Source organism: Podarcis liolepis (assembly GCF_965112155.1).
Source record: "Podarcis liolepis genome assembly, chromosome: 13".
Classification (NCBI taxonomy): Eukaryota; Metazoa; Chordata; class Lepidosauria; order Squamata; family Lacertidae; genus Podarcis; species Podarcis liolepis.
The window spans coordinates 35915471-35987559 of record NC_139573.1 but is presented as its reverse complement, the minus strand read 5'-3'; the positions used below and the strand labels follow the sequence as shown (position 1 = coordinate 35987559).

The following is a 72089-nucleotide window of genomic DNA, read 5'->3' as shown; positions in this document are numbered from 1 at the left end:
TACAAATCAGTGGGTTGAGTACCAGGCTGATAGGCAGCAGGATATCTGAATAATCAGGTCATAGGTTTGGGGCAACAGAGAGAATGGCCACATTCTTCAGAACCTCGGACAGCTCCAAATTGGCAGAGATGTTGCTTTTGTTGGAAGCACACCTCCACACTGCAAAGCAAAACGCTACACCCTCCAACTCCTCTGGGCTGCCGGCTGCCCACCATTTTAATTTAAATTGTTTCCAACCCCAGGGTGGAGACTGGTGGTGAGCTCAGCCAATCAGATGCCACCTTTGGTGTTGCAGGGCCATAATAGTGAGAGGGGCTGCTGGAACCTTAGCTGCCAATCCAGTGGTTCAGCTCCTAGCATCCCCTTAACAATTTGCTCTTGTCAGCCCTGTTTGCTGGGCTGGGCAGGTCCCAGACTTGGACCCTATGGTCTGGCCCCAATGGCGCCACTGAGAACAAGTCCCATGTGCAGTTGATAGGTTTGTGCAGAAGGAAACTCAGGGCCTGTCCTTCCCTCCCCTTGATAGCTCTGGATAGGTGGTCTCAGAATGAGAGTCCAGCACTGAGTCTGCTTCCTCAGAGAGTTTGGTGGATCCCCACCCCGACACATTAAATTATAAGGTGTGAGGGACAGTAGCAGTATAGGATCGCCGCCTGAGGCTGAGGTCATAGGAGCACAGGAAGATCCCTTACTCTGGATCGCACCATGAGCTCCTCTAGCTCAATATTGTCCAATCTGAGTGGCATATTGTCCGTCAACTCCTTTCCAGTGGTGCGGGTGCCTACAGAAATGGGGCCCAAACCCGGCTAATAAGACACCAGGGGGAGCTAACAGCATGCTGAGGAAGTACTTAAGGGGGTATCCTTCCCTACACCAAGCAGAGATTTGAGCATACTCACTATTTCATCACCTTCGACCCTCCTTCAGTCTGAAGGTTCCCAGGGCAGTGCATAAAAAGGTAAAGGTAAAGCGACCCCTGACCGTTAGGTCCAGTCGTGACCGACTCTGGGGTTGCGGTGCTCATCTCGCTTTATTTGCCGAGGGAGCCAGCATACAGCTTCCGGGTCATGTGGCCAGCATGACTAAGCCACTTCTGGCAAACCAGAGCAGCACACGGAAACGCCATTTACCTTCCTGCTGGAGCCTATTTATCTACTTGCACTTTGACGTGCTTTCGAACTGCTAGGTTGGCAGGAGCAGGGACTGAGCATTGAGAGCTCACCCCGTCGCAGGGATTCAAACCACCGACCTTCTGATCGGCAAGTCCTAGGCTCTGTGGTTTAACCCACAGTGCCACCCGCGTCCCTAGAGGTATACCCGCGTCCACAGAGGTATACTTAGGCTCATTTGCACCCTTGGCAATGAGCTGCTTCAGCGTTCCCTTCCTCCGCCGTCCTTTGCACCCTTGGCAATCACCAGGTCTGTCACAATTTTTGCACTCCCCTGGGCCTGGGCTCTTGGTGGCGGCCAGTCTGGCCAACCCCTACGTACACCCCTGACCCCACCAACAAGAGCTAGTCAATAGCCTGGCTGCTACATTGGAAGTGTGTTTTGGGGTGGGTATATTCTGCCACGCGCCACTGATGCTGTAGTAGCGCATTTGTGGCGGGTTTAATCCAGACATCCTTCCACATTTGGGCTCTGGGCATGCGATTCCCCATCCCTGCAATAAGGAAGTTGAATCCCCAGACCAGGAGACTGTTCCTTCCACTCTCCAGCCTCTGAAATGAAAGTCATTCGATTTCACTGCATGCTTTCCATCAGCATCATTTGCCTTCCCTCGCAGTCTCGTACCTGGCCTACTTTTTTTTATTGAGCTAAGTAGCGCTGGGAAGCTCTGCTGGATCCTAGTTTGGGGTGGTAAATGTAGCAGAGCGATGGTTTGCTCCTTTGGACCTCCCTGAACCAGATTGGAATTCGTTGCCGTTCACCCCAAACTGACACCTCAGGAAGAGCTGGAAATCCAGATCGGAAAGCAGAAAACTGTGTGTGCATGTGTGTGTGCGTGCCTTGTTTATGAAAAGTACTCCAGGCAGAGTGGCAGTGTGGCGCAGTGATTAGAGCATTGGGCTGGGCTGTAATAAACCCTGCTTCCAATTTCTCCTCGCCTTTGAAGCTTCCTGTGGAGCAGGTTGGCCAACTCTTTTCTTCTTGCAGTGCCGCCGTGCCTTTGCGTCAGCCTCCCCCAACTGGTGCCCTCCTCTTTGTTGTTGTCCTACCATCCTCTGATCATTGGGCCATGCGAGCTGGCACTGATGGGAGCTGGAGATCACGGGGATTGAACATGGGACCTTCTGCATGCAAGGCAACAGCTCTACCACTGAGCTACGTCCCTTCCCCAAAGCTCACTGGGCAATCTTGGGCCAATCACTTGGTCTCGTTCTACCTCCCAGGTTATGGTTACCAGATTTTTTTTCAATGAATCAGGGGACTCTTCCCCCCCTTTTTTTTTCCTTTTTGAAGCTGAGTAGCAAAAGGGAGTCAGTAGTGTGGATGTAATTCCTAATAAAAATGCTTCTGGTTTTTTAACATTTTTTTTTTTAAAAAAATCATTTCATTATATATCATCTCCAGAAAGCTTTTATTACCTTACAGGTCCACCACATGTGATAAAAGGTACCTTCTTTTTCTTTATATTTCCATCAGGTATTTGTACTTGTCCTATACATTTTTTGCCAGCTTAGTAGGAGTCAGATACCACCGGCACATCGTTTTCATGTAATTTTCTTTCAAAGTACAAATGCTGAGTAAAGATAAATAAAGAACCTACCTATGTGATGCTGACACAAATTCCCACACTAGCACTAAGCGACAGAACAATAGAACAATATCTCCATCTCTTCCCCCCCTTTTTTTCCCCTTTAACTTCCCCAAACCATAAGATGTCCATGACATTGGTGTCTCATACTGAACGCTAGCGAACTGTGAAAAAGACTGTGAATCGAAAGTGGAGATGTACTTTCCCTTGCCTATTTGTTTATTTTCTAACACAAGAAAATCTTCAATTAAAAACAAATTTTAAAAATTCTATCGATTTGGAAATAATAGTTTGTATAAGTGGGTTGTCTTTGTCCAGGGAGTTTTCTTGGCATCGATACTGGAGTGGCTTGCCAGTTCCTGCTCCAGGTGGATCACGTTTGGTCAAAACTCTCCACCATGACCTGTCCATCTTGGGTGGCCCTGCACAGCATAGCTCAAAGCTTCTCTGAGTTATTCAAGCCCCTTCGCCACGGCAAGGCAGTGATCCATGATCACTGCATATGGTGACAGCAGTCACGCAATTAAAAGATGTCTGTTTCTTGGGAGAAAAGCAATGACAAACCTAGCCAGCATCTTAAAAAGCAGGGACATCACCTTGCCGACAAAGGTCCGTATAGTTAAAGCTATGGTTTTCCCAGTAGTGATGTATGGAACTGAGAGCTGGACCATAAAGAAGGCTGATCACCAAAGAATTGATGCTTTTGAATTCTGGTGCTGGAGGAGACTCTTGAGAGTCCCATGGACTGCAAGAAGATCAAACCTATCCACTCTGAAGGAAATCAGCCCTGAGTGCTCACTGGAAGGACAGATCGGGAAGCTGAGGCTCCAATACTTTGGCCACCACCTCATGAGAAGAGAAGACTCCCTGGAAAAGACCCTGATGTTGGGAAAGATTGAGGGCACAAGGAGAAGGGGAGGACAGAGGATGAGATGGTTGGACAGTGTTCTCAAAGCTACTGGCATGAGTTTGACCAAACTACGGGAGGCAGTGGAAGACAGGAGTGCCTGGCATGCTCTGGTCCATGGGGTCATGAAGAGTCAGACACGACTAAATGACTAAACAACACATAAGTGGGTTAAAATTTGGAAAAATAGATAAAAAAATAATTGGCAAAACACACACACACACACACACAGAGAGAGAGAGAGAGAGAGAGAAGTCCTGGGGCTCAAACCAACAAGAAGCCATACTGTCCCTGGCCAGGCAATATTGCACTTCCTTGCCCAGACCTGTCCCCAGTTGCTCTGAATGCAGGATGAGGCGATGAGTCTATGGAGGAAAAAAAGCCCTCGAGGTCTTGCCAGAAGAAAGGGTGTTTTGACATCAGGAAGGCTGACACCACATAAACAAAGAGCCAAACATCTGGGGGCGGCGAGCGCCTCGTGTTTGTCCTCCTTCACCCTCCCCCTGCGGGGGAGGCCTTTGGGCTATGACTCACTGCAGAGGCACTCTGTGTCCTTGCCCCATGGAAGCACGGCTGCTGCAAAAGCTCTCTGCTGCAGCCCAAGGGTTGTTTATGGACTTTGGAGCTCGCTTGGGCAGGGACAAGGGAATGGGAATGGATGGGGAAATGGCAGGACAGTGGTGACTGGGCAGGATATCCTTGCAGAGGTGTGGGCCTCAGCAGGTGCCCAGCTGTACCATCCCTGGGAGCAGCTGTAAACCTCCTGGGAACAGAACTATTCAGCTTGAGAAAAACAGCTGAAGACCACTCTGAGCCCTAGGGATACACCACAAGAATGAATGAATGAATAAATGAGTGAATTGGAAGTGACCTCAAAGATCCTCTTGTCCAATGCAGAAAATCTACAGTGGTACCTTGGTTCTCAAACTTAATCTGTTCCGGATGTCCGTTCCAAAACCAAAGCGTTCCAAAACCAAGGCACGCTTTCCCATTGAAAGTAATGAATCCATTTTAAAAACAACCCCTAAGACATCACCTTGCCAACAAAGGTCCATATAGTAAAAGCTATGGTTTTCCCAGTAGTGATGTATGGAAGTGAGAGCTGGACCATAAAGAAGGCTGATCGCTGAAAAATTGATGCTTTTGAATTCTGGTGCTGGAGGAGACTCTTGAGAGTCCCATGGACTGCAAGAAGATCAAACCTCTCCATTCTGAAGGAAATCAGCCCTCAGTGCTCACTGGAAGGACAGATCGGGAAGCTGAGGCTCCAATACTTTGGCCACCTCATGAGAAGAGAAGACTCCCTGGAAAAGACCCTGATGTTGGGAAAGATGGAGGGCACAAGGAGAAGGGGAGGACAGAGGACAAGATGGTTGGACAGTGTTCTCGAAGCTACAAACATGAGTTTGACCAAACTGCGGGAGGCAGTGAAAGACAGGAGTGCCTGGCGTGCTCTGGTCCATGAGGTCATGAAGAGTCGGGCACGACTAAACGACTAAACAACAACAACAACAACAACAAAACAGCAATTTAACACGGATTTTGCTATCTGTCGAGACCATTGAGCCACACCCTTTGAGAACCACTGGGTTAAAAGAAGGGCAGAGGCCTTGAAGTTGCCTATCTACAGTTTGCAACAAGAGAGCAGACTGAGCAAGTGTTCAGGTCACCTCCCCTCTGCCCTCCCCGGTGTGCAGAGTTGTGCTATAGTTCAATGACAGTGGTTAATTTCTAAATTTGCATCGACACTTTAAAATTAGCATGTGCACATTCACTGCAAAGCTGCTCCCATGTGTGTGTCTTGTTCTCTCTTTGGGGACAATGCCTTAAGCGACCACCCTAGGAAGAGTATTGGTGGAACCCAGCAATGTAGGAAAAAAGTGTCAGTTCCTGTAAAATAATACTGGTCCCCTTTCACTCCTAACTCGAAGGAAGTGTCCACACAAGGCTTTCGCCATAGCCCTTGTCTCCCTCCTGCGTAGATGCATTTATAATGTCGCCCAAAGTTGCACCTCCTGCTCTGGCTAACTTACCAGTTTTACCAAGCCAGCTGGCGTGATGCTGCCTGTCAGTGTTGCAGTGTTGCAATTCTCCTGCTCTGTGTACCGAATTACAAAAACTGCAGTGGTGCACACATGCTGAGTGCGCCTGTTTTACTCTCCCTGATATTGCAGGGCATATGCTTTTAGGGGTGATGCTGAATGAACGTTGGAAGGCTCAGGACAGACCAAAGAAAGCCCTTCGCACAGCGCATAGTTCAACTATGGAACTCCTTGCCACAACCTTGATGACTTTAAAAGAGGATTAGACAAAATGTTTCAAGTAAACGTTGGAAGTGTAAGCATACTGAAGGGTCTTTTTTTTAATATACTTGGTGGACATGTAAAAAAAGCTAAAGGCTTTGGGGGAATTATACATAAAGAATTGAAGAAAATGTTCAAAAAGTCCTGAAGCTTTCAACAAATTTGTGTATGTTTATTCAAAACCTGCTAAGGAGTCCTATTCATTTTGTTGTCTTTTTAAGTAATTTGTGGGAAGTTTATTGATTGATAACATGGTAGACAGATAATGTGAGCATAGCTGTCAACGTTTCCCTTTTTTTAAGGGAAATTCCCTTATTCCGAATAGTATTCCTCGCAAGAAAAGGGAAAAGTTGACAGCTGTAAATGTGAGGATTTGTATAATTTTATAACATGCAGAGAATAATATGGGTTGAGAAACCAGAGAGAGGAGCTGAGGGAAGTCTCTGGAGGGGAGGTTATGAGGAGGGGTGGGGAAAAGGGGGGGAATAATGAATATGATAAGTTTTGATATGTTGTTATGTTGAAATTGCTAATAAAAGCATTTTAAAAAAATAAAGCCCTGAAGCTTTTCTCCTCGGGATAATAGGGAGGTCCCGAAAAAGGTGGTTAAACTATTAAGGTATGTAACAGCAGCCAGAATCCTGTCGGTGCAAAAATGGAAAGAAAGAGAAGTAAAAGGTAAAAGTTCAAGGACCCCTGGACAGTTACGTCCAGTCAAAGGCGACTATGGGGTTACGGTGCTCATCTCGCTTTCAGGCCAAGGGAGCCGGTGTTTGTCCACAGACAGCTTTCCGGGTCATGTGGCCAGCATGACTACACTGCTTCTGGCACAACAGAGCACCATGAGGGAAACCAGAGCGCATGGAAACGCCATTTACCTTCCCGCTGCAGCGGTGCCTATTTATCTACTTGCGCTGGCATGCTTTCAAACTGTTAGGTTGGTAGGAGCAGGGACAGAGCAATGGGAGTTCACCCCGTCGCGAGGATTCAAACTGCCGACCTTCTGATCAGCAAGCCCAAGTGGCTCGGTGGTTTAGACCACAGCGCCACCCGCTCCCCTAGAAGTGCCAGCTAAGGAGGAATGGCTTCAAATGTTAACAGACTGTGCAGAAATGGCAAAATTGACAGCAAAAAATGAGAGACAAAAGAGATGAACAGTTCATGAAAGAGTGGAGAACCTTTTCAACATACCTGAAGAACTGTTATAGTAAAATGAAAACACAGGCAGGGTTTGAATGATGAGCAGTGGAATGAAAACAATGATAAGTGACATGAAGGATAATTGTATTGGGTTAAAGTATGTCATATAAAGCAGTAGTAGGACGCGGGTGGCGCTGTGGGTAAAACCTCAGTGCCTAGGACTTGCTGATCGTAAGGTCGGCGGTTCGAATCCCCGTGGCGGGGTGAGCTCCCGTTGTTCGGTCCCAGCTCCTGCCCACCTAGCAGTTCAAAAGCACCCCTAAGTGCAAGTAGATAAATAGGTACCGCTTTATAGCGGGAAGGTAAACAGTGTTTCTGTGTGTGGCACTGGTGCTGGCTCGCCAGTGCAGCTTCATCACGCTGGCCACATGACCCGGAAGTGTCTTCGGACGGTGTCGGCTCCCGGCCTCTTGAGCGAGATGAGCGCGCAACCCTAGAGTTGGTCACGACTGGCCCATACAGGCAGGGGTACCTTTACCTTTACCTTTAGGAATAAAAACGTCATGGAAGTGAGGGTGGGAAGTCAACATTTAAGGGGGGGAACCGTATTGAAATATAGGTAAATTTGCAAAACCTGTGAAAAACAATTAAAGAGTTATGTCTTTAAAAAGAGAAGATTAGACAAATTCATGGAGGAGAGGGTTATTAATAGCGACTAGCCACAATGGCTATACTCTGCCTCCACAGACAAATACCCGTTACAGTGGTACCTCGGGTTAAGAACTTAATTCGTTCCGGAGGTCCGTTCTTAGCCTGAAACTGTTCTTCGCCTGAGGTACCACTTTAGCTAATGGGGCCTCCCGCTGCCACCGCACGATTTATGTTCTCATCCTGAGGTAAAGTTCTTAACCTGAGGTACTACTTCCGGGTTAGCAGAGTTTGTAACCTGCAGTGTCTGTAACCCGAGGTACCAGTGTAGTGGAAACCATAGGAAGAGAGAGCACTTTTGCGTTTGAATCCAGCTTGTAGACTTTCCATAGGCACCTGGGTTGCTACTGTGAGAACGTGATGCCAGACTACATGGGCCATTGGCTTGGCCCAGCAAGCTCTTGTTATGCTCAGGGTTTAGGTGCCTGCCTGCTAGGGAATGGGAAGAAATTCAACTCCGTTCACATTTAACAGCAAACCTACTTAATTCGCACTTTCAGAAACAATTCGCAAACAGAAAGACAGCCAACCTTCAAAATTCACGCCTCTCCGGATTTCGCAATGCAGCTCTCCAATCAAATAAATGTGTTCAGGAAATGCACCTACCAACGCAGTGGCTCCCCTCACAGACCACTTGAAATTGCCTTGGCAAACCATGTCATTTCTTCTTCTGTAAGTCGTAAGCAATTGTAATGCAGTTTGCTAGCTGCTGTATGATTTTTATTACAGTGGTACCTCGGGTTAAGAACTTAATTTGTTCTGCAGGTGCGTTTTTAACCTGAAAATGTTCTTCACCTGAGGTACCACTTTAGCTAATGGGGCCTCCCACTGCCGCCACGCTGCCGCCGCGTGATTTCTGTTCTCATCCTGAAGCAAAGTTCTTAACCCAAGGTATTATTTCTGGCTTAGCGGAGTCTGTAAATTGAAGCGTCTGTAACCTGAACGTCTGTAACCCGAGGTACCGCTGTATCTCTATGCTGCATTTTGTTTTTGTTTTTTAAAAATATTTATTGAAGTTTTACAAATTATATCAAACAAAACAATACACACAAACAAAAAAGAACAAGTATAATTTCAAAACCTTATTTTCTTAAAACTTACTTCACCGACCTCCTCATACCTCCCCTTTCTGCATTCCCATTTCAAATATTTAGTTCAGCAAATCCTCACCCTTAATTTTATCTAATTGTCAACCTTTCTTTTCTTTTAACTTAATCTTTACAGCTGTACTCCATTTGATTTCTAAAGCCACATCATTCTAGCACACATTAATTTTGCTATGTTTCTTAAGATAGTTCTTAAATTTCTTCCAATCTTCTTCCGCCGTCTCTTTTCCCTGGTCTCGGATTCTGCCAGTCATTTCTGCCAGTCCCATGTAGTCAATCACCTTCATCTGCCATTCTTTCACTCTATGCTGCATTTTGGGCTGCCCATGTGAGGGAGCAGCCAGCTCCCTCCTGCCCAACCACAGCTCTGCTCCTGGGTCAGGTCTGACCTGGGAAGGGGAGAGAAGAAGAATAGTCATGGCAGCATTGCCACCCCTCTCCTCAAACAGGCTCCCCGCACATCCTATGCGCTCTGGCCAGGCGGCGGGAGCGTATGCTCTGTCGCTGGGCATGCTGACATCGGGTGCTCACGCCCCCTTGGTGTGCATGGCCTCAGTGCAAAAAATTGTGGGTGTCCCTTCATGGAGAATGTTGTGGGGGCTGTAGCAAGCACCCGGCGCCTATGCTTCTTATGTACAATTTTTGGAACAGAATGTCTGGAACTATTAAAGAGTTAATCCAAGGAGTAACTACACACACACACACACACACACACACACACACACACACACACACGGTTCCACGCAGCTTTCTCCTCTCAGGGCTGCGTGCAAACAGGATCCTTCTGCCGGCGGGTGGGCAGACAATGTGGAGACAGCAGCATATTTTACTACAACGAGGCTGCCAACTAAAGAATATATATGAGAGAGAGAGAGAGAGAGAGAGAGAGAGAGAGAGAACAAGAATCAGGGAGTTGACTGACATGTTTAAGTCCATGCTGGGAGTTCGTTTAAAAGTAGACACACACGCACTGCACACCTCTGGCTGTTGCTAAAGATGCTTTGAAGAAGAAGGGCCACAGCCAGGGCCGGCCCTACAATGAGGCAAAGTGAGGCAGCTGCCTCAAGCAGCCAATGAGGTGAGTGCCATGTAGCCTGCTGTGTAGCCCCCTAGGCTAGCCTGCTGCCCTCAACAGCAATGGAAGACACTGTCCTTTCGCCAGTATTGGAGTAAGATTGAACCACCCGTCCAATTGGCTTCTGTATGTGACTTGGGGGAGGGCTCCATCTTGTCCTTCGCCTCTGGCAGCAAAATGTCTTGAGCCGGCTCAGTGGTAGAGCACCCACAGAGCTACTGCCAGCCAGTGTAGACAGTACTGAGTTCAATGGATCAACTGCTTGACTCAGCATCAAGCAAACTGAATGCTCAATCACCCAGTTTAAAAGTAAGCAGAATATCTCTGTATGGGTTTTTGGGAGGGGGCAGTGGTGGTGACTTGTATCTTCTCCTTCTTCTTCTTTAGTGATTGAGAGGACAGATTCTGCACATGCTCAGAAGCTATGTCATTATCATTACTTTACACCTTACCTTTCGTGGTGTGTGGAAAACAGGTTGCAGGCCGTCTAACTCTTCAGCCCCCATCCCCCCCAAAATGACCCTGCCTCTCTGCTTTGCATTTCTTGGCCGGCTCCCAATATTTTGCAGGATTCAGTTAGAGTTATTCCTCCATAGAAATCTCTAGATCTCACGTTCCTCCTGCTCGTCTGCTTTCCTCCACCCATTCCTGTCTCCTTCCTTGTCAGACGCTTCCTCCATTTCTCACTTTCGTTTGTTTCATTTGCATTTTTTTAAAAAAACCAACAACACACAATTGAACAAACTCGGAGTGGCCTTCCTCCATCTAGTTCAGCCTTTGCCGACCTGGTGACCTCCAGATGTTTCGGAACACAACTCATCGTCAGCCCAGGCAGAGGTAGGTAAGGCCAAGTAATTCTAGAACCATCTTTTCCAACTTGTAGATCAGATGTTGTTGGGTGATAGTTCCCATTATTCCATCCTACACCATCCACCAGAGTCTGCCAATCTCTTCAGAGCACCAGGAAGGTACTGCCCCTCTCTGACACCTCATGCAAATACTCCAACAAATATCGGGTTCCCTATCCCTGACATAGATAGTGCTGAACTAGCTATACCAATGGTCTGATTTGGTACAAGGGTGGCACTGTGGGTTAAACCACAGAGCCTAGGACTTGCCAATCAGAAGGTTGGCAGTTTGAATCCCCACAGCGGGGTGAGCTCCCATTTCTCAGTCCCTTCTCCTGCCAACCTAGCAGTTCGAAAGTACATCAAAGTGCAAGTAGATAAATAGGTACCGCTCCAGTGGGAAGGTAAACGGCATTTCTGTGTGCTGCTCTGGTTCGCCAGAAGCGGCTTAGTCATGCTGGCCACATGACCCAGCAGCTGTACGCCGGCTCCCTCAGCCAATAAAGCAAGACGAGCGCCGCAACCCCAGAGTCGGTCACAACTGGACCTAACGGTCAGGTGTCCTTTTCCCTTTAAGCTTTCTATGTTTTGCACAGGAATTACAAACCGCCACCTGTTTTGAGAGCTCAGGGAACACAGATCATATCAGCTGCATAAGCAAGATTATTTCAAGCCAACACGAAACAGAAGGCCCCAGAGCCTTGGTGTTGAGTGACTCTAAGGTGGGCCTGTCGGGTCCCTAATCCTCTTTGCCATTCTTCCTCCCTCCCACTGGTGTCCCCAATGTCCTGCCATGACAGGAAGCTGCTATGACAAGGGAAGAGAGGCATTCTTCCCAGGGGTGACAGCCCAAGCTCACCTCGCCCTCAAAAGAGCCACGTGCCAAACAGAAGTTGCCCAACTTGTTTCGCTGACGAGGCCAAACGGTGACTTGTTACCAAACCGGTGGGACAGAGTGGGTGGCGGCTACAGCCCAGAGAGGGAGAGAGAGAGAGAGACAGTGAGACAACCAGGGTGCGGTTAGCAAAATCCGGGACATCCCCTCCCAGTTGTCCTTGCTTTGTGGGTGTGTTGCTTGCCGGCATGGAAGAGCTCTCCCCCTAACTCTGAAATATTTAATAGGCACAGTAAAGGAAGAGGCTGACACTACAGTCCTGGAGGTGCTTTGGAAATTAACACATTCTTTTTTTTTGTCGCCGTTCCTGCTCAGGACGGAACCCAAACAGTAAACCGAATTGGCAGGTGTCCAAATGACAGCTGACTTAGACTGCAGTCACTTACCTGGGAGTAGGGAATGGCGAATCTGTCAGTTTTCGTTTTCTCTGCTTCTCATTTTTTCATTATAAGTACAATTCTCCATATTTTCAAGCATGTATCTTTTTTAAAAAGTCCCTGTGAGAATTAAATCAGCATTTCAATGTAGAATTTCTCCTAATGCATGCAGTTCGGTATGCAATTTTGCCTAATATACACATTTTTTTGCCAGACATTCCCCTAGAATATCACATGTTTTATTCATGCTATTTTAACTTATATGTGCATTTGCAATAGAGACACCAGCTGGTGCAAAATAGGAGCAGACAGACATAGCAGGCTTACAAATAGTGCTGGGTGAATCTGTAAATTTCAGTTTCTCTCTCTTATATTTCCCATCTTAAATCCCATTCTCCCCATTTCCATATCAGTGTGGGGGGGGGGGAAGAAAGAAAGAAAGAAAGAAAGAAAGAAAGAAAGAAAGAAAGAAAGAAAGAAAGAAAGAAAGAAAGAGGCATTTTGAAAATTCATCAGCATCTTATTACAAAATTCTCCTAATGTTCACATTTTTATAAACTTTTTTTGTAGAGCACGTACTACCAAAATAATGCATTTTGTATGATATTTTCACTAATAGACACATTTTAAATGGGCACTTTACCCCAGTATTTGCATTTTAATCCATGTTACTTGACTGGATAACAGCATTGCAAAATTCGGAGAAGTGTGAATTTTGAAGGATGACTGTTTTTTCAGTAGTAATAATAATAATAATTACCATGGCAATCTGGTTGGGTTTCCTTAGCCACTCTGGGCAGCTTCCAGCAAAATATAAAAAATAATAAAATGTCAAACATTAAGAACTTCCTGATACAGGGCTGCCTAGAGATGTCTTCTAAAAGTTGTGTAGTTCTTTATGTCCTTGACATCTGACAGGAGGGTGCCACTGCTGAAAAGGCCCTCTGCCTGGTTCCCTGTAACTTCACTTCCTGCAATGAGGGAACCGCCAGAAGGCCCTCAAAGCTGGACCTCCTACTGTTTTAGAAAGTGTGGACAAGATTGCCTTTAAATATGAACAGAATCAAATTACTCCCCCAGCCCTACCTACAATTAACTGTGCTCCTAGCTTCCAGCCTGGATGAATATATGCTGATCAGTGACTGGGGGGGGGGGGGCAAGTTAGAAGTACGGTTTCTGACTGTCATGTAGGGCAAGAACCCTCAATAATGGGAGCCTACAGTCCCACTGGGACGCGGGTGGCGCTGTGGGTTAAACCATAGAGCCTAGGACTTGCCGATCAGAAGGTTGGCAGTTCAAATCCCCACGACGGGGTGAGCTCCCATTGCTCAGTCCCTTCTCCTGCCAACCTAGCAGTTCGAAAGTACATCAAAGTGCAAGTAGATAAATAGGTACCGCTCCAGCGGGAAGGTAAACGGCATTTCCGTGTGCTGCTCTGGTTTGCCAGAAGCAGCTTAGTCATGCTGGCCACATGACCCGGAAGCTGTACACCAGCTCCCTCAGCCAATAAAGCGAGATGAGCGCTGCAACCCCGACTGGTTCTAATGGTCAGGGGTCCCTTTACCTTTACAGTCCCCCTGTGGGGGAGTGTCTGCACCACCCCAGGTGAGAGGTGGGGTGGGTGATTGGATGTGTGAAGCTTGAGTCTCGGGTCCAAATGACAGATGCATTGTCTGGAAGGTGGTGATTATTTTTTTTTTATTTAAAAAAAAACTACTTTTTAGTTTCTGTGTTAGACATTTCTCTCCCTCCTGTTGAGTTTAAAGCTGTTAAATTAGACTGGTGCATTTGTGCTGAATACATGCAATGTGGTATGGCTTGATTTTGGGGTTTGTTTGGGGGTGTTTTTTTGCATGGATATTATTTATTTCTGATTGTTTCCAATATGTTTTTGGAAGTGTTATACATTTTATTCATTTGATATGTTGTGAGCCATTTTAAGCACTTATTTGCCTGTAGGCCTTCCCCTCGCCCCACCCCCGGCTTGGGCAGTCCTCTGTTTTTGCTCTTCAAGATATGGCAACCCTACCTGGACTAAAAATGAAACAGTGATTCCTTAAGAAATGCACAATTTGATTAACTGTGTATCTCTGTGCATCTACAGTATGCATATACAGTCATATCTTGGGTTGAAGTAGCTTCGGGTTGAGCGTTTTCAGGTTATGCTCCACGGCAACCCAGAAGTGACAGAACGCGTTACTTCCGGGTTTTACCGCTCGTGCATGCACAGACACTCAAAATGACGTCACACGCATGTGCGGAAGCGGTGAATCGCAACCCACACACGCGCAGATGCGGGTTGTGTTCACTTCAAGATGCAAAAGGGGCTCCAGGACGGATCCAGTTCACATCCAGAGGTACCACTGTATACTCATGAAAAATAAATAGTTATAATGCTAGTGTAAATTGTTGAGAGAGGGATATTTTAGGCAGAGGCGGAGCTAGCTGCTCCGGCACCTGAAGCAGTGCACCCAGGGGCGAGGCAATCAGCCCACAGGGGTGCCATCGCCCGTGGCCAGCGTCCCGGGGGGCGCAGCGAGTGGCGAGCGTCCCAGGTGACGCTGCCTGCGGCGATGTCACACCCCCCCCTCAGGTATGACACCCAGGGCAAACCGTGTCCCCCATACCCCCTTCCTCCGCCACTGATTTTAGGACCTACACTAGTTGTGATGGTCATTTGTTTTAAACTGTTTTTAATGTTGTGTTTTAGATTGCTCGGACCGGCCCTGGAACCTCACGGTGGGGAACGGGCAAATAATAATAATGAATTAATGAATCTTTATTTGTGTCAGCCATCGGCCATAGCAACAAAACAACAATATGGCATACAAAGGATAGAAATAAAAAGTCTATTATATAAAATACATTTTAAGGTTTTGAATCAGTAGTCAAATAGTGGATCTTATTCTTATTGCCCCGGCTAAAAACCTTGCAGCCTTTGCTGTCACCTGCTCATCTTGATCTGCCAAGAGAAAGGACACTGTGGCAGTGGCTGGGCGACCCGGAATGGAGAATAAAAGAGGGTGATAATCTCATTCCTCAAGGCTTTGTAAACAGTGCAAGCCAGAAGGTACTGCCATTGCCACAGGGACATAAGCATTTTTCATGTGGAATCTGTTGGAATCGTCCCTCAAGTACACCCGAGGCCAATACATTCAATCTTGCGAGAGTAAAAGCACAGAAATTATTATTATTATTATTATTATTATTATTATTATTATTATTATTATTATTTTAAAATAAAGAGCAGGTTTCTACCTATATCCCATAGGCTGTAGTAGGCAGAGCAGGCCATTTCCATAATTCAATGCAAATGTTCTGTATAGCCCTACTTATTCCACTGCTGGCTAATTATTTGCCAGTTCGCTTCCTAAGATACTGATTAAAATTTGCATTCCGTTCTATATTCAGTTGCTCAATCAGATAATTTTTGCTTAATAATCCTGTGTCAGAGATCGGATACACAGCTAAACACTGATCTGTATCTCTGGCTAATGCTCCCGCTAACAAAAAAGACAAATTGATACTATTCCAAAGTGCAGGCGGTTCAAATGTTGCAAGCATATATAGTCTACCATACAAAGGAGCTAAACAAAGAAGTCCTCTTCTTTAGTCATATGGAGGAGAGCTGCTTAAACTGTGCTAAATTGCATTGCACACAAAGACAGCGCGCTTTCTGTTTTAGTTAGCCTCATGTGACCTCCACAACGGCACAGGGAGGGAAAAGCAAGGTATTATATTTGGTCTGGTTTAAGATGAACCCACACCTCCAGAACGTTGGACGTGGTCCAGCCAGCCTGAAGCACACTGTGGTCCCATTAGTTTTAGAGCAGAATTAAGCGCACACTTGCCATGCTTGTATGTAACACGCTACAGCACGAAGCGTGCTTTATTAAACTGTCCGGTGCACGCTCCCTGTTGTGCTTCTCCTTTCGTGCAGTTGCATAAGCAAATCATGACGAGGCATGATGTCCGAACCGGAGATCGTGGTTTGTTTGGCCCTAACAAACCATGGGTGCCAAGCCAGCAACAAACTTATTATACAAGGTTGAATGGCGATTGTGGTTTCTCGGAGCAAAACAAAGTATGAGCTCAGACCCAGGTGTCTTGCTAAGCAAGCCTGGTGGTGGTTTGTTTACCTTGTCTGTCACCAATGTGATGTTTTGGATCAAAACTCCCATCAGCCCCTGCCAGTACACCCTTAATCCTTACTCTCCCATTCCTAGCTCCTGCCTACCTAGCAGTTTGAAAGCACACCAGTGAAGTAGATAAATAGGTACGGCTGCAGTGGGAAGGTAAACAGCGATGGAGTGAGCTCCCGTTGCTCTGTCCCAGCTCCTGCCAACCTAGCAGTTCAAAAGCACACCAGCGCAAGTAGATAAATAGGTACGGCTGCAGCGGGAAGGTAAACGGAGTTTCCATGCGCTCTGGTTTCCCTCACGGTGCTCTGTTGTGCCAGAAGCAGTTTAGTCATGCTGGCCCCATGACCCCAGAAAGCTGTCTGTGGACAAACACCGGCTCCCTCGGCCTGAAAGCGAGATGAGCACCGCAACCCCATAGTCGCCTTTGACTTGACTTAACCGTCCAGGAGTCCTTTACCTTTCCTTTTTTTTTTTACACATACATTTACACCCTTTCTTATTCGCAAGGGTTTTCTCTACTCGTGGGACTGTAAAATGAATAGCATTTTACAAGCCGAAAGTTCAGGCGAAGTTGCGCAAAGGATTAATTCCTTGTTTCTTTGTTCTAGATTGAAGGAGGTTCTGCGTGAATCTTAATATTTTTTTCCAGCGCAATATTATACACAGAAGAAATATACAAAACAATGGGCAAGGTGACTTATTGTTGTGCCTGAAAATGCCCCAGAATAAAGTTTAAGAGTTGTGTGACATCAGCTCCAGCCACCATAGTTGATAGTCAAGGATGATGGGAAATGCAGCCCCCAAACTGTTGGAGGCCCGCAATCTCTGCTTTGAAAGATGCCTAGGATATAACTGTCTTAAGGCGTTTCTGGGTTGTTGCTATTTTCACGTGGTATTTGCAATCACATACCAGCAAATTCAGCTTGTGCAATTGCAGTCGATTGGGAGGGTCTTGAGTAACAAACCCTCGTTCCTGAAAGACTGGACTTTTGGTGATAAGAAAAGTGGACTGGAATAATACTTTGACCTATCATGTAACCTCCCTGCAAACAAATCAGATTCAATGCTCAATAAATGGGTCATCTAGAAGCACTCTTAATGAGGCTATCTCAGCCCAGGGAGATATGTTATTTTAAAGAAAATAAAACATTGGGATACTAAGGTGGCTTGTATATGGGAGCAGAAAACAGTCCAGTGCTTCACTAGGAACTATTTATTGCTACATACTGCCTGGAAATTCCAGAGGAAGGTCAGACTAGTTCTGCAATGGGTCTTCTAACTCCTCTGAGCACTCTTAGTGAACTACAGTTCCCAGGACCCTTTGGGGGAAGCCACGGCTGTTAAGTGGTATAAGGGTGTGTTATGGTGTGGATGGGGCCCAAGAGAAGAGATAAAAAACTAAACTAAACAGAAAGCAACCCACCTGTTCTTGAAAAGATGGAGGTTGCTTAGACTAGGTGGAATCTACACACGTAAAAAAACACAGTGAAGATGCTTTTTTAATAATAATCATCATAACGTTTTGAAAAATATATTGAATTTGCCATAGCTCACCATCGCCACCCAGTGTCACATTTGTATATTGCACTTTGCAACACACTTAAAACGTTCTATTTGCAGCTACATAGCTGAGCCCTATATGCTGGCAGGGGGAGCATATTCCATGCCTCGCCCTGATCTCATGCAGATTCAGCTTAATCTCATGCAGGTGGCATAAAAGGTAAATAGAGGAGAGGGAAGGAAACCCCTTTTGGCTCTGGCTAGGCCCATTTTTGGGGTTGGGCCCACCCACTAGCAGCAAGTGGTGCTTTGATCTCCCAGGAAATATGGCTCCCAAAGGAAAAAGTTCCCTCTCCCTGCTATACACACTTGCCTGGGCCTCAATGGGGCTTCCTTCTGAGTAAAGTATGGGATTTCACTATTATACACCATATTTTTCCATGTATAAGCCTAGGTTTTTTGTTTTTACCAAAAAAAAAAAGGTTTCAAATTGGGGCTCGTCTTATACATGGGTAGTGCTGAGGGGTGTTTTCTTAATTTGGAGCCCCCAAAATAGGGGGCGTCATATACATGGGGATGTCTTATACACTGAAAAATACAGTATATGTGTGTGCACGTCCTTTTAAGAAAACAATTACTAGTCCTCAAAGCTAGCAAGCAGGAAAGCAGGCTGGCAGAAAGCAATTAAAATAATTCAACCTCTCTTGTTTTAAACCTTGAGGCATCCTGAACACTAAATTTATTTATTCACAAATAGAGTCATAACACTCCTTAACATAAGCTGGCATCTGTCTGTCTCGGGAGACAATGGAGGAGTCCGCTTTCGGGTGCGACATCAAACTGTTGGAGAGTTACAGCACCTGCTGTGGCTGTAGAGACCGATGAGGGAGAGACATGTTTTGTTGCAGCTGGGGCAGATGAAGGCGTCTCATTGTACTGATGCAGATATGCCATTGCTTGGGAGGAAAATTAGGATGCAGGTTTCGTAGCGTTCAGAGATAATGGGGGCAGGTCACAAATTCATTGATGTCTACTCACAAATAAGATAAGATTAATATATATATTTTTAATTTACTGTTTCAAAAATTTACTGCAGCTGTAGAAAGCTCGCACCAAAGTTTGGAAACTTTTTTTTTTTTAATGGAAATGCAAAATAGTCCCACCTTGATCAAACGATTAAGAAATGACAAGCACACCCAACCTTGTCATGACGCTTCAATAAATAGAAACATGAAGGGCAACTTTATATATTTTATTTTATAGCCTCTTCTGTTTTAATGCCCCCCACGCTTGTCCCAATTAACTTCCACTCCAGGGAGACATTTATGTTAGATCTTATCTACCTGCGGCATGTCTTTCGCTTGCTAAGGGAAAAAAACAACACAGCAAAAAAAAAAAAAAGAAATGTTATCTTGAAATTGCTTTGACAGCTGAGAGAAAGGAATAAACTTTAAACACACACATACACACCTTTCCTCCGTGATGGCTCAAACGAAACCTGACAACTGTGTGTGTGTTAACCTTAGCTATACCAGATTATTTATTTACTATTTATGGGAGAAAGGAGACTATTAAAATAAAATAAAAATGCCTTTCCATACCCTTCTACCTTTCCCCAATGAAAACAGGGATGTCAAAAGGAAAAGAGGGACATTCAGGGATCAAATCAGTAACAGGGATGAGTTCTGTAAATCCGGGACTGTCCCTGGAAATTAGGGACACTTGGAGGGTCTGGCTTTATAGAAAACTTGCCCTCCAAGTGTATTTCAGTCTCATGGCCATTTGCTACAGTGGGCATAGTAAAGGTACAGGTAAAGGGACCCCTGACCATAGGTCCAGTCGTGACCGACTCTGGGGTTGTGGCGCTCATCTTGCTTTATTGGCCGAGGGAGCTGGCGTACAGCTTCCGGGTCATGTGGCCAGCATGACTAAGCCACTTCTGGTGAACCAGAGCAGCGCACAGAAACGCTGTTTACCTTCCCGCTGGAGCGGTACCTATTTATCTACTTGCACTTTGACATGCTTTCGAACTGCTAGGTGGGCAGGAGCAGGGACCGAGCAACGGGAGCTCACCCCGTCACGGGGATTCGAACCGCCAACCTTCTGATCAGCAAGCCCTAGGCTCTGTGGTTTAACCCACAGTGCCATTCCATCCAAATTTAAGTGCAAGACGTCCTTTTGAGTGTACACTTACGATTACAGTCAAACCTTGGTTGTTGAACTTAATCCGTAAGCCCGTTTGCCTTCTGAAACATTCAAAAACCAAGGTGCGGCTTCCCATTGGTTACAAGAGCTTCTTGCACTCAAGCGAGATGTTCAGCTTCCAAAAAATGTTCAAAAACCGGAGCATTTACTTCTGGGTTTTTGTCATTCGGGAGCCGGAACATTCCAAAACGGAGCCGTTGGGGAACTGTATTTATGCTCCTGGTTGTATTGAGCCATTTATATATAACCCCACTTTCAATACTGTTACATGCCAGCCTGACCTCCAAGCCAGGGCTGGATTTAGGTTTGATGAGGCCCTAAGTTACTGAAGTTAATGGGCCCTTTATATGTCCAGGTGTCCTTTGTCAACAACAAATTGTCGCTGTTTTTTGTGTTGAATATATGCCAAATGGTAATTTATGGACCTAATAGGGATCTAAAGCCATTTGCCCATGTTGCCATGCAACCAGTCCATGGAGAATGTGGGCATCCTATATATAGAAAGGAGCAAACCAGTGATATTTTAGGGAGCAGGCTAGCAGGCGGGCCCATGACTTACATCATAGGAGCCTACACAACACAAAACACTGTTGCTGTATGTAGGTTTTATTTTATTTGTTTTTTATCTTATATTTTGGAAATGTACATCCTGGTGGTTTTTTCCTTTAATTTTTTTGGGAGCCCCCAACATAGCTGTCAAGCGTCCCTTATTTGGCGGGACAGTCCCTTATCCCAGCACCATGTCCCACTGTTGTCCCTTATTGATGATGTCCCTTAAATAAGCTACTGAACACAATGGGGCCCTTTCTATGTCCAGCTGTCCTTTGTCAATAATAAATTGTTGCTTTTTTGTGTTGAATATGTGCTATATGGTAATTAAGGGACCTAATAGGTATCTAAAGATATTTGCACGCAACAAAATATGTATTTTATCAAAGTAATTGTTGGTCCCTTATTTTGGCTGCTGATCCCTTATTTTCGAGGCTGCTGGTCCCTTATTTTCAAATCTGTAAATTGACAGCTATGGCCCCGAAGGGAGTGGGGCCCTAAGCTATAGCTTGTTTAGCTTATATGTAAATCCGGCACTGTCAAGTCCCGCAGGGCCCTTGTCTCTTGTGACAGAGCATTCCACCAAATCGGGGCCACAGCCGAAAAAGCCCTGGCTCTGGTTGAGGCCCGTAAGGAGTCTCGCCGCGGGATTCTGCGCCTGCTGGAGTTTCTGGGTCAGTCTCAAGGGCAGCCCCACATAGAGTGAGTTACAATATCTTGCTTCTCCATTAATCGCAGCTTTGGATCTAGCCCACGGCAAGACATGTCTCTTTCCCCAGCTCTTCCTTCTCCAGCTTCCAGCTCATACGCGCAGCGACTGTCTAGCCCAGCTGCCCTTTTCTGTTGTTTCTCCCTTAGTTGCAGCTATTGCAACCCAGCTCATCCCTTTGAAGTCCTCCTCAGGGCACTCAAGCCGGTCTTTGTCTTCAAAGAAGCTTGCCCAACCAGTTCCCGGGCCTTCCCTGGCCTCAAAACAATGCCATTTCTTCTGGCAACAGTTTTGGGGCAGCCGCACTGCTTCAGTGCCATAACTGAAATCCTGCAACTTCTCTTACCGAGAAAAGGCTCTTTGGGGAGAGGGAATCGCCCCACAAAATCGCTTGAGATCACAGCAGCCCAAATGGCCGCTGTTCTCTTGCAATAGAAAACAGGATGATTTTTTCACCCGGACGCTTGAGATACTCTGGGATTTGTATTGCTTTCTGCCAAAAGCAAGGCCAAGACTGGGATCTGATGTTCCCAATGTTCTTTGAGGGAAGTTATATGCTTTAAAATTCTGAACTGCAGTCTGGCAGACCCGAGTTCGAATCCCCAAAGGAAAAGCGGAATATAAATGTAAGAAAATAATAATAATAATAATAATAATAATAATAATAATAATAATAATAATAGTGTCACTCTGTAGTTTGCCAGGGGGGTTGAATGACACCTGTCCTCTCCTCTCTGTGTGTGCCCCTACCCCAAAACAGTTCATCTGTTTCCACAAAATATGGATTACAATGGCTGCATTGCTTTCCAGTGTCTAGATATGGCTTGGCTTTGAAGCTTGGAGAGGGGCGGCAGATTGAATTTTTATTTGGTGCCCACTTTATGGCTGTTATTGTCTTCCTCGGCTTTCTAAGTCAAATCTTGAAGTAATTAACTTTTCAATGGCTGCATATCAGGAGGGGTGAGGGAGGGAAAGAGGCAGCCCACCTCCCATAAATTTAGCCCACCTAAATTCAAAAGCCTGCCTGTCTTCTCTCCCTCTGCCCCTCCACTCCCCCACCCCCACTTTAAACCCCAAATAGCCGCAACCTCAGTTTCATTTGTCATATGCCCCCATTCAGGTAATTGCAGAGGCCGCAGTGGAGGTGAAAGAAACGAAACTGAGACCGTGTGTGAGGAATATAAAGGTCCTTCTTATTCCAGAAGGCCTATTGAGGGGGGCGGGGTGAGTCCAGTGACCCTGGTGAAGTTCATTGGGGGTTAATTACACGGCAGAGATAATTTGGAGGTGTCTGCTCTGACCTGTGAATTATGAAAAGAGCCAGTCCAGAGGCATAGACAAGGGCAACTTCATCAACTTGTTGATGAAGTTAAGCCCACCTGTCAGTCTGACTCGAACCCTGAACCTCGAATGGCTCTCTTTCTTTGAACCATACATTTAAAGTGCACAAACCCTCCAAGAATCTGTGGGACTGTAGTTTGTTCCTCAAAGAGCAGGCATAGGCAAACTCGGCCCGCCAGATGTTTTTGGCCTACAACCCCCATCATCCCTGACCACTGGTCCTGCTAGCTACGGATCATGGGAGTTGTAGGCCAAAAACATCTGGAGGGCCGAGTTTGAGGAAGCCTGAGCTACAACGTCCAGCATCCTTAGCAAACTACAGTTCTTGGGATCCGTGGGAAGGTGCGCTGTAAATGTCCTGTGTGTCTTTCTGAAGCAATTGCCAGCCCGTGTGTGTGTGTGTGTGTGTGTGTGTGTGAGAGAGAGAGAGAGAGAGAGAGAGAGAGAGAGAGAGAGAGAGAGAGAGAGAGAGATATGGATGGATTTCTGTCATGGCTACCGGCCAAAAGTCATACCTGCTGTATGACTAGAGATTCCAGGAGCATGGAAAGAGGCTACACAAGTGACTCATTCTTTACACACACACCTTTGGCACCATGAGTGTGTGAACAACACCCTCCATAATGAGGAAAACATGCTCTGCATATGATTTGAAACATTTGATGGTTAGGGCAGTTCTTTCCCCCCAGGGAGTCCTTCCCCGGGGATTGTGGTGGGGCTAAGAGGAGCAGGTTCTGTAGGGACAACCCAGAAGATGGCAGGCCACTTCACAGTACGTAGTGTCGTACCACTTCAAAAAGAATCCTGGGAACTTTAGTTTGTTAAAGGGTGCTGAGAGTTTTGCCATGAGACTCTGTTTCCCAAAAGGAACTACTGTTCCCAGAGTGCTTTGACAATCAATCCCTCTTTCCAGGCAACTGGGAATTGTCATTCTGTGAGGGGAGTGGGGGTTGGCGAACAACTATCAGCACCCTTAACAATTTCCCAGAATTCTTTTTTTGGGGGGTAAAGGGACCCCTGACCATTAGGTCCAGACGTGGCCAACTCTGGGGTTGTGGCGCTCATCTCGCTTTATTGGCCGAGGGAGCCGGCGTACAGCTTCCGGGTCATGTGGCCAGCAAAACTAAGCCACTTCTGACAAACCAGAGCAGCGCATGGGAACACCATTTACCTTCCCACCGGAGCGGTACCTATTTATCTACTTGCACTTTGATGTGCTTTCGAACTGCTAGGTTGGCAGGAGAAGGGACCGAGCAATGGGAGCTCACCCCGCCGCTGGGATTCGAACCACCGACCTTCTGATTGGCAAGTCCTAGGCTCTGTGGTTTAACCCACAGTGCCACCCACGTCCCTGTTTAATGTGGTATTGCAGTGGTATTGGATGTTCAATGCCAATGCAGCCCAAGTTGAAGATGGAGATCTCTACCCAAGAGAATTTTTATTTTTTATGCATTTGATGCATTTTTCACACACACACACACACACACACACACCATATTGTGGCATGCAGAACCCTGGTGGTGGCTACATTGTGTAGACTACAACATTTAAAATGGTCACCACATCCTGTGTGGCAAGCAGACAAGGAAGAGTCACCCCAAAATTAGAGGAGGAGCTTAATTCATTCACCATGTTTTGCATATGCATGACTTTACCAGTAGAAGTCTGTGGCTTGGCTCATTTTCTTAAATTATTTTGTCCTTTTTTAATGTATTTTGAGTTCTCTGCAGTTGAGTCACCAATTGCCCTAGTGGTTCCCATCTGTAAAATGGATAAATGTTTTCTAGATGCTTAATTCCCTTGGCAATATGTGCTGCATGTGTGTGACTTGAGCTGCAGACATTTGTGGCTCGGAGCTCATTTCCTGCACCTTCTGCTTTGCATGTATATTTCGTCCCATTTTCTGGATGTGGCAGAGTTGTAACCTGGTTCAGATTATGATCTTGCATGGCCTGCTATCGTACGGTCGTGCTATGCCCGGTGACAGATTTGTAAACTCATACACTGGCAGTTTTCATTTGCCAACAGAACATTTTCTGAGCCTGGTCAAGCTCCGTCTCTGGGCCCCTCCAAAATTATTTCAAGAGCTGGGGATTCTACTTGGGCAAAAACTGATTTTGGTGGGTATGAGCTAAAACACCTAACCTGTCTCTAAAGAAACACAGAGGGTGTCATCATACTGAAGGAAAATCCACGTACAGTGGTACCTCTGGTTACGAACTTAATTCGTTCCGGAGGTCTGTTCTTAACCTGAAACCGTTCTTAACCTGAGGTACCACTTTAGCTAACGGGGCCTCCCGCTGCCACGGCATGCGATTTCTGTTCTCATCCTGAGGTAAAGTTCTTAACCTAAGGTACTACTTCCGGGTTAGTGGAGTCTGTAACCCAAAGTGTTTGTAACCCAAGGTGTTTGTAACCTGAGGTACCACTGTATCACTCTTATTTAGTCCAACCTTCAAGAAACAAACACCCCAAAGGGACCACATCTTGTGATGATCCCTTACCAGTTTGCAGGAAGTACTACTCTGCAGTGACGTAGCGTGGATAGCCAGTGTCCGGGGCAAGACAAGTATCCTCAGCACTACCCAGCAATAGGCTGGACTGAAGGGGCAATAGCTCGACGACATGCCCAAGTGGCAGCTGTGGTGCCCCAGGAGCATGGACCACGGCAGAGAGTGGGACGGGGGATTGGCTGGGAGAGGTTATGTTTCTAAAGCCCTATGCAGAGGGTGTCCTATCAACAGGCCATCACCCAAATCCACTTCTCAGTCTGACCATGCAAACATCGGGAGATTTTCTATGTGAGGGGGAGGGCACACTAGGAAACTGGATAGCTCAGTTGGTTAGAATGTGGTGCTAATAACACCAAGGTTGCAGGTTCAATCCCCATATGGGACAGCTGCATATTCCTGCATTGCAGAGGGTTAGACTAGATGACTCTCAGGGGCCCCCAAACTCTATGATTACGACTTTCTCCTTTTTTCCCTTTTGAAATTTTGCACCCCACAGAATTTTGCGCCCAGGGCAACCACCCCTATGGCTCACGCTATGCCATGGCTACACCACGTGATTGTGTGTGTGTGTTACAAAGTGTGTGTGTGTGTTACATGGGTTTCTTCCTAGACCTTCAATCAACAATGAACTATTAGTAACACTGGTAAATCTAAAACTTCAGTGGTGGGGTGGAATGCAGGTTTGCAGAGATACCCGACCACATATTCTAAAGTAAAGGTTGTGATCCTCTAACTGCTGTAGGACTCCAATTCCCATCAGTGCCTGGCAGTCAAGGATTATGGGACCTGGATTCCAACTACATCTGGAATGTCCTTGGTTCCCCATGCCTCATCGAAACGCATCGGCCTTCCAGAACCTGGTGCCATCCAGATCTTTTGGACTTCAATTCCCATTAGCCCCAACCACCATGGTCAATGGTCAGGGTTGATGGGAGTTTAGTTCAAATATCTGGTGGGCACCAGGGCTGAGGACAGCTGAGAGAGATTTTAACGGCATTGATTTGACTAAGATCAGTGCATTTAGGACCCCTGTTATGTTCCATTCACAGGTCCCAATCTGGAGACTTTTGCGTCGGGTGTGGAAAAGAGGAGACTGAGAGGAGATATGACAGCCATCTTCAAAGATCTGAAGGGCTGTCTCAAGGCAGAGGGAACAAACTTGCTTTTTCCGAAGGGAAGGACTCAAACCAGTGGCTTCAAGTGAACTTTCTGACAGCAAGAGCTGCTTGACGGTGGAACGGTCTCCTTCCGGAGGTTGTGAACTTTCCTCCCTTGGAGGTTTTTAAGCAGAGGCTGGATGGCCACCTGTCATTGATGCTTTAGCTGAGACTCCTACATTGCAGGGGTTGGACTAGATGACTCGAGGGGTCCCTTCCAAGTCTAGAATTCTATTATTCTAACCATGCAAACTCTGAATAAATGGGAAGCCCAGTGCCGGATTTATGTATAAGCTATAGCTGAGGGCCCCACTCTCTTGGGCCCCCCCAAAAAATAAAGAAAAAAACTGGATGTACACTTCCAAAATATAAGATAAAAAGCAAATAAAATAAAACCTACATACAGCAACAGTATTTGGTGTTGTGTAGGCTCCTACGATGTAAGTAATGGGCCTTGTCTGCCAGTCTGCTCCCTAAAATATCACTGGTTTGCTCATTTCTATATACAGTGGTTCTTCAGGTTAAGTACTTAATTCGTTCCGGAGGTCCGTTCTTAACCTGAAACTGTTCTTAACCTGAAGCACCACTTTAGCTAATGGGGCCTCCTGCCGCCGCTGCAGCACGGTTTCTATTCTCATCCTGAAGCAAAGTTCTTAACCAGAGGTACTATTTCTGGGTTAGCGGAGTCTGTAACCTGAAGCCTATGTAACCTGAAGCATATGTAACCAGAGGTATCACTGTACAGGGTGCCTACATTCTGCATGGACTGGTTGCCTAGGAGGTCCATAAATTACCATATAGCATATATTCAACACCAAAACAGCAACAATTTGTTGTTGACAAAGGACAGCTGGACATATAACGGGCCCCATTACCTTCAGTAGCTTAGGGCCTCATCAAACCTAAATCCAGTCCTGGGGAAGCCCTATGGCAGGGGTAGTCAACGTGCCCTCCAGATGTTGCTGAACTACAACTCCCACCATTCCTGATAATTGGCCATACTGGAGGGGCTGATGGGAATTGTAGTCCATCAACATACAGAAGGCACTACACTGGCTTTGCCTGCCCTATGGGGTTCCTCATTATGCAGTTGTGGGGTGCTGCTGAGGCAGAGCATGGCATTGTGTCTCTGGAGGTCCAGTTCCATACAATAACTGAGTCTGCAGGAATGGTGGTGTTGAAGACTCACAACAGTTGTCTTCATTTATTTTCTAGATTCAAACTTTACAACAGGCATGGCCAAACTTGGCCCTCCAGCTGTTTTGGGACTACAACTCCCATCATCCCTAGCTAACAGGACCAGTGGTCAGGGATGAGGGGAATTGTAGTCCCAAAACAGCTGGAGGGCCAAGTTTGGCCATGTCTGCTTTACAAGAACTATAAAGGAGGAGCTTGACAGCGTTCGTTTGTACAAAAAAAAATTATTTATAGTTTTACATTCTGTTTATAAATTGAAAACAATACAATATACCAAAAGCTGTATTTCAATAAATAAAAATGTCATTATGCTTGGCAAAGTGGGGGGGGGGGGAGAGAGAAAAGTTAAATTAGTTTTTTCTTTTTTCTTTTAATGGTTTAGTTAAATAGCCTCCAGTTATTTGCTGGAGGTGGGGGGGGAGAGACTTCATGTTGTAGCTGAAACAAATATGAAAAATCCCTTTTTCTTTTTTTAAAAAAAATGGGAGTGGGAAGAGGATATGGAGATTACATTCTACAAACGTTTCATTGACTGTAAACATAATCCTGGCTTTAGCACAATTTTTAATGAAAAAATATTTTAGTACAGACAGACATGGAAGCAAAATTGGCTTTGAAGAAAGCAGTTGGATATTTTAAAAATATATATATATTTCCCCCTGCTTTTAGCAAATTGCGGCTCTATGGGGATTGGCTACCTAGAACTATCACCAATTTCTTTTGCAGGTAGAAGGTGAATTGAACCAATTTTGATAGGTAAGTTCTTGCCAGTTTTAACCCCATGAGAATATCCAGCCTAACTTGTATCCTTGCCCCCCTCCCCATTATGAAATTATGCCAATATTTAGGCTCTCTTTCCTACAGTGCTTGGAGTGAACTGTTTTGATTTTATAATGTTCACTGAATTGGTTCCAAAATCTCTGAACCTGAAAGCCATTCCTATAACTAACAGGTGAACTAAAATCAAGTTTGTTATGGGGTAGAGCTTTGAATGATTTCTAGTTCATTCTCCTTTTTTTGTATTATTATTTTTTTATATTTTAGAATCTTTGGGCCTTTACGTTTGTAGAACATAATATTTGGGGGGAAATAAATGAAACAATTTCTCATTCCACTCTCTGTGTGTGCATTGACATTTTCTGAGTCTTAAGTATATTCTATACTCCAGCACCGCAGCTTGTAACATTCTGAATCGGTTTATTTTGGTGTGTTGTTGTTGTTGTTATTGAGGATTTGGACGGACTTGAATTGAACTGTGAACTGAACTACAGTGGTGCCTCGCAAGACGAAAAGAATCCGTTCTGTGATTCTCTTTGTCTAGCGGTTTTTTCGTCTTGGAAACAAGCACATTGACGGATTAGCGGATTAGCGCTATTAGCGGCTTTTAGCATCTTATCTGCTGATCGGATCAGCTGATAAGCGGCTTAGCGGCTTAGAAAAAGGGGGGAAGGGAAAAAAACCCGCAGGAACTCGCAAGGCATTGTCGTCTTGCGAAGCAAGCCCATAGGAGATTTGTTTTGCGAAGCACCTCCAAAACGGAAAACTCTTTCGTCTAGCGAGTTTTCCGTCTTGCGAGGCATTCGTCTTGCGGGGCACCACTGTAGTTTGTTTTGTAAAGGGAAGAACCCAAACTTTTTAGACATATAGAACTAGAACTAGTCCCTTAAATAAAAAGAACTCTCCAAGTGCTGCTTTCTTGTCTGTTTGACCAGTTAATCATTCCTTCTCTCAGGCCCTTGCCTGGAGTAGATCTTTGTGCAGCTCAAAACCTTGCTACACTAACTAGGATTGCCCAAAAAAACAGAAACATGAAGATGGCAATGCTCCTATGCCTTGAGCCTCTGCAGGACAAGGCAGAAATACAACAGATAAAGTCCTCCCGTCACTGAACCTCCAAACCAGCAACACCACTACCTGTTTATTTCCTGTCTTCCATCAATACTGCTGAAGGCACAGAAGCCTTGCTGGATGAGAGGGGGAAATATGGCAAAAACCTGACCTCTTACTAACACAACTAGATCTGACGTAAGGCCCGTGTCACCCAAGAGCCTATCTTTGGAACGAAAAACACACAAGCACCTCTCTTGTAAAATCCCTGATGAAGAGACGCCGATCCAAATGGGACCCTGACCTTCCATTCGTGTGTCGGAGCTGGGGGGTTCTTTCCCTAACTTTGCCTCACACAACCTGCCATCGTTGTTAAGATTTGGTCCCTGGACATGTCCGTTCGAAGTCCATCTCCTGCCAGGGATGTTCTCACCAGGAGGAAAGTGCTGGTGATTCCTTCAAAGAAGCCAACTTCTCCCTCCAAACTCCACGCCCACCTTTCGTCTGTTCCGGGGACCCTGATCAGCACTTTGGAGGAAGAGACACATCGAGGATGGGCTGATGCTGCCAGTGCCCCTTTTGTCACATCACTGGAGGCCTCCCCATGGCGTCTTGGTGCTGCGGTTGGTGGTACCAAGGTCCAAAACTGTTGATGTAGCTGCTGGGAGGCAGGGGAGGGCCTTTGCAGGCCATGGGGATGTCCCAGAGTGGGGGGATGTTGGGGGAGCAAGGGGACAAGGATGAGGAACTGTGGAGGTGGTCGTCTTGGATGCTGGAGCCCTGCTTCATAATCTTTTTGAACTTGGAACGCTTGTTCTGGAACCAGATCTTCACCTGCGATAACAGAGAGGGAAAGGTGTAAACAGAGCAAGTAGCCTAAATTTATTTCAGTCAACAACCAGTTGAGAGAAGCGAAACAAGGCTAGGAGAAAGAAAGGAAAAAAGTCATCAAGCAAGTTCTTCCTTCTTGAACACCCTTGCTAAATATATATATATATTTCTCATCTTAAAGTTCTTCCCCCACTTTGCATTTATGAATAGTGCTAGGTTCAAGAACTGTAGTGCGGTCGAATATTGAATATGCGAGTCAACACTTGCTCCGATAGCGTTAAACTTCTTCAGCAACACTCAAGTTGAAACTCAAATGTGAAATCATTGGAAAAATTCTAAAGAGTCAAAATTTGGATGCAGAACTTCTGCCAGGTATTGAATTGTCTTGGCATTCCTTTCCCTTTCCAGTCTGTGTTGAAGTTGCCATATATGGACTCAGCCAAACACTCAGACTTGGAGTAACATTCATGCAGGAAGGAAGCCCTTTACTGGTCCTACCTGTGGCCTGACTCCTATGCACCTACGCAGTGTGGGGATGCCTATGTCAAACCACTTGTGTATAATGTTCTTGAATGGCACTGTCCTGGTGCTATTTCCACCAAGGGCAAAATCGTGGTGGTATTGCTGGTAAGATTCAACTAGCCCATCATATCAGGGCAAAGACTTCTACTGGGCTGGGACTTTCTCCCACACATGCCCTTAACCCTCCAAAAGAGTGATTCTGTTTTAAAATGAAGGTAAAGGGACCCTGACAGTTAAGTCCAGTCACAAACGACTCTGGGGTTGCAGCGCTCATCTCGCTTTACTGGCCGAGGGAGCCGGCGTTTGTCTGCAGGCAGTTTTCCTGGGTCATGACTAAGCCACTTCTGGCGAAGTTAGAGCAGCACACAGTAACACAGTTTACCTTCCCACCGCAGCATTACCTATTTATCTACTTGCACTGGTGTGCTTTCGAACTGCTAGGTTGGCAGGAGCAGGGACCAAGCAACAGGAGCTCACTCCATCACGGGGATTCGAACTGCCGACCTTCCAATCGGCAAGCCCTAGGCTCAGTGGTTGAGACCACAGCGCCACCCGCGCCCCTTTAAAATAAAAAACAGTCTCAAGGCTGTATCTGAAAACAGATGAACAAGGTAAGGAGGCGATTAGCTGTTTGATTTTCTGCCAGCTGTCCACTCAGAATCCCCACCCCACCCCACCCAGCTGCTTTTTTCTCCCATGGAGGAAAAGATACCGGGTCCCCAAATCCTTTTCTCTCTTGGGAGAAAAACAGGGGGTCAGGGCTCCCTTTACCTTTACCTCTATGTTGGAAGCTGCCCAGAGTGGCTGGGGCAACCCAGCCAGATGGGCAGGGTATAAATAACAAGATTATTATTATTATGGAATAGAACATACCTATTTTCATTGGAGAGTTGGAGGGTATGTATGGACACTCAAAGCAGCAGTACAGTAATGTGTGGTGGGGATTGTGCCAATAAAGGAACTGCATCTAGAGAAGGATACCCTAGAATTCATTGCAGCCTGGTACCTATTGGATCATGTGGCATGGCCTCTGAGGCCAGAAATTTCCAAATGCTTTAAGTCAACCTGTGATGAGCCGGTGAATGGATAATCCTGCCTCAAGGCAAGGGGCTGGGGTTGCCTTGCCTCTTGGTGCCTTCCAATGCCATCATCCTCTTTCCATCTGCCTTAATTTCCTAGTCTGTAAAATGGGAATAATCGTGCCCTATCTCCTAGGGCTATTGCAAGGATTAAAGATCAGGGCTTGTGAAGCATGCTGCATATTTTGGCAACCTCCAGCAGCTACTTGCCCCTGCTTGCCTTTTTAATATGCTCTGTTGCTGCCTGACCCCAGCTAACTTTTTCAAGTAGTTCTCCTTCCCCACCTTTTCTTCCTTCTTCTCCACCCCCCCCCCAAAAAAAAAGCTGGTTGCACAATGGCATTTGTGGAAAGATCAGAGAGGGCAAAGTGTAAACATTGGTCTTCAGGGCATTTCGAGGAGGTGGAAAACTACTGGAGGGAGAAGCAGTAGAAAAATATGTGATTTATCCCTCCAGAGTCTTCCCTTCTTATGTGCTACATTATCCCCGTCTCATCATGTTGAAAACTTAGGAGTGTAGTGTAGCAGGGGGAGCAGATGGAGTGTCATATATTACTGGGTAATAGTTTAAAATACAGAAGGAGAGAAACAATGGGGGGGGGAGAATCTAGTGTCAAGCACCTGTAACTTTGGGGAAAATTTTTTGCATGCAAAAGAAGATTCACTGGAGGCTATTCATCCTAGTAACCAGTTCTTCATAAGTGAAAAGTAGCCAGAAGGATTGGGACTGTGATTCCACTATTATTAATAATATGTATTTTTAATTTATTACCTGCCCTCAATGCCAAGGTCCCAGGGCAGCTTATAACAATTTAAAATGCACTGCTAATACCCTGCCAGCAACGTGCACCTCCCTTTTGTCCCAGCTGGGGCCACGAGGTGGTAGAAAATAGACTTATTGCACACCTTCCATTTGGTGAGCGTTTAAAATAGGTGCCAGGGCTAAAGGCCAGGTTGAAGCTAATGGGTCATAGCTCAATGGCTGAGAATGTATGTTGCACGCAGGAGGTCTGAAATCCAGGTCACGCTCACATTTTACATTTAAAGCACTCTTATACCACTTCAGCAGTCATGGCTTCCCCGAAAGAATCCTGGGAACCGTAGTTTGCTAAGAGTTCTGGGAACTGTAGCTCTGTGGCCAGTGGCGTAGGAAGGGGGGTGCAGTGGGTGCAGGCTGCCCCGGGTGTCATCACTGAGGGGGGTGACAAAATGGCAAAAATGTGTGTTTTTGAAAAAATAACTCCCACTCCCACCGCACCCCCCTTCCTAGCCAATGCAGGAACACTCTCCCCTCGAGCAATTTCCAGAAACCAGAAGCATTGTTGTCTCCAATTATGCAGGCAGAGCACAGCCTTTATGGCTAGTAGCCTTTGACAGCCCCCTCCTCCATGAACCTGCCTAATCCAGAGCTGTAGCTAGGTGAGGAGAGGGGCACTGGGCATCACATCACGGGGCCTGCAGCGTGCCTGAGCCACGTGTCTCTCCTGAGACCCCAGGCACCCAAGTGGCTAGCTAGGCCGCTGTATGTGACAAGTCTCTTAACTACTCTCTGCAACCTCTGCAAATTATGGCCTCCCAAGATTCCTTGGGGACGCGGGTGGCGCTGTGGGTTAAACCACAGAGCCTAGGACTTGCCGATCAGAAGGTCGGTGGTTCGAATCCCCGCAATGGGGTGAGCTCCTGTTGCTCAGTCCCAGCTCCTGCCAACCTGGCAGTTTGCAAGCACGTCAAAGTGCAAGCGGACAAAGGTAAAGGTAAACGGCGTTTCTGCTCTGGTTCACCAGAAGTGGCTTAGTCATGCTGGCCACATGACCCGGAAGCTGTATGCCGGCTGCCTTGGCCAGTAAAGTAAGATGAGCGCCGCAACCCCAGAGTCGGCCACGACTAGACCTAATGGTCAAGGGTCCCTTTACCTTTAGGATTCTTGGGGAGAAGCCAATGTGGTATAAGATATAGTATGGATGCAACCTAGATCTCAGGGATCTCCAGATCAAAGAATCTCAGGTAGCAGGAGATGTGAAAACCCGCTTTTCGCTTAAGACTCTGGAGAGCTTCTGCCAACAAGGGTAGACAATGCTGGCATAAGGAAGTTTTGTCTGCTCCAGCTGCACCATCAGCCTTTATTATTGAACATACACACAGAGAGAGCCTGGGACAGATTATTTTCTCCTGAGAAGGGGTGGCTTAGAAGAGGGATCCTTGCTCATGGTGTGAAGAACTCATCCCACTTTCATCCCCGGAAAAACAGGTCCTGCAGGTTGTTGCTTTGTCTCCAAAACCTGCCAAACCTGTTTGTCCAGAAGGGAGGTTGGGAGAAAATAAATGTGCGCCCCACAAGAAGCGAAGACTCCCTGAAACCACCTCGAGCTCTCTTTTAAAAGAAAAATATATATACTGTCCACCATGGACCTCCCCTGAGCAAGTGGATTTAGGCGGCAAGGCTCAATTTTTTGAAACAACATTATATTCATACTAAGTTCTCTCTCTCTCTCTAAGGGAGGGAGGGGCTAAATTTGCCCCATCGCTGTGAAAAATATTGGAAACCGTAGTTTACAGAAAGTCACATACTTTAAATACATGGTGTGTATGAAAACTGTAGCATAAATGCATCACAGCTGCTGAACCCCACAGACTTGTTCAAGGCCTAAAACTAAACCTCTTTGGTTCTGATGAAGTTTCAGAGAAGAGTATAGGCTCATATTTGGTGCACCTGGGAAGACAATTTATTTGTAGAATAAGCTTATAACCCAACATTTTTGAGAGGGGGAAGAACCCTTTCCAAAGAAGCTCACAAGAATGTAAAACAGCAAACTGAGGACTATAAGTGGAGGCCTTTTATGAATGAATATAGAAAAAGTCAGACTTTGAAGATTGGAGCCCTGCTTGGATTGAAGAAGATGGGGGCCTTTGGATCTGGAGGAGCCTTGAAACAGGATTTGAGATATGGTATGGACACTGGTTTTAGCTGTGGAGAGTTGGTTGGTCTGTCGAGAGGGAATGGGGGCATGGTTGGGTCGGGGGCCCCCCAAGACCTGCGCTTCAGCACCCTCAGCATCAAAGAATATGAAGAAAAACTGCAGAAGGGACTTGGAAAAGATTTAAGAGCCTCGGACAGAAGATCTCCAGGTTGATGAACTATATGGAATGGACGGAAATGACTGGCAGAATCCGAGACCAGGGAGAAGAGATCGTGGTAGAAGATTGGGAAAGTTTAAAGTTTATATATAGAAATATTGTAAATTTAATGAGTGTTAGAAAATTGTTGGATTGAAACTTTATGGCTTTAGCAGAAATGTTATAAGGAGTTAGGTATAAATATTTCAGTATTAATGGAAAATAAGGTACAAAATATGTTAAGATATTCATAATGATAAAAATAGAGAAAGATGGAAAGGAATTGCTGAAACAAGTAATACAAAAAGGGAGGTGAGAGGAGGTCGATGAAATAAGGGAATGAAAGATAGAGTAATGAAATGGTATGGTATATGTTTTTAAATCGTTCTTTTGTTTTGTTTAGTTTAGTGTGTTAAGGTCGCGTTTTGCATTGTTTATTGTATTGTTTCTTCTTTCCTCTTTTTTTCCCCTTCTCTGCTTTATCTTGTCTTTTTCTCTCGCCTATTTTCTTCTTTTTTCTTTTCTTGTAAGTTTTAAAAGCAATAAAGATTATTTTTTAAAAAACAAGAATGTAAAACAAAACTCAACTGATCATTTAAAACATTTTTTAAAAAGTGGAGGCCACACTTTACGGCCAGCACATGCAACACAAAAATAAAACACTGAACAGAACAAAATGAGTTTTTGAAGCCTACTCAGATACAAGTCGATACAGACAATATCCTAAATTACTTAATTTGGCTGAACTTCACGTTACACAGTGTCTAAATGTGCAAGCTGAGGGTGCTTGTGGTGTCCAAAGTATAGAGGAACTTTTTGCAGACCGAGAGGAGCAGAACTATCCAAGATCCTTGTTTCCACAAGTGCCTCACACTGAGGCAAGAGTCCTGACTTTTGCTGTTACTCTTTCATTCCACTGTGGAACCAGAATTTGTTGCAGAATACCAACTCCTCCCCTGCCCGAAAGCCAAAAATTCCATGGGCTAATCTATTCTAATTTTAATCTGTTTTAGCATGTTAACTTTTGTACGTTTTAAAGCGCTGCTGTAATTTTTTTCCTCTTGATTTCATTGCTTTATCTTTTCGTAAACTGCTTTGAGTTTTCTACAAGCCAGCAGTGCATCAATTTTTTATGACATAATACGAGTCCTCTTAACCTCAGAAACGTGGGTTTGAGCCCCATGTTGGGCGGAAAGATTCCTGCATTTTAGGGGGTTGGACTAAATGACCCTTATGGTCCCTTCTAGCTCTTATGATTCTGTGAAATACACATATAGTACCTTTATCTGCCAAGCAGCCAATTGGGGGAGCTATTCAGTTTGGAATATTCCATGTGCTCCAGCCCATAGCTCCTCGGAAAGAGACCAAAACAAACTGCTGCCTTTTTTTCCTATTCACGTTTGGTTTACCTGCTAATTCTGACATCGTACAGAGGAAGAACCCCATTTTATAACGCTTCACAGCCCTACGACACAATTCCCTGCCCTCACCCACCCCACAAAGTTCTCAGCGTGCAGATTTGGCAGGTTCTTACTTGACTCTCTCCTTCTCTGCCTAAATAAAAATAAATCTTTTTTATGCCTCTGGCTCTGGGCTCACCCCTGACATCTGTCTGTCTCAAGCAATCTCCTTAAGCTGCTCAACCACCTGTGAGGAAGGGCTTCTGGGTGAGTGGAACAAACTTTCGACGGTGCCAATTCCCCTAAAATCCCCCAAACCGTGGGCAAAACACAGGGGCCGAGTCTCCAGCGAGAGTGACGTGGAAACAGACATCACTGGGCCGTGCCTTTGGATTTGGCGCACCAAAAGGGGAGTTCATAAGCTTTACCAGTTGAATATACATGGTTGTTGTCATGCTGGCAGGGATCCTGTGCTTCTTAAATATTGGGGGCGCAGGCAGAAATTCAACAGGTGAAGCATTTCTAGCCACAGGGGAAAACCTCGTACTTCATTTCCACTCAACCCCATTCCCACAATCCTCCTGTATGTTCCTGAGCTTTCTCCATTAGTGTCTTGCCTGAGGAAGAGCGCAACACCTTCCGGGCAGAGAACACCTCACTCTGCTCGGCACCTGCCACAGTCACTCACACCTGCGCAATAAAATGTCACCACTGGCGCAAAGTGTTGCTGCCCAGGATTCCAGCCTCTCCCTTCCCTTCCCTCGCTCCCTCGCTTTCCACCACCTCCCTGAAACTGTCTGTCAGCATTCCACAGCCACTGAGCGTGCTCAGTGCGCGCTCGGCTGCTATTGGGTCCCACGCTACGCAATGCACCCTCCCCTAAATGCGTTTCTTGTACTTCCGCAAACCTCTCAAGCCTGGTGCCAACTCTTTCTCGACTGTAGGCTGCGCAGTTGTGGCTACGAAAGGAATGACACGCGCAGCCATAAGCTCAGAAATGGAGGGAATGGGAAACGATGGTAACATTTCATTCCAATTTCAATTATCAGAAAAATTATTGCATTTTCTACTACTGTTACTACATAGCTACTAAAGACAGACTGGACTATCACAGCTAGTGTGATGTAGTCAGTGCTGGATTTACGTACAGTGGTACCTCGGGTTACATACGCTTCAGGTTACAGACTCTGCTAACCCAGAAATAGTACTTCAGGTTAAGAACTTTGCTTCAGGATGAGAACAGAAATTGTGCTCCGGCAGCGCGGCAGCAGCAGGAGGCCCCATTAGCTAAAGTAGTGCTTCAGGTTAAGAACAGTTTCAGGTTATGAACGGACCTCCGGAACGAATTAAGTACGTAACCAGAGCTACCACTGTATAAGCTAAATAAGCTATAGCTTAGGGCCCCACTCTCTTGGGGGCCCCAAAAAAATTTAAGAGGAAAAAAACCTTATATTTTCCAAAATATAAGATAGAAAACAAATAAAATAAAACCTACATACAACAACAGTGTTTTGTGTAGGCTCCTATGATGTACGTAATCGGCCCCGCCTGGTAGCCTGCTCCCTAAAATATCACTGGTTTGCTGATTTCTCTATACAGTGGTAGCTTGTTTCTCAAACTTGGGCTTCTTAATTGCATTTCACTATTAATATATTTCTTCTTAGTTGCATTTCAGCTCAACAATTACTTTGATAAAATACATATTTTGTTATGTGCCAATGCCATTAGATACCTATTAGGTCCATAAATCACCATATAGCATATATTCAACACAAAAAACAGTGGCAATTTGTTGTTGACAAAGGACAGCTGGACATATAAAGGGCCCCATTGCCTTCAGTAGTTTAGGGCCTCATCAAACCTAAATCTGGCCCTGGGTGTAGTAGTTAAGAGCGGGGGTTGCGGGGGTATCTTACCTCTCTATGATCTTTAATTCTTGTTTTCTTTCTGTTCATTCTATCCAGTGCTATTTTTCTAGAAAAAGAGATTCCAGAACTCCCATGAATGCCTCCCTTCTTCTCTTATAATGGCAATGGCATCCATCTGAGGGGTGCTGGAACTGAGTTCTGGTGAGTTCTGGCTGGGGGGAAAATGCCCTGGTTCTATTTATATTTATGCTCTGCTTTTTGAGGTTCCGCATCTTGGATTAATGAAGATGTAGGAAGGTGATGGGCGGAAGATGAAGGGTCCTGTGTGAGCGGCAGGGCAGAGAGAATATTCCAGGGTGGGAGGTTGGGGAAAGTGGGGGGAGGGGAGCTCCCAAGCGAGAGCTGGCTGGGAGATTTCACTCTTCTGTGCATGGAATAAGGGTTAAGATATAATTGTGATAGAGGGCCTTGCATTCCTTTCCTTTCCTCTTTATTTTCTTCTTTTTCTTTGGAAAAAGAAGGAAAGCTGTCTGTAGACAAACGCCAGCTGCCTTGGCCTGAAAGCGAGATGAACGCCACAACCCCATAGTCGCCTTTGACTGGACTTGACGGTCCAGGGGTCCTTTACCTTTACTTTTTTTTTTACACAAGTATTAAAGTCCTCTTTCTCACCAGGCCACCCTACATGTAAGGTAAAGGGTCCCCTGACCATTAGGTCCAGTCGTGACCGACTCTGGGGTTGTGGCGCTCATCTCGCTTTATTGGCCGAGGGAGCCGGCATACAGCTTCCGGGTCATGTGGCCAGCATGACTAAGCCGCTTCTGGCGAACCAGAGCAGTGCATGGAAATGCTGTTTACCTTCCCGCTGGAGCGGTACCTATTTATCTACTTGCACTTTGACGTGCTTTTGAACTGCTAGATTGGCAGGAGCAGGAACCGAGCAACGGGAGCTCACCCCATTGCGGGGATTCGAACCGCCGACCTTCTGATCAGCAAGTCCTAGGTTCTGTGGTTTAACCCACAGCGCCACCTGCGTCCCTTACCCTACATGTAGATCACACCTAAAACTCCTAGAAACCTGGGGGTGGGGGAAGTTATGTTACAGATAAATGAACCAAAGGACATTTGCAACATCTCACCTGGGTTTGGGTCAAGCCCAGCTGCGCTGCTAGCTCGGCTCGCTCGGGTAATGCCAGGTACTGGGTTTGCTGGAAGCGCTGGTTGAGGGCCTGGAGCTGGAGACTCGAGTAGATCGTGCGTGGCTTGCGGATCTTCTTGCCTTTGCCGTTGATGCGGATTTCGCCGTTCTCAATGATGGTTGATTTCTCAAGGTCTTCGAAAGCAAATAGAAAGGCAAAAGGGAAAAGGAAGTAAGTAACTGGACCCAAATCCAGCGACTGTTAACATATAACCAGTGGCGTAGCATGGGGGGTGCAGGGGGGCGGCCGCACCGGGCGCAACATCTGGGGGTTAGGGTTAGGGAGTGCAAATCCACGGGTTAGGGGGCGCGAATTACTTGCCTTGCCCCGGGTGCTGACAACCCACACTACGCCACTGCATATAACCAGACAAGGATTCATCCAGGATTTGGATAAATGCATGCAACCACCAGGATGGGGTGTGTGGTGGGATCCTGTTAAATCTGTGGTTACATCTTTATAAAAACAAATTCCAAATATCCTTACATTTGTCCATGGCAAGTCTACGTTTGTGCACAACTTGTTCATTTGTTGCAAGCTTATCCTTATTCTCCGTCCAATCATTAAAGAGAGATACATTTTTATTTTTCCAGTTCATAAATACCGTATTAGATTAAGGTCTGGTTAACTACAATAACAAGCCCCCACCCACTTTTTTTAATGTATACAACATCTTTTTTCTGCTTTGTTTTCTGCATGGGTACTATTTCTTGTTTCTTCTTTTTTTTTTCGTGTCTTATCTTACTCTGTGCACTTGTAATTTTGTACTTTTTTAATTTTTCAATAAAGAATGTATTTTTAAAAAAATAAATCTGTTTTTGTATCATCTTCTTCAACCCTTTCTCGAAACGGCAACAGGAAAGTTTTTTTTCCTTCCCAGTGAGGATTGTACAATCATAAGATTGCAAGATGTATATACAATGATGAAGGGCGTATTTGGAAACCGGTGCCTTGTAGTAGCTACTCCATCTGTTGTTGTTGTTGTTCTGCTCATTAGCATTTGATGCTGAAAACACAGCTATTCACACAAACTGAATTTTCAAATCAGCCGTTTTGTGCATTTTTAATTTTTTATTGATTGATTGATTGATTGATTGATTGATTGATTGGAGTGGTTGAAATCTGGTGAATGCATCAGTACAGGAGCTGGAATCGATTTCCAAGAGAGTGGTATAGGAATCTTAATCTACCTCAGAGCCCCTGATATCCTCAAAGACCTTGATGATGCCGTCAAGCAGGATTTTGGGGCGGACACCCAGGGCCCCCCCAGTCAGCAGAATGACCAAGAGAGCCAGTTTTGAAGTGAACAAAGGTATACCCACTAACTTCTAAAGAGAGTCTCTGCCCCCCATAATAGTATTGTTTGTTTGTTTTGCTTTTAGTGGGTTTTTGGTTTTTCAAAAGTTTACAAATATACAAATACCAGACACATGACTCACAAATAATCCAGAACAGCTATGAATTTGCCTCCCTTCCCCTCCTTTTGTGGTTTTTTCTTTAGTTTTAGTTTTTTTATACTGCATTTTCCACATAACTCCGTTTTTAAGTTATTCTTTTCTTTCTCTTAATCATTTTTTTATTAAACTGCTGGTTTTAGGTTAACCCTGCTGATGCCATAACTTTTCAAATAGTCCACAAATTTCCCCCACTCTTTAGTAATTCTTTCCCCCTCTTGGTTTCTTATTACACCTGTTAATTTTGCCATTTCGGCATAGTCCATTAATTTGATCAGCCACTCTTCCTTGGTTGGAATAATGTCTTCTTTCCACCTCTGGGCAAATACCATTCTAGCTGCAGTTGTAGCATACATAAACAATTTTATAAAGTCCTTTGGAATCTCTGTATCTACCCCTAATGGAGTCTACTCCCTCATGGAGTATCTACTCCCTCATGGAGTCTGGAGTCTAAAATTACCTAGCTATACCACTGCAGTTAGGTGAAGAAAGCACTCTGCACATGCTCAAAAGCACTGTGTTCACAAGTCAACCCGCAGGTGCAAAAACAAATCTGAAAATGCCCACTGTTCCAATTAGTCACAGTTCAGTTCCCAGTTCCTAAATGGAGAGGTGACACAAAAATCTCAATTTTTATGGTGGGTGGGCAGGTTGTGGTGACTGCATGTGGCTCTCTGTGTACACTCAGGAACCCACCAGTACTAACTCCTAGGGGCTGAGATATTAATTCACAAATCTGTAGGGTAAGTCCTGGCTCAGAGTTGAGCCTCAACCACTAGCCCAGATCCCAGATCGCAGCAGAGCATTATGAATCCAGATCCCCGGTTGTGATGTCACATGATTGACAGGCAGACGGCCCTGCCCATCTGCCAGATTTAGCCACACCCTAGCACTTGGCCCCCACTCCTCCACTAGGGCAGGATTTACACCATGCAAACGTTTACAGACCCCCCAAGTGTCCCTATTTTCCAGGGATGCTTCTGATTTAAAGAAGACATCCTGGTTTCTGATGTCCTACTTTTCTGAAGGATGTCTCTATTTTAATTGGAGAAATGTTGGAGGGTATGGAGTTATCTGACTCCCAAGCTGTCTGAAGGCAATCCTGTACAGGGAAGGGTTTTTTTGTTAATGTTTTATTATATTTTTATATATGTTGGAAGCTGCCAGTATAAAGAGCAAGATTATCATTATGGAATGGGATGTCCCTATTTTCATCGGAGAAATGTTGGAGGGTATGTGTTTGGTATGGGCTAAGGGCAGGGCCAGATTTAGGTTTGATGAGGTCCTAGGCTGCTGAAGGTAATGGGGCCCTTTATATGTCCAGCTGTTCTTTGTCAACAGCAAATTGTCACTGGTTTTTTTGGGGGGGTTGGTTGAATATATGCTATATGGTAATTTATGGACCCTAATAGGTATCTAAAGCCATTTGCACATGCAGAATGTAGGCACCCTATATATAGAAATGAGCAAACCAGTGATATTTTAGGGAGCAGGCTTGCAGGCAGGGCCCATTACTTACATCATAGGAGCCTACACAACACAAAACACTGTTGCTGTATGTAGGTTTTATTTGATTTGTTTTTTATCTTATATTTTGGAAATGTACAGCCAGGCTTTTTTTCCCCTCTAAATTTTTTGGGGGCCTCCAAGAGATTAGGGCTTGTTTAGCTTATATATAAATCTGGCACTTGCTAAAGGGGTAGGAAAATAGCTACAGACATTTTTTAAAACCCCAAAATGACCATGTGGATCAACTGGGTGTCAGGGACTGGGCATTCTTGCACATCCCTTCCTGACTACCTCCCTTGGAAAGTGTCATCTGTCTTTTGAAGGCTCCTTCAAACATGCAAGTCATCACTTGGTATTGCATCAAGCAATGGGCAAGGATATCTGAACAGGGCTGAGATTCCGGTAACACAAACTTACAAAGACAGTCAGGCATACAGAGCACGGCTGCCTCTTCACTATACATATAAAGCCCTGCTATGTCATCACTTCTAGCAGCTATGGAGAATCTTGAAAACTATATGATTTTCACAGTGCCACAGTGCTTCTTCCCAGTGATCTTTGTGATTCAGGGGAAAGCAGGCCAGCCGCCTGTGTGCTACTGGTTTCCCATTGCAGTGAACAACAATATTGTAGAGGAAATAATCAGGGCTTGCATGTTATCACAGAACCTCCAAATTAGGGTTGGCAAATTTCAAAAAGTGAAAATCCAGAAACAAAAGTTTTTTTACAAAAAACACACACAATTTTTGAGCTACAGTAATTTGAGCCAAAAACTACATTTCCGACGTTGGTTGCTAAACGTCCGGATTTCCCCGGACATTCCAGCTATTCCCGCCCAGACACTGTTATTGATGGCCAAATCCCCACTATGTCCGGGAAATTCCAGGCGTAAGGCCACCCTACTTCAAGTGTCCCTATTTTCCAGGGGCAGTCCCGGATTTACAGAAGCCGTCCTGGTTTCTGATTGGATCCCGGAATGTCCTGCTTTTCCTTAGGGCATCCCTATTTTTATCGGAAAAATATGACATCAACGTTGAGTGAGTTTTCTGCACTCCCACAGAACTACATCTCCCAAGACCCCTTGAGAGACCTTCAACCATTAACCCGCTCTGCAGTGTTGATGTGATGATATATGGACCTTCAATGTGCTTCTTAAAAAGGTGCCCAAATCTGCTTAAGGGACTTGGAGCATTTAAACACTGTGCAAGGATTTAAGCCCTGCCGAAACACAAGTCTAATGGGCAGCTGGGAGAAGAGAGGAGGCGACAGAAGGGCAGCTCCATTAACATTTTATGACAAAATAAATCTCCTTGCATAAAGGTGTTTCTGAACTGAGCATGGGATTAAACCTCTTCAACAGATAGGAAGAGAAATCGTGGTAGAAAGGGTTGAAGGAATGAACTAACAGAGCAATCTAACCCTGACCTGAAATCAGGCCGGATTAGGTTTGATGAGGCCCTAAGCTACTGAAGGTAATGGGGCCCTTTATATGTCCAGCTGTCTTTTGTCAACAAATTGTCACTGTTTCTTTGTGTTGAATATATGCTATATGGTAATTTATGGACCTAATAGGTATCTAAAGCCATTTGTACATAACAAAGTATGTATTTTATCATAAAATAGGCACCCTATATATAGAAATGAGCAAACCAGTGATATTTTAGGGAGCAGGCTAGCAGGTGGGGCCCATGACTTACATCACAGGAGCCTACGCAACACAAAACACTGTTGCTGTATGCAGGTTTTATTTTATTTGTTTTTTATCTTATATTTTGGAAATGTACATCCAGGCTTTTTTCCCCTCTAATTTTTTTGGGGTCCCCCCAAGAGAGTGGGGGCCCTAAGCTATAGCTTGTTTAGCTTATATGTAAATCCGGCACTGCCTGAAATGCTGGAGGGGGGTTGGATGTGGTAAAAGTCTCTCTCTGCCCATCCCTGCCTGGCTCTGATGATGGGAGTCTTCTACTGACTGGGGGGAGACCTGCCAGCAAGGAGCACCCCAGTCTGCCTGCCCAATTGTGGTTGGGCAGAAGCTACCACTAGCAACCATTGGTAGCCATCAGAACCTCCAGAATGGAGCATTTTGGGGGCTGCAGCCCCAGAGTAGGACAGGCTCCAGACTACACTAGCACCTTCAGCTCTTGGCTGAAATCGAGCAGAGTCCCCACAAAAGGCAATTTTCCAGGGAAGCTTTGGCAACCTGTAGGCACCTCCCCCTTGCCTGGCAATTCCGGTGTGGTTAAAAGGGTTTCGCTCGGAGCGAGGGCAGGAAAGGTTGCCAGGAATTGGCTTTGTGATGTCAGCACATGGCCGGATCTGGTTGGCTACATGATAGCGCTGGCCAGATCTGATTGGCTACATGATAGTCCTGCGACATCCTCACGGTGGCTAAGTCTCAATCACATCACTAGGAAAAAGGAGCCCCAGTTTAGGCAACGACTAAGAAGGAATGATATGTTGAAACAGCTGCCAATCAGCCGGCGAACAACAGCCGAGGAGATGAGCGTGGGGGAGTTGGGAGGACATTTTGCATGCATATACAAAGCTCCACGGTCAAAATGTGTCCATTTGATGCAACCCTGTGAAATTCAAGTCTGTGCCGCAAAATTACGGTATATATATTATAATAAAACCATCTCTGAAGGAAATAAAATCATTATAACACTAAAGGGCTCAGTGCCATGTTACATTAAATTCAAAGTGTTCAATGTCATCAGCGTTAAGAGTAAGGATAATACAATTTTTTGGATAAGCAATATTTTATTTAAATGATAAGCAATTTTCATTGGATTTCTTTTAATGCATAGAGGGTGCATTAAAGGACTAGGGGAGGAAGGGTAATTTAACCCTTCCCTCCCTAGTCACAGCCCCATGAAAATCACCCACCCTGCACAGCAATTACACTTAGACAAAAAGCCTCCATTTATGCCAAACTTTCAACTTTAGAAATTCACATTTTCCATATCTCTCTCCTTTTTTTTATAGCAGTCTCATGGAGAACAGGCAATTAAAAAAAAAATCATTTACCAAGTACAAAACCTAAGGATTGTGATGTCTAGTTGATCAGCATGATTTTTCCTCCTACATACTTTGGAATTGCAAAGCCTATTCTGTTTTAACAAATCTGGTCTTCTTCTTTTTTTTCTAAATGGGAACAGAAAATCTCGCACACATTCTCAGTTTTTTTCCAACCCAACATACTCTGCATAAAAATTCCAGACTTGATTGTATTATGCAAAAAAATTTCCTCATTATATTCCTTGTTTTTAAAAACCTGCTCCTTTCCCCCCCAAGGAGGAGAGAGTAATTGAGGAGAAGAAAGCAGAGTCCAAAAAATGCAAACAATTTCAGGAAAGAGTCGCTGTCCAATCAGAGGCCTTGTTTTCCCTCATCTTGGCTTGAAACTGTGTCAGGGGAAGGAGGCGAGGGGGAGAGGTCCCTGGGCAGTGCGGCTTTTAATTCTCACCGGGGTGAATTTTAATTAAGAAGCTCAATTGATGTGCAAAGCAAAAGACAAGCTGTTAGGCTTAACGAAGAACACTCCCTAGGCGCCTCAATAAACCACATCCATGTGCTACTGTCGAAGCCACAATAGAGAAGACAAACACTTGCAGAAGACAGAAGTTTTGGCAAGTCAGAGAAAGATTCAGGGCAGGGGAATCACACAAAAAACGGCCGCTCCCTTTAACTATCAAGATGTGCATATACACAGTTAATTATTATTTCTTTACCTATATGCCGCTTAGATGCCAAAGTGGCTTTACACATATACGCACAGTGCTTTTTTTTCTTTAAAAAACAAAAAGTTTAGGGGGTACTCTCATTTTCCTACTCATATAGAAATACTGCCCCTCACTGAGGCCAAACTTAGATTCACAAAATGTTTAGGGGTATGCGCACAAAGACACACATTCTCTGTGTGTTCCTGCACATTTACCATACATTTAAAGCACATTGCCCTGTCCCAAAGAATTCTGAGAACTGTAGCTCAAGCTTCACCAAACTACAGTTCCCAGCACCCTTAACAAATTCTACAGTTCCCAGAATCCTTTGGTGGCCGTGCTTTAAATGTATGGTGTGCAGATGGTTTTTGAAACAATAAAGCCACATGTCTTTATTGTGTTTTTCAACTAGCAAACAAACAAAATGATGAAATAACACCCTGTAAGAAAGTAGCTGCTGCTTTGGGGGGGAGTTGACTCTCCGCTTTCAACATTTTTTCAAGTCCATTGCACGGAGGGGGTTGAGATGTCTTGTTGCCTAAGAACTGCTGTCATGGCACAAAGATGTTTGTGTTGCGCCAGAGGCTCAATACTGCCTCGATCACAAGCCTGGGGTGCATTGTCAGAAACAAGGGGGTTAGTCTAGGAGAGAGACGTGGGATGGGACAAAATTCTGGAGAATTCGTGTTTACCATCGTTTGCTGAAGAGCATCTATCTGCAATATTGCAAGGGATCTTGGGACCCATTGCTATTGTTCTCCAACTGCCGACTTCAGTGTGGATCCCATAAGATCCCATCTGGGGCACATAATTCCCTTGTTTGTTTGTTTGCTTGCTTGCTTGCTTGCTTGCTTGTTTAATTTAAAATCATAATACAGTGGTACCTCAGGTTAAGAACCTAATTCGCTCTGGAGGTCTGTTCTTAACCTGAGGTACCACTTTAGCTAATGGGGCCTCCCGCTGCCGCCGTGCCACCACTGCACGATTTATGTTCTCATCCTGAAGCAAAGTTCTTAACCCGAGGTACTATTTCTGGGTTAGCGGAGTCTGTAACCTGAAGCGTCTGTAACCCGAGGTACCACTGTAGTGTCTTCTCACCTCCACACACACACACAAATTTTCCCCCATCTCTTTTCAATTTTATTCTGTCTATTTAGGCAGGAGAGCTTCTCCCCCCTTCCACCCCAGCCACCTTTAGTGCTTTAAAAATCAAATATTGGAAGTTTAACTTCTCATCACAATGCTCCCCACTTCATTCTCCCCAAACATCTTTGTGTGGCACCAAGTTAGAAGTTAAGCCCTGCTGTCTTCCCTCCCACGTTAAGAGTGCATTGCACTGCAGTGACACAGACCTCTGCTCAGAAACAAGTCTCATTGAGTTCCATGGGTCTCCCTCCTTAGTTAGCAGGTACAAACGATAGCCTAAGTCTGTGGTCCTAAATCCAAAACTGAACAGGAGTTAAGTCCTACTGAAATCTGCATACACATGCCTAAGTAAATGTACATAGAATTGGGCTGGAAAACTGCCGTGGTTGCTGGTTAGACCATAAGATTTGGCACCTGTTATGGTTAAAAGCCACCAGGACACATAAATGTTGATGGTAAAAGCATATAAATAATACTGTTGGCAACAAATAAAATAATAATAATAATAATAATAATAATAATAATAATAATAATAATACTGTTGGCTTTTTATGTTATGTAAAGCATAGCCAAATATTTGCCAAGAAATCTTTCCTATCTTGGTAAGAGATCCATGTTAGTTGATCTTAAGAGGACATGATCCATTTTATTAGCATGAATGATGCAGAGATAGAGTCAGCAGAAACAATATTAAAATCCACCAGGCAGAGATTTTAGTTTCATAAGATAAAACTCAAATCCACACCCAAATGCATATTATTTCTGGTTCCTATCTTTCTTTCACCACCATCATCCCAATAGTGTATCCAAATAAATGTGCCTAGGGTTACAATATTACATACATCTACTTGGAAGTAAGTCCCCTCAAGTTCAATGGAGCTTACTCTCAGGTAAGTGGGTGCCTGAGAGTAGCAACTATTCCCTGCCACCTCCCCTGTTTGCTCTGCTAATATTGCCCTTCCCTGTAGGGCCACTGCAAGGATTACTAGGTCTGTAATTACTCTTAACACTAAGCAATATTATGTACACGCATTATGATTTTATTTACAGCCTGATTACCATCTGAATTTCTGTATGACAAACTATACAGATGAGGATCATACCAACACTACTTAATAATACCCAGTAATAACATTTAAGAAATCTTCCACTGGATCACATTTCACAGCATATCCTTGCCAATTAACAGAACCACTCCACTAGAGTAACATAGCTAGAGCTCATCCTTTCTCATAATCTTGGTTTCCTAGAACATAAATTCATAACAGGAGCTTGGACATTTTAATCCTTTGGGATTTCTATCTTTATGAGTTCATCTTGGTCACCTTAGACTCCGCATTCTTCCGGGGTGTGTTACTTTCCTTTATTTTTTTACAAAGCAAGAGCTCTCTGTCAGAGCAACACGGTAAGGCAGAAATGCAAGTGGTGTAGCTTCAGCCCATCACTGCAGCTTCTGGCTCAGAGAAGCTTCGCCTGTTGAATTGGCCAAATAAATAAGTCCCTGTGGTTGCTTAAAATATCTTGGCAGACCAAGAGGGGGACTGGACAGGATATTTGATCCAAGACAGGTGTGAGAATCTTCTAAAATGAGGAAGGGGAAGCATTCCCCACCCCACCCCCAGGAAACAGTACGGGATCTGATCCTATGCATCCTTACCGGACTTTATGAAAGGGGCGGTCTCTGTCGCTTTTGCAGTAATCAAACTTGGAATGAATTCACCTGATCCACATTCCTCTCTAAAAGGATTTACAGAAACCTGAGGCAGCAACTATCAGTTGCGTCAGACGCCTTCTAAAGACACAGGTTTCTGTTTCTCCTGGGCCATAAAATTGAATCCCATTTTTATTTTTCGAAATCCCCCAAATTCTGATTTCATATGACTTTATACTACAGTTTTTTATGTTGTATCGGTTATTTTCTTAAAAAAAACAACACCACAATAATAGTGTTCAATTTTTAATGCTGTACAGCACTTAATGCTTCTTTTTAAAATATTAGTATTAAAACGTGTGTGTGTGTGTGTGTGTGCATTAAATAAATAAATAAATAAATAAATAAATAAATAAATGACTGACTCAAGCACTGCCCTGACTTGGAAAAAACAACAACAATGGCAACTGGGGGCGATGGGATTCAGGTAACTTACAGAAAGTAGGAAGAAGCAGACCTGCCTTTCAAGTCTAAGGCTGCAAATTTATGCACACTTACTCAGCAGCAACTTCCACTGAACTCAATGGGGCTTGTTCCTGAGTATTCATGTACAGGCTTGCATTATAAAGCTGCAAAATACTATGCATGCTTGTCTGGGCTGATTTCTGACTAAAGGCAGAGCCACACTGCACAACTACCATTACTTGGGAGTAAGGCCCATTGACTTCCAAAGAAATAAGCTTAAAATGGAAAAGCTGCAATCCTAGCAGAATTCCAAGGTAGGGATTATTTAGAAAGGATCAGAGCCCCCCCAGACTTGAAGCATGGGAAGTCCCCCCCCCAAAAAAAATTATAATTTGGCAGAATATTTGGACGATATGATTTGTATTTGTATAATTTGGAATATTTAATGTGATTGGATTGGATTGTTAAAATGGAAAATTTAATAAAAAAATTATTTAATAATTAAAAAAAAAGAATTATTTAGAAAGGGTCTGAAAATTAAACTGCCAATAATATCATCATGCCCTTGTACAAATCTAAGGTTTGACCCCATTTGGTAGGCCACAGACGGTTCTAGCTGCCTCATCTCAGGAAGGATATTGCAGAGCTGAAAAGGTTTCAGAAAAACACAACCAAAATTATCTAGGGGATAGAGAAAACTCCACTATGAGGAGCAGCAACAAAACTGCTAGCACAAGTGCAAAGCTAAGCATTAGATGACAAAGGGGTTCCTTCCAATTCTACAGCTGGAATTGGGCAGGGTATAAACAATAAGATTCTTGTTGTTATTATTAATACAATTCTAAGATTCCAGGTTTTTTGCTTTCTTTTTTAGTTTTTTGGAGGGAACCCTAGAGCAAAGGGGCACATGATGGAAGCGTGTAACATTTTGTGCATGGAATTGGGGAAGTAGATAATAAGGAGCAGTTTTTCCTCCTCTTGTAAGATTAGAACCCAAGGCCACCCCAGTCAGCAAAGGGGAATAAATTTAACAGCACGTGGTTTAAAGCACAAAATCCGCTCCTGTAAGATGGTGCAGCGATGTTCACCAGCTTAGATGGCTTTCAAAAGGAGAGGATCAGACAAATTAATGGAAGTTAAGTCTTTCCATGGCTACTAGACATGATGGCTATGTTCTATGTCTGCTATCAGAGGCAGTATGCTGGGGACGAGAGAGGGCAGTGGTGCAGGTTGTTCTGTTTGTGTGGGCATCCCATAAGCACATGGTTGGCCAGCTCTGAGACCAGGAAGCTAGATTAGAAGGGAGTTTCGGCCTGAGCTTGTTTCATAGAATCATAGAGTTGGAAGGGACCCTGAGGGTCATCTAGTCCTATCCCCTGCAATACAGGAATCTTAACTAAAGCATCCACGACAGACGGCCACCCAAGCTCTGCTTGAAAACCTCCAAGGAAGGTTTTCCTCGAGAGCAAGCTGCTCTGGACTTCTTGCACCGGATAGGGATCGCGACGAAAGGCTTACAACCCTATCCACACTTAAAGGTAAAGGTAAAGGGACCCCTGACCATTAGGTCCAGTCGCGGACGACTCTGGGGTTGCGGTGCTCATCTTGCTTTATTGGCCGAGGGAGCCGGCGTTTGTCCACAGACAGCTTCCGGGTCATGTTGCCAGCAGGACTATGCCACTTCTGGTGAACCAGAGCAGCGCATGGAAACGCCATTTACCTTCCCGCCAGAGCGGTACCTATTTATCTACTTGCACTATTACGTGCTTTGAACTGCTATGTTGACAGGAGCAGGGACCGAGCAATGGGAGCTCACCCTGCTGCGGGGATTCGAACCGCCAACCTTCTGATCGGCAAGCCCTAGGCTCTGTGGTTTAGACCACAGCGCCACCCACGTCCACACTTAAAAGGTAAAGGGACCCCTGACCATAAGGTCCAGTTGCGGACAACACTGGGGTTGAGGCGCTCCTCTCGCTTTACTGGCCAAGGGAGCCCGCGTACAGCTTCCGGATCGTGTAGCCAGCATGACTAAGCTGCTTCTGGCGAACCAGAGCAGCGCATGGAAATGCCATTTACCTATTTATCTACTTGCAGTGATGTGCTTTCGAACTGCTAGGTTGGCAAGAGCTTGGACTGAGCAACGGGAGCTCACTCCCTTGCGGGCATTCGAACCGCCGACCTTCTGATCGGCAAGCCCAAGAGGCTCAGTGGTTTAGACCACAGCACCACTGCCTCCACACTTACACAGGAGTCAATACCGCGGTCAGATTTACTCCTGAGTAAAGGATGCAGTGATTTCTCGGGACTGTCAAGCCCGGGAGACCTTCGTTCCCGGTAAACAAGCGTCGGTTCTGGCTGTCAATCCCGGAGTCGCAACAGATCTCAAAGTAAACAAGCCGCAGTCACTTCGGGAGCGGGAGCTTCGCAGGTGAAGAAAGTTATTTGTTCCAGGGCCAATAATTCCATGGAGTGCAGGGTGTTCGGTTACCTGGGCCCACGTGGTCCTCCCCACCCCTCTTCTTCCCCTAAGGAAATTTATAAGAATTTTTTTTTAGGGCTGTACTTTGTTGATCTCAGTTAAAACACACGCACACAGTCTTACCAAGAAGATCCTCTGTTCAGTTTTGGTTGTTTTTTTTTTCTGTTGATACCAACACAACCGGTTAATGTTATCAAATAAACGCGATCGGCCTTGCTTGGTTAAACCAAAATACCTGGATTCAAATGGATTAATAATAATATCAACACAATTTGCGGAGGTGGGGACTCCGAATTTCACTAATTTAACTGCAGGCTGCAGTTTAACTGGCGAATATTGGGCACGAGCCTTTATTAAATATAATTCGCTTCTCTCTCTCTTTTTTTTGCCAGCTTATTCTGCAAGGAGCAAAGTCCTTTGAACTCAATGGGGCTTACTTCTGAGTAGACTGCTCCTGTCCGCTCCATTTCTACCGGAAATGGTCTCCAGAAGGAAACGACAAAGCGATCTACTCCGAAATCGCAGGGCTTGTCTACTGAGAAGGAAGCCCCGTTTGTTTTCTATGGGATTTACTCCCGAGTAAGAGCGCGCGGAGCGCGCAAACTGCGCTCTCACTCCCGTTGGACTCAATGGGAGTTATTTGCGCGTAAACGCGCGTAGGAGCGCGCTTCTTATCTGCTTGAAATCGAGCAGTGCAAAACAGCGGGGGAGTTCTCCTGCGCAAACCCCGCCAAAGTGAAAAGTAAGCTCTCTTTCCCCTCCTTAAAAAAAAATACACACAATTCTTGTGGTTTTATAAACCGGTTGAAGACGCCGCTTGTCTTTGATAGACGAGGAGAGACCTAAATAATGACCGCCTACACGGAATCCACGAAGTACGAGATGTCAGCTAGTCAGAAAGATTAAAGTGCCGAGCCCTTAAGGAATAATTTAAGTTGAAAAGAAAAATCAAGGCGCCTGACCCTGTGTCTACGTTAAAAAAAAAGTTTAATAAATATAAACACGAAGAAAAAGAAAATGGAACACCGCCCCTCCAGTCAGTCTAAGAAAAGCCTTAATATTTCTCCATCAATTAGAGCACGCGTAAATCTGGATTGAGATCAAGGCTGCAATGCTATATTTAAGCACACCATTTACCTGGGAGTAAGTCCCATGGAGTCAAATGGGGCTTGCTTCAGAGTATATGGGGTTTGAGGAGTTGCCATCGAAATCAGTTGGAACTAAGCCGTGACTTGAGCGATTTAAATTGTTAAGACTGTAATTCAAGGGAACCAGTTCGGTCTGGATCCAACCGATAATTTTATTTTAGTTTATCGATTGCCAGATTTTGCTTGGATGGCTGTGTTCTGTTATGCTGAAGGATCTGGTGGGTGGGGGACGTGGATTGGCTGCGTGTGTAAGGAGTAGATGCACGAGGATCGAGGCCCTCAGAAACTTAAACGTGAACATATAATATATATAATTTCTAATATATAATTATTATATTTTATTGTTATTGTTGTTATTATTATTGTGCTATATAATGGAAATTTTACCTAAAATCCTGACGTTTGCCACAACGTTTATGATCAGAAGTGTCTCTGATCGCGAATGGTAAAAGCCTGTTATGGACTCCTTTGAGTAGAAAAATCACAAGCGATCGACGTAAACACCGACCTTCCACGCACACAACTGATTTTAAGAGACCGTCAAGGTGACGTCTCGGGGCAGAAATCCGCCAGTGGTTCTCCTGCAAATCAACCTCGCGCTCTCGCGCAGGAGAACTTCCCGCCGAGCCTACAACGCAGGTGCCTCCCACCCCAGGCGAAGTTGACCGTTTCCCTGCTGTCTCTAACACTGGGGTTGCTAAAAATGGGGCGGGGGGAAGAGAATCACACCCGACTAGCCGCTTCTTAAACTCTTGGTTCTCTAAAGCAAGAAATCTCGTCTGCCGGTATTGAAACCCAAATGCCGAAGTCTTGATTTTAAAGACTTTAGAGACCGCCTTTCACTGCACAAAAAACAAGGCGGTTTACAAAATAAAACCAATACCGTAATAAAACCAGATACCTGAAGTTTAGCAGAGCCAGGGCGATGAATTATTCCCTGAGAGAACATGTAAGGGTTTTTTTTGGGGGGGGGGGGTTGTTTGTTTCGCTACTTGGGACTAACACACCTGCAACCACATGTGGCCGTAGTGTTAATAAATTGTTATTATTGTATATTATTATTAATATACAACATCTCTAAGGACAGATGACTGAGTGGAACCATTGGCTCATCTAACTCAGTATTAAATATAATGGCTGGTAGGGTGATTTCAGCATGGACATTCTCTCGGTCCTGCGTAGAGATTTTTATTATTATTATTATTATTATTATTATTATTATTATTATTATTATTATTATTATTATTATTATTATTTATTAAGCATTTATTCTAAGAGATTGCCATACACTTGGATTCTGTCTAGCCGTCTTGAAATTGAAGGGGGCTTCCGATGCGTTTGGAAGAAAGATCTCGGGGCCTTATTCATTCATTTTCTAATTTAAAAAAGGGAGAGGGGCGACGAGAAAGTCTGGAAACGAAAGCGCCCTTCAAGAAACTTAACACATCCAGAGCGGTCACTCGGATGATTCATAGAAATAACGATCCGTCGAAAGCGCAAACCTGCAGCAACGATTTGACTGCATGAAATCATCTTCATTTCACCATGTCAGGTTTTGAATCGAGATTTTAATTAGCCAGGTTTGAGGACGCTCAGGAATTGGAGCGCGGATTAAATGGAACCCTTGAAACTAACCACATAAGAACACTTTTCTCCTTAAGGAAGAGCTTGCTTTGCCAGCCGGGAGGAACCACAAGACGAGCCCAAGAAACCGAGCAGAAACGAAGCAGCGAAATTAACCTGATATTTAACACCGCCTAAACTGCAGGCCTTCAGGGGGAGGGAATGCGCAGCGGGTGGAAACGGCGGGGGTTTCGGGTTCACGCCAAAACGCGCGCGCGCAAAGCCAGATCGCTGGTTTTAAAAACTACAGGTGAGCGATTTCTTCTTTCTTAAAAGCGCTCTTTAAGCTCGGATCGCCGCTGGTCCACTAAAATGATCTACAGGGCGATCCCGACCGCGCTTCCTCGGAAGGAAACCCCTGTGCACGCGCAACGAGGGTTTTGTTTTTAAGCCTTCTGCTCCTCACGGCTCCTTTCCGAAGGAAAAATAAAACAGAGAGGTTATTAAATGGTTTAAATAAATTACTTGGGACGCACAGGCCGAAATTATTCCATGCGGTGTCTCTATTCTCCGCGGATGTTTCTGGGGTTGCTGGGATGAAGCCAAGCGGACTCCTGGCCTCGCCTTTTACTTATTCCAGGAACCGGTGTGTTTTCTGCCAAGCTCTTCCGCAGTAGGCGTAGGATCATGCTTTTATAATAATAATAATTTTAAAAACCCGATTCAATTCGGGTTGTCTTGCCTTTCCACGCCCCAAAACTCATTGCACTGACGGATTCGATTTTAATGCTGATTTTAAACGCCCTCACCTGCTGAAGCTTAAACATAAAAACATCAAAAGGGCCGCTATGTTGCCTATTTTCTTCTTCAAAGCCAGAAAACCAGGACTTGCCAGGGTTCCGCGCTAACGTTGTGTGGGGGTTTTTGGTGGTGGTGTTTTTTTACATTTCCGACACACCGCAATTTATGGCACTACTTTCAATTAATTTTATTATTATATAATTGAAAGTCTTAATACCACATTTATTATTGTATTTGTTTTGAAAGGGATTTTGCAGCCGCCTCTTCCCCCATCCCACAAGCCTGTAATAAAAAAATCAGCCTCCCTTGGGGGGGAAAAATCATTGGCGTCAACGTTTATTGGTTTTAAGGGCTCTTGGTGAGTGGCGTTTTAACGCATTTGTTTGTAGGCCGCCTTGCGAAGCTGCGGGCTGAAAGGCGAATCATTAAAATAACAACGACAACGGAATTATCTTCTAGGATTGCTTTTTGAAGCCAGGCTTCCTCGTCTTCCCCGGCTCATACTACATTCTACTCGGAAGCAAGTCCTACTGCATTTAATCCAACTAAATGCACACAGAATTGCAGCTTTAAAACAACGCGATCCTATGTGCAGGTCACTTGGATTCTCCCAAGCGTTGCGCTACTGGTCTGCAGCCCTATTCCTGCGCAATCCGCTGAACTCAATGGATTTACTTCCGAGTAGACGCGCATAGGGTTGCAAAGTTCCTCTTCTATAAACGCGCACCCGTTTAAACCGAAGCGATTTGTGTTTTGTGGAAAATTGCGCGCTCTGACGCAATGCTTCCAAACCATTTTTAAATATTGTTTTTATTAATAATTTCCTTGGGTTACAAAAGTGAGTACATTGTCTCTGTTTTCAGATCATAAAGTCCTCTCTACAGATCAGTTGTATTCGATGTGAGATATTAATAATTCGCAGTATCCCAACAGAACTGATTTGACAGCCTTAACGCGGCTGCGCAACACACTTTACCTAGGAGTAACCCTGTTAAAGTCCATGGGGTTTACTCCTGAGAAGAACAAGAAGGTCCGACCTGCTATCAGATTTGCAGGGCAAGGCAGATTGTATACGTGCGCGCCCATTGTAATCCGCCTTGCTCCGCAAACCTGATTACACTCGGTGTAAAAACGATTCTAATAAATCGATCACGTTGTTTCGCTAGGCTGACGCGGCCACCCTAATCCCATTTACCTAGGAGTAAACGGCACGACAAAGGAACCTCTCTTCTTCCAATTTGAGAACTAATTTCCCTCTTGCCTAACGAAGAGCTCTGTATCATTCGAAAGCCGCCACAGCCGCCTGCTTCCACCCAAAAGCAACTTGTGCCATCAAAAGCCAGGACCGTTTGACACCTCTTAGCTGACCGCTGTTCGTCAAGATATCTGTTCCTGGGATCTCAGCGGGGCTTTCTCACCAGGAAGCACGTTTAGGATCGCGCGCAAACAGGGCGCAACCAGGCGGCCTAAGTCTTACTGATCTCAATGGGAGTGGGGAAGCGCGCGACCTACCCAACACAGGGCTTTGGGGCCAAGTCCCACTGGTCTCAAGAGGCGCTTACTTCCGAGTAAACGGGCCCAGCAGCCAGCTGGGAAGCGCCGACGGATAAGGCGACCCTTTCTGTCTTGAGGAAGCGTTCTGGGTAACTCTGGGGTGGCTGCAACAAAAAGAAAACCGAGGCCACGTGTTTTGTGTGTTTGCGCGTGGGGTGGGACGGAATCCTACGAACGGTCTTTCTCCGCTAACCGCGCCAGCTAGGAGGATCCCTCTTAATTTTGGGATCTTGGATTGCATGATTAAGCGATATGGCAGCGGGTTGCCCCCGTGGCAAGTAGTAATCATCGCCTCCTCAAATTGTAGCGCCGCGGCGCGTTCCAAAGCTCATTAATTAAGCCGTCGGTGCGTGCGATCTACGCCGGCCTAATAAATCGAAATTGCTCTTCAGCCAAGCAGAGAGGGCAGCGCTTGCAAATGGATTTCCGTGGTGCTGCAATTCTGCCTCAAATTACCATAAAGACATCTTCTATCTCCCTTGCTGATCTTGACAGGTGCCAATTAAAAAGAGTGTTTGGGGGGGTGAGGGCTGGGGATTCAAATATATAAACAAGACACGATGCGAGGAAACGAATTATTGGCTATAATTCAGGGCTTCTTTTGAAGAAGCGGCGCGGGGGGTGTTCAGAGCTGCCTGGACTCCTCGTTTCAAGAGGGCAGCCTACTGTTCTTCGGGGATGATGGAGAAGCACTCTGTGCATGCTCAGGCGCACTGTTATTGCCTGGGCAGTCAAGGGGGTAGTAACTCGATTCCTCCACATCTCCAGCTATTAAGATGAGAAGCATTGCTTTGTCTGTAAATTTAATAACATACATATTCCTCGAATATAAACAATGCATATTCCTTGCTTGGGCAGTGGAAAACGCAGACCGAGAGAGCCAAGCGCGGAAGCCCAGCCGTTTCACAGCCGTGTTTTTTACCACTCAGGTCCTAGAACTGTATTGAAAATGGCAATATATTACAAACATTCTGCTAGGGCGACTGGAGATGTAAGAATTAGTGCAATCGAAAAATCCCGGGTTCACACACACACTTAATAATAAAGAACTGAGTCAAGTCTAACTTGGATTTCCCCCAAGTTTAGCGTTATGGACCCAGTTTCACAAAAAACGTTGAGCAGAAACTCCCATGGAAGGAGGCTAGTTTTATGGGTTAATTTCAGTCCAGACTATCTAGCTGAAAATGGCTCAGCATATCCTGTTTCTAAAGCATTCTTTTTTCAAAATAAAAATAAATCAGTCCTGTGTAGCTGCTTCAAGAATATTCTTATGCATCTTTTTAAATCTTATGCATAAGACATCATTTTACCACTGCACTCTTAAGCACTCTTAAGCCGCTCCAATTCATTAACATAGGAAGTGGGGGAGGAGGACTGGCTTGGAATGTCCTCTGTCTAAATCACATTTAAATAAAAAATTAAAAGTATAAAAGTTAGCATTTCCATTTCAGATTTAGAACAAAAAATCTAAACAACAGACAGTGTTTTCAGTTACAGCGTTCATATGTTTCCCATTTATGAACCACCAGATGACTTTTAAATGGCTTTTTAGAAAAAGGAAAAAGAAAGATCAATTGCTTCTTTTAAATCCAATAATAATTTTGCAAAATGCAGCAGGCCCTAAAACAAACAAAACATCTCCAAATCATCCTTTGCAGTTCAGTGTCTCAGGAATGAATCCATCTAACATTCTTTTTTATTAGGTTTGGGAGCTCAGTTTAAAGCCAAGTTGGTTGGGGACGGCATGCAACAGAGAAGCCCCTTTGCAATGCAAAACATGCCAGAGAAATATTAATATATTTGCATGCCCTCTTTGGAAGAAACCAAGTCAAGCAGTTTCCTATTAAAGGATTCTGCAGAGTTTGCCTCGTTGTCTGAGAAAGCATCTGGGTTTTGTCAAAATTATTTAAAAAGCTACCCAGAACGGATAGGGACTCATTCCAATGATATCCCTTGATAGTATGTCAGAAGGAGGGGGGAGGAATGAGAAAGAAAATTGCCCATCAAATGTGTCAAGAAGGAGCTGTGAGTGGAAGAGATATAGGTAAAGGGACCCCTGACCATTAGGTCCAGGCGTGACCGACTCTGGGGTTGCGGCACTCATCTCGCTTTATTGGCCGAGGGAGCCAGCATACAGTCATGACTAAGCCGCTTCTGGCAAACCAGAGCAGCGCACGGAAACGCCATTTACCTTCCCGCTGGAGTGGTACCTATTTATCTACTTGTACTGGTGTGCTTTCGAACTGCTAGGTTGGCAGGAGCAGGGACCAAACAACTGGAGCTCACCCCATCGGGGGATTCGAACCGCTGACCTTCTGATCGGCAAGTCTGTGGTTTAACCCACAGCGCCACCCACGTCCCTGGAAGAGATATACCCCCCCCAAAAAAAAATTACAAAAGTTTTCCTAAAGTACTGGGGATGGAACATATCTCTCCCTGTATGGTGGGGCCACAGACTGTACCCCATTTCTGACAAAGCAAGTGTGTGTGTGTAGCATCCTGTCTTGGAGTTGAGGAAGTGCCTTGGATCAAAAGGCACTCTGCCCATGTGCAAAGGGCAGACCAAACTGAAAGCAGCCAGGGCTCAGCCCCAGAACATCAGTCTAAGGGCTGCCATGAGGCTTGCTGGGTGGCTCAACCTCCCTCATCCTCCTGTGGCAAGTTATTTACACAGCACCATCCAGGTACATGGCACTTTTACAGAGCAATACAATCAAGAGGCAACAAGGCCTTGCCTGCAGGCGCTTTCGTTCTGAACAGAGCAGGAAACAGGAGAGGACTGAACAGAAGAGGGTTAACAAAGGGTGATTGTGAACAACTGCAGTTAGGAGAGCTCCAGCTTCAGGACGAGGACTAAAGGGGTTGCCAAAAGCCTGCACACCACACATCTAAACCCCTCCTATCCTCTTTTGCCTATGTACCTTTTCTGTGGCACTTGTGACCCTTCTAACCATTTCCCAGACAGGGAGACTGAGGCAGAAAGACCAGGGTTTACCCACACCAAGCTATGGGTTAAAGGAGAGGTGCAACAGTATCTTGGGCCTGGAAGGACACTGGGGGTAGGGGAATCACTCTCCAAAATTTCCCTCCCCCACCTCCAACAGTCCTGAGACATGGATATTCCTGTCCAAATACTCTTAAGTGTATAAGAATAATAGAATTGTAGAGTTGGAAGGGACCCAACTGGGTCGTCTCATCAAACCTCCTGCAATTAAAGGTAAAGGTAAAGGGATCCCTGACCATTAGGTCCAGTCGTGACCGACTCTGGGGTCGCTGCGCTCATCTCACTTTATTGGCCGAGGAAGCCGGCGTACAGCTTCCGGGTCATGTGGCCAGCATGACTAAGCCGCTTCTGGAGAACCAGAGCAGCGCACGGAAACACCGTTTACCTTCCCGCCAGAGCGGTACCTATTCATGTACTTGCACTTTGACGTGCTTTCGAACTGCTAGGTTGGCAGGAGCAGGGATCGAGCAACGGGAGCTCACCCCGTCACGGGGATTCCAACCGCCGACCTTCTGATCGGCAAGTCCTAGGCTTTGTGGTTTAACCCACAGCACCACCCACGCTTCAAATACATTTGAAGACAACCGTAGTGATTTTAAAAACCAAGAAATAACAACCAAGAAACCAAATACTATCCTATTTATAAAGGGTGTCAGGAGCAGAGGAACTTATCTCCAGTGACTCCAAGACCCCAGTTATGTTCAGCTAACTGCAACGTTTGTTGCCCCAAGAGGAACGCTCGTTGTCCATAGAGATTTATTCATGTCAGCCTACTCCTGGTGATGTTTTTGGTGCCTGTCAGGTGGGTTGCCCCGCGGGGCAAATGCTCTAGGAGCCCCTCCCATGAGCCTCTCTGCAGCTGGTGGCCAGAGGGAGAGGTTTATTCCAAGTAAAGTGTCTGTATGCAGTTTTGGTGGACGGCAAAGAGACCTGCAAACTGCAAAGGATGTGCAAGGAGCTGTACAGCACAGTCCTTGCACAATCCCTGCACCCAGTGGGCTTCGGATTTGCATTTTGGTCTGCACCTAAGAACACAACTGAATTTGTGAAGCTGCCAACTGCTTCTCTACGGCTGTAGGCCGGTGGGTTCCATCTAACCAAGTCCATTGAAATTAGTGGCTCTCAGTTACCTATGCCCAACAGATCTACTCTGAGTACGGCTGGCATTGGGTGGAAACCAGGTGGTTTTCCTAGAGGGTATACAAAAGGTGGGGTCCTCTGCAACACCCCAATCAGTGGGTGTTTTCCACAAGTGATCGATGCTAGTTCGAGATCCCCATACTTGCGAATGTTGACTAATACAGGGCAGAAATCAAGAGTGAGAGAGATCAGGTGTTAAGCCATTGGGACATTGGACTCAGTGCAGGCGTGACATTGCATGAATCCTAAATCCGATTTAAAGTTCACCTCAAGTTCTCACTAGGTACCCCTCCCCATCCTCGCTGATGATACCGGGGCACGGGGGTGCCAACTTGAATAAACTATTTGGGGGGGGGAGCAGGTAAATCCCGCCCCACATAATCGATCACAAGACAGAGCACGCACAGTATTTGAATGGCAATGCCCATTAAGGGGAGGGCGGACCTTCAAATACTTTATTGGGGGGGATCGAAGGGACCTCGGCCCCTAGCAGTTGGCTCCTATGCCGGGGCAACATTTTATTTATATGCGTGTATGTATTAAATGCGTGTTAAATGGGGGTTTGATGGAAAGGGGAAACGAATTGACCAACACTGCCAAATTTGGCATTAGAAGCCACCGGAGGCATAGCATCTTTCCCCCCAAGTTCTGCCCCCCAGTTAAAATATCAGCTCCCCCAACTCATCGCTCTCCCTCGCTTCGAAGTCACGTCAAGGCATCCACATTCGCGACCCCTTTGCTACGTGTCCTTTTCAGGCTTTTTGTGCTTGCCCGCGGAAATCGGGGGCCTTGCAACCCCTAGCCGCGACCTGCGCTTATGCCAAGGCTCCTTACACTAGGCAAGCAAGCCCCCTTCCAGCAGTTTACTCGTCACTGCGCCGCAACCCAGCCCTTGATCCGGATCGCCGACAAACCGGATCGGCGACCGTGTGAACGGCCTAGCCGGCTACTCCGGATCAAGTCAGAGAAAGACTCCGCGCCGGGGGTGCTTTCGCTGCCCCAGAGGGATGCTTCTCTCCCCTTTCCCACCCTTTCAAGACCCCCTCCCGTCTCTAAATCAGCCAGCCTCGCCTTACCCGTCTCCTCCAGCCTCGTCCCGTGTCCCAGGGCGCTGGAGGTCTGCTGGTAAGGCGAGTACGAGGCGCCGTGGTGGTGATGGTGGTGGTGGTAGAAAGCGTGGTGGGGGCTGCTGCCGGCTGCCCCGGGGTAGGGGGCGTAAGCCAGGGGTCTGCCGTACGAGGCTGCGCCGGGGGGGAAGGTGCCGCCCCCACCACCGTCGTGCGGCGGCGGCTGCAGCGCTTGCAGAGAGTAAGGGGGCGCCAAGCCGGGTTGCTGCTGCTGCTGCTGTTGCTGGTGATGGAGAGGCGGAGAGGGAGGTGGGGGGCCGAGCCCGAAGTCCAGGAAGGACGCCTTGGACGGGTCCGGAGGGCCCAGCAAGCTCTCGGCCAGAGAGTTCATCGTCATCATCCAAAGCTCGGCGGGACTGGCGGCAGCCGGACGGAGCGGGCAGCGCCCAGGCGCAGCCGCATCCAGAGGAAGCCCCCCAGGAGCTGGGGCTGAGCGGGGTGGGGTGGAGGGGACTACCGGGTTCCCGCAGAGGATCGGCGGCTTCTGGGGGCGGCAGCGGCGGCGTGGGGCCCGGAGAACCTCATGCCTGGGGCAGCGACTCCTTCCTCCTTGCCCAGATCAAGCCAAGACCACCGCCACTGCTAGTATTATTATTATTATTATGACTGTTATCGGTACTGATATTGATAACGCCGCCGCCGATCGCTCACGTCCAAGCAGCGAGCTCCACTCCTCGCCTCTTCCCAAAACAATAAAGTCCCCCGCACCAGCGCCCTCTCGCCCAGCCAGCTTCCCGCGAAAGAGAAGGCGAGGGCGAAGAGCTGCCTAAGGGGGCGGGGTAGCTCCCTTTCCGCCCTCGCGCCTCCATTCCGCCGCCTTTCATCTCCCCGCCGAGCCCCGCCCACCGCCTCTCCCGGTTGGCTCGGGAGGCTCAGTGACGTCACGGAGCCCCCTAGGGACACCCCTCATTAAGCGCCGGCTTGAAAGGCAGCTGTTGTTGGGATCAAGCCCCGCCTACCTCCTGCCTTCTCTCTCTCCCCCACCCCCAGCACCCGCGACACACACGCACGCACAAGGGAGCCTAAGTTAGGGATGCAGCAGCGACAGGTTGGGGCTTGCCCTATTTTCCTCGCCCATCTTGGAAAGAGAGGAAAGGGAAGTCCAGGGCTGAAATGTTTGTCAACCCTGCGAGTGGGCGGGGCTGGCTGGCAGGGGAGGAGGGAGGGAGGGAGGCAGCCAGCAGGGGAGCTGGCTTGGGGAGTATCTGAAATTTCAGAGAAAAAACGACACAGTAAATAATTAGGTCCGGCGGGGGAGGATGGGGGCCGGGGCTGAGATGGCGAAAAACGACGTGTGGACAGGTTTGGACAAGTCCCCTTCGCCCTTCCAAGTCCCTCTGGGGAAATGAAGAGGAATCCAGATAGAAAAGTTTGTCAACACACTTAGGAAGGTGTGGGGAGAGAGAATTCCCTGAAGATTTAATAGTTAAAAGAGCTGTAGAAAGCATAATACAATTGAAAGATGCGTTGCCCTATTGATGGGTATGGTTTCTCTATCCTTTTAATATAGTATGTTGAGTCAAATATGGAACTGCTTGAAAGGTTTCCTTTAAAAAAAACCCAACTATCTCATTGTTTTCTGTTTGCGACTAGGACCAAGGCAGGCTTCCTCAAACTCTGCCCTCCAGATGTTTTTGGCCTACAACTCCCATGATCCCTAGCTAGCAGGACCAATGGTCAGGGATGATGGGAATTGTAGTCTCAAAACATCTGGAGGGCCAAGGTTGAGGAAGCCTGGGCTAAGTGGTATCTGGTTTTCAACAGCGTGCCATGTCACCACCTAAACATCACTGTTTGTTTACTGATATTTCATGGTGTCTGAAATAAGGATGGAGGCATTGGCTGGCTTCACGGTTTCCCTCCACATTGTAATTTTTGCATTAGCACCCATCCATCCACTCACCCTGATTCACGATATATTGCAAGGTCAAAAATTATGAAACTGATATCACAAAATGGACTTTGCTGGGAGGGAAGGAACCCTGCCGGGGCTGCCAATTGGTGCAGCCACGCCATCCGCCTGCTGGCGTTGCCAATTGGTGCAGCCGCCCACCCTCCGGAGGGGGGTGCCGGGGCTTGCAGATGCTTTGCTGCTCCCCTCTTCCTCCGCCACTGCTGCCAGCCATATAGTTGGTGGGGCACAGCTGGCAGGTGTGCAGGGAAGGGGGAAGCCACCGGCAAAGCCGCACAGCTCCCCCACTCGCTGGGGCACCCCTGAGAGGCCCTGGCACGATGAACCACTAAGCCCTATGGGAAAGACGGCTCTGGCTTGTTCAGTTACCCAGTCCATCACTCAAAATACTGAAGAGTATATGATGAAATGAGGAAGACAGTCAAATCATAATTTGTACCAAAAGTAATCTCCTTCATGGATCACTGCCTTGCCATGGCGAAGGGGCTTGAATAACTCAGAGAAGCTATGAGCTATGCCGTGCAGGGCCACCCAAGATGGACAGGTCATAGTGGAGAGTTTTGACTAAATGTGATCCACCTGGAGCAGGAACCAGCAAGCCACTCCAGTATCCCTGCCAAGAAAACTCCATGGACAAAGACAACAGGCATATAAAAGTTATGATGCTGGAAGATGAGCCCCTCAGGTCGGAAGGCGTCCAACATGCTACTGAGGAAGAGCGGAGGACAAGTACAAGTAGATTCAGAGCTGATGAAGCGGCTGGGCCAAAGCTGAAAGGTCGCTCAGTTGCGGATATGCCTGGAAGCGAAAGGAAAGTCCAATGCTGTAAAGAAAAATATTGCATAGGAACCTGGAATGTAAGAACCATGAACCTTGGTATGCTGGATGTGGTAAAAAATGGGATGGCAAGAATAAATATTGACATCCTAAACTAAAATGGGCGGGAATGGGCGAATTCAGTTCGGATGATGATCCATGGACCAGAGCATGCCAGGCACTTCTGTCTTCCACTGCCTCCTGCAGTTTAGTCAAACTCATGCTGGTAGCTTCGAGAACACCGTCCAACCATCTCGTCCTCTGTCCTCCCCTTCTCCTTGTGCCCTCCATCTTTCCCAGCATCAGGGTCTTTTCCAGGGAGTCTTCTCTTCTCATGAGGTGGCCAAAATATTGGAGTCTCAGCTTCAGGATCTGTCCTTCCAGTGAGCACTCAGGGCTGATTTCCTTCAGAATGGAGAGGTTTGATCTTCTTGCAGTCCATGGGACTCTCAAGAGTCTCAAGAGTCAATATATATATATTGCTTTGGTTCTGTTTGTCTCTGGGTGACCTAGGCAGATTAAAATTTTATACCAGTTTTGGTTTCTTCTAAAGCATCTTGGGATTGTAGTTGATTTAGCATTCTTCTAACAGGGACAACCTGAGAGGGACTGTTAAACCAGTTGAACTCTACGATATGGATATAAAACACAGGTCCCAGGTCGTTTTGCCAATCCCGCTCCTTGGTCTCAAATAGCAGCCTGCCATATAAAAGCCTGCAGGGCAATGCTGACCATGTTTTTCTCACAACTAAGTCCCTTCGAACAAGTTAGGTGAGCTTTTTGGTGATGGGCGGTTCTGAATGTATTTGGAGGGTTGCTGGGGATGAAATTTGCAGTTGCAGCAAAAATAATAACATGCAAAGTTACTGATGTAATAAATCATTAGAATGACTACGATTTTTTTCCATGCTCCTGATCTAACTGCGATTGTGATGTTACTGCAAATGAATGTGCAAACGATATGTACTCTTTGATCGTTTTCTATAACAACTGTTGCTAATTTTTGTATGTCATAAAAGATGGGGCTGTCTCTGCGGCACACTTTGTGTTATTTACCCTGGCTACAAGGTACCTAAGTTTTGGCCCTGTTAAAAATATTCCATATCAGAATTAGGATTGCCAACTTTTTAAAAATAATAATGAAAGGATTCCATTCATGGGTGCGGCTAAGGGGGGGGGTGGCTGCCTTCCCTAAATCATGTAAATGACCCACTTAATATTTATGATTGTAAGTTGTTTAATACTGGGGTTTTTAAAAAAAAAATGTGTTTCAATGGTAAAACCCCAGGACCTTAGGGTAAAGGGCGGGTAATAAATTAATAATAACAAATTCATTTTATTTGCTGTAAAGAATGGATATATGTCTGTTATGAACTTTAATCATGTTTTTGACACCCCCTTGAATTAGGCTCCCATGGCAAAGCCCGCCCGCCCCCACTCCCCTTGGTCCAGCCCGTTGCTTTAAAAAGCGACAAACAGCTCAGGCCGTGTGGCAGGTTTAATATTACAGAGTATGGAAGTGACTTGGCTCTTGCCCCTAGAGGAGAAATGGGTGGAATGGAATGCCGCGCTCTTTGGAAATCCAAAGTCCTTCCCCACTTCAATATCTGAACACCGGAAGAAGGACTTTGTTGCTCCCGAGGCAAGGAGTAGAGCAGGCTTTCTCAACCTGAACCCTCCAGATGTTTTTGGCCTACAACTTCCATGATCCCTAGCTAGCAGGACCAGTGGTCAGGGATGATGGGGATTGTAGTCTCAAAACATCTGGAGGGCTGAGGTTGAGGAAGCCTGGAGTAGAGTAAATGGGTGGGGATGGCAAGGAAGCAAATAGATCAGGTGGGAAGAACCTTTGGCCCTTTCTGAACTACATCTCCCCTCAGCCCCAGTAAGCATGGCCAAGGGTCAGGGATGATGGAAGTGGTAGTTCAGCAACACCTGGGGGGCCAAAGATTCATCTGTGGAGGAAAGGGTTAGAAGGAATAGGTGGAAAGGGCAAGGAAGCAGATGGAGAAACGTCCCAACAATGAGAACTATTTGATGGTAGAACAAACTGCCTCTGGAGGTGGTGGTCTGTCCTTCACTGGAGGTGTCTAACTAGTGGTGGACTGCCATTTGTTAGGGATGTTGTAGTTGTGTTTCCCACACTGTAGATTCTTCATTGAGCAGGAGGTAGGCAGAATGACCTGCCAGGATGATGATGATGATAATGATAATTTATTAGGTTTATATACCACACTTCATCATAAGATTTCAGGGCGGTTCACAGATCCTTCAAACACTTCACTTGGTCCCCAAAATTCAGACCCTCCAAGTGTCCCTATTTTCAAGGGACGTCCCTGATTTAGTGAAGCCATCCCGGTTTCTGATCTGATCCCAGAATGTCCCACTTTTCCTTAGGATCTCCCTATTTTTATTGGAGAAATGTTGGAGGGTATGGAGTTCTCTGACCCCTGAGCCATCTGAAGGCAATCCTGTATAAGGAAGTTTTTTTTTTAAAAAAAAAAATGTTTTATTGAGTTTTTATATACAGTGGTACATTGGTTCTCAAACAATCCGTTCTGAAAGTCCGTTTGACTTCTGAAATGTTCGGGGAAAACCAAGGCGTGGCTTCTGATTGGTGCAGGTGCCCTGGAACCAATAACCGACAGCCACATCAAATGTTCAGCTTCCGAAAAAACATTCGAAAACTGGAACACTTATTTCCGGGTTTTCGGTGTTTGGGAACCAAGGCGTTTGAGCACCAAGGCATTTGAGAACCAAGGTAACCATTGTATGTTGGAAGCTGCCTAGAGTGGCTGGGGCAACCCAGTGAGATATGTGGGGTATAAATAGTAAAGTTATCATTATGGAATGGGGTGTCCCTATTTTCATCAGAGAAAGGTTGGAAGGTAGGGAAATTTGTTACATCAAGAAGCATCACCCTGCTATAAGAAGCAACCAAAGCAGCAGATACGTTTCTCGGCCACTCTGCAAAGCCGTGCTGTCAATCACACAGACTCCAATGAAGTTTTCATCATTCCCGTTCAAAAAGAGGCGGCTGTCTGCATTTTCAGAAACTGGTTGCTTGAGACGTAGAGTGCTGAATTCAGCATTGTGCAAGACAGACAGCATGAAGATCTTGCGACGACAACGGCACAAAGCATACCTGTTATCACTCACATCGTTGACTCGGGGCCAAAATCAACCGTGGGACAAGAAAAGACAGTAATTGTCTTGGTTGTTTAAGTGAACTCCAAAAGATCACTTACTGCTGTTTGTTTAATCCTAATGAGCGTCAGCCTCCTATGATTGCGTTTAAGTCTCTGCGGCGGCAATGCTTCTGGTTCATCTATATGTTGAAGACTCTCTAATTCTTGGAAGCCTAAATCATATAATGAAGGTGTCTTTGTTCAAGACTGCTTAGAACTCTTTACCCTGAATCTCAGTTGTGTAGGGATTGATTGCGGCCCTAATCAGAGATGCACACTCTGTGTTTCTCTTTTACCGTTGCTTCACATCTCATAGAGTCATAGAGTTGGGAGGGACCATGAGGGTCATCTGAAGTCCAGACCCCCAACAATGCAGGGCTCAATCTTGAGATTGAGAGTCATGTTCTACTGACTGACCTATCCCAGCAGTTCCCTACCTTTTAAAGGAAGTTCTTGGGTTCAGTATTGTTTCAAAGGAAACTTTGATTCTGTGGGATGTGAAACACAGAGCAGTCAAGTACAAGATCCCTAGAGTGGACGTAAAAAGGGGATGTCTGACCAGCCAGTCGGAACTTCCTGTTTCCTCCTAGGCTTGCAGCCAAGAGAGGACAAAGGGAAATAGTTGTCAACCTTCCCTTTTTTTGCGGGAAATTCCCTTATTCCAGTGCCATTTCCCGCTGCTTCCCACTGCTATCCCGGATTGTTAGATATCCCGTAGACAGTCCCCAGGACAGGTGAGGCTTCTCATCCCTTATTTTCGAGGCTGCTGATCCCTTATTTTCAAATCTGAAAGTTGACAGCTATGCAAAGGGACTATCTCTTTATGGGATAGAGTCCAGGTATATTACTTTTGTAACTTAAGTCTGCCTTCTGGGATCCATCTGTGAACAGAATGAGTGAGTGAGTAAACTCTTTTTTATACTTTTATAGAAGACAGTGTCGTGTCCATCTTTTTATGAGGGGCTAAAGGGGAAATAGCAAGGAAACTTATTTTAGAGGCTTTAGTGAGCCTGAGCAAATGTATCCACTGTGCAAGTTTAAAAGGGGAATGTTACTCTGCTAAATTGTAGAACTTGTTAACACAAGTTGGAAAGCATATAATCAAACAATATATCCTCTCCTGCATCCCTGAACATTCCCACAGATTCCACCCATCAGGACCTCTGGTGATAGGTGAACGTCCCTTGGCTCAGTTTGGAATTGGTTCAGAGTGATCTATAAGCTTTTTGGGATAATTTTTTGGGAAGCCTTGCCTGTTTTCCAGCACTTCACTTCTGACTTACGATGTTAACATCCCATGTGGATGCTGCTACACATTATGATATTATTGTTCTCTGAAAATGGCAGAATTGCGAAGGGGTTTTGTAAGTCAACTAGTCCAATTTTCCACTAAAAGCAAAAGGTTTAGAGCTATGGCATCCACAAGAGGTGGCCATCCATCTTCTGCTTGAGGGCATCCATTGACGGTAACCCAATAACTCCCAGATAAGGATGGGGGAGAGATGAGATTCAGTTTGCATTTACAGGCAAACATACCAATTCCACATTTTCTGGAACAATACACGAACTGAAATTTGCCCTTCTCTGAATTTTTGCTGTGTTTTTCTCCAGCCGAGTCATTTGTAAAAGTACACATGGAGTGTGGTTAAGTGTGCATTATATTAAGGAAAGCAGCTTTGCAGGGTGGGGGGGGGGAATGTGTATATTAGGCACAATTGCATAGAAAAATGTGTATATCAGAAGGAATTCATACTAAAACGAATCTACAGATTTGCAGATTTGGAAATGTGAATCGCAGATTTGGAAATGTGGGGGGCTGAATTTAAGATTGGGGGAAATGAGATGCCGAAATGGACATATTCTCTCATCTCCATTCCCAGGTAAATTGGTTCCCTTGTCAAACTGCTCTTACTGTTAAGATATTTATCCTTACGTTCAACAAAAATCTACCCTCCTGTTAAATACCAACCTACTAGGTGTAGTTCAGCCCTCGAGGGCAGCAAGAGAAGATGTATCTGCCCTCTTCTGTGTGACAGCACTTCTGGTATTTGAAGACTGTGATAGCTCAGCTAGATTGCAGAGTCTCGGGATAGCTGGGTAGCTCAGTTGGTTAGAGCATGCCAAGGTTCCAGGTTCAATCCCCTGCATATTCTTGCATTACAGGGGGTTGGACTAGATGATTCTCAGGTTCCCTCTCAACCTTATGATTCTATAAAATAAATAAGCTGATCATGAGCTGTACAGGGGCTGAATATGTTAGTACCAACACTTCAAGCTTGGCCTTTTAGCAGGTGGGCAGCCCGTGAAATCTTGGAAAGGGGGGATTTTAAGGATTCTTAAGGACATACATAGTGGGACACGAGGGCTGCTGTCGTCTAAATGACTGAGCCTCTTGGGCTTGCCGATCAAAAGGTCAGCAGTTCGAATCCCCATGATGGGGTGAGCTCTCGGTGCTCGGTCCCAGCTCCTGCCAACGTAGCAGTTCGAAAGCACACCAGTGCAAGTAGATAAAGAGGTACCGCTCAGGCGGGAAGGTAAATGGCGTTTCCGTGCGCTGCTCTGGTGTCGGTGTTCCATTGCGCCAGAAGCAGCTTAGTCATGCTGGCTACATGAGCCGGAAAAACTGCCCGCGGAGCAAACAAATGCCAGCTCGTTTGGCCTGTAAAGCGAGATGAGCGCCACAACCCCAGAGTCGTTCACAACTGGACTTAACTGTCAGGGGTCCCTTTACCTTTAAGGACATACTTAAGGACAAAGGACAGCTGCTCTTCCTTTAGTTACAGTAGCTACTACTCGGAGTTGAACCTACCTATATCAGAGCTGAAGCAGATTGTGGCACAGACATGCACAGTGGTAGGTCTGATCTTTGCGATAGGTTATCAGCTCTGCCTTTGAAAAGAAGCCTGACAGCTCGAGGTGTGTAGCAATGCAAATGAGAACTGCTTTCCACGAAAAAGAAAGAACAGCCAAGCTTCATCCCCAGTCTGCCGCTGGCAGAGCAATTAAATCTTGTCGGGTGTTGAGTTTCTTCAGGGGCCACTTTCAACAAGGGAAGGCAGGGCGAAGGCTCCGAGGTTTGACACGATAATTGCCCAGCCTGGCAATGGAAATCCAAGCTCTGGCCTCTTTTGCCAGGAGAAGAACCAGCCACCACCTGTCCTTATTACAACCTGTCGACGGGGAGACCTTTTCGGTAGCCAAGCAATTAATCTGTGGGGCTTTGGTGTGTGTTTGAAAATTAGGACTCTTTCTGCGTGGGAAGCAGAGGGAAAGGAAGTCTGAAAACGCACACGTTCGCCTTGGTTGATACTACAACTAATCCAGAATGCGGCAGCTAGACTGGTGACTGGAAGCAGCAGCCAATATCATATAACACTGGTCTTGAAAGACCTACATTGGCTCCCAATACATTTACTGTCACAATTCAAAGTGTTGGTGCTGACCTTTCAAGCCCTAAACGGCCTTGGCCCTGTGTACCCGAAGGAGTGTCTCTACCCCCATCGTTCTGCCCAGACACTGAGGTCCAGCTCCGAGGGCCTTCTGGTGGTTCCCTCCCTGTGAGAAGTGAAGCTACAGGGAACCAGGCAGAGGGCCTTCTTGGTGGTGGTGCCCGCCCTATGGAACACCCTCCCATCAGATGTCAAGGAAATAAACAACTATCTGACTTTTAGAAGATATCTGAAGGCAGCCCTGTTTAGGGAAATTTTTAATGTTTGATCTTTTATCGTGCTGCCTTTTGTCAGGAAGCAGGAGGAGGACAGGTGCAGAGGTTTGGGAAGGAAGCAGGTGCAGAGGTTTGGGAAGGAAGCTGCGTGCCCTCCAGCCATATAGTTGGCGGGGTGCAGCTGGCAGGCGTGCAGGGAAAGGGGAGGCTGCTGGCAAAGCCTCGCAGCTCCCTCACTCGCTAGGTTGCTCCTGAGAGGCCGGCGCCCTGGCGCAGTGAACCACTAAGACCATTGGGAAAGGCGGCTCTGCATGGGACAGTGTCCACGTGGGCTTCCTGCTCTTTGCTCACAAAACTCAGCAGTTCTTTCCATAGAAGTCAAGTGTAACGTGAGCATCACTCGCTGCTCTACAAGTCATGCATAGACTGCATGGGAGCTAGAGCCACCTCCTGCGTCAAAAATCATAGAAGTGGGA

The 72089-nt window shown here is 45.8% G+C and overlaps 1 protein-coding gene across 1 annotated transcript; it reads right to left on the bottom strand.

Moving 5' to 3' along the window:
* Positions 1 to 29312: 29312 nt before the first annotated feature.
* DLX4 (distal-less homeobox 4) lies at positions 29313 to 62794 on the bottom strand. The gene is made up of 3 exons (XM_083470245.1): positions 61983 to 62794; positions 39211 to 39404; positions 29313 to 30091 (listed from the first exon to the last, which is right to left on the bottom strand). The coding sequence occupies exons 1-3, from the start codon at positions 62371 to 62373 to the stop codon at positions 29840 to 29842; spliced, it is 837 nt and encodes a 278-aa protein (XP_083326371.1). The 5' UTR covers positions 62374 to 62794; the 3' UTR covers positions 29313 to 29839.
* Between the last annotated feature and the right edge of the window lie 9295 nt (positions 62795 to 72089).

Coding starts and splice junctions, on each gene's coding strand:
- DLX4 (XM_083470245.1), bottom strand. CDS start 62,373: ATGATGACGATGAACTCTCTGGCCGAGAGCTTGCTGGGCCCTCCGGAC. Junction 39,405..61,982: donor GACGAGGCTGGAGGAGACGG/GTAAGGCGAGGC, acceptor TTGCTTTCGAAG/ACCTTGAGAAATCAACCATC. Junction 30,092..39,210: donor TGGGCTTGACCCAAACCCAG/GTGAGATGTTGC, acceptor CTGTTATCGCAG/GTGAAGATCTGGTTCCAGAA.